This window comes from Bidens hawaiensis, unplaced genomic scaffold, assembly GCF_021521415.1.
Source record: "Bidens hawaiensis isolate Kalapana, Puna unplaced genomic scaffold, B.hawaiensis_p1.1 tig00006555_1, whole genome shotgun sequence".
Taxonomy (NCBI): domain Eukaryota; kingdom Viridiplantae; phylum Streptophyta; class Magnoliopsida; order Asterales; family Asteraceae; genus Bidens; species Bidens hawaiensis.
This window is the reverse complement of record NW_027491442.1, coordinates 193,090-265,178: the sequence shown is the minus strand read 5'-3', so window position 1 is coordinate 265,178 and position 72,089 is coordinate 193,090. Positions and strand designations below refer to the sequence as shown.

Sequence of the window (72,089 nt, the reverse complement as noted above, 5' to 3'; positions counted from 1 at the left end):
TGAAACTATAAATAAAAACGAACTTAATGCCGCTGGAATCAATCCAAACGGATGAGTAGAACTCTAGTTATGTTAAATTAAATGTTTAAGCGAGCTGGTACTGACCAGAATCCGAACAGCGAGTCGAAAGTCGGGTTTTGGGAAGTAGCCTTAAAATTATGTTACGAGAATAAAAGTCTTCTAGACCGAACATTGAATCCGACCAGAAGCATGAGAAAACGTAAAGTCAAACTTGTTGACTGTTTTGCCCTTTAGCGGGTTTTAAGCGAATTGACCAGTCAACACCCTTCAATCACCGAAATTGATTGAATATTATTGACTAGGGAATATGTATGAACGATTTTACAGTTTACAACTTACCCGGAAAGTGAAAGGAATGATGAGAAATGGAAGTCAAAGGTCCTTGAGTTTGCAAAGTTAACGAACAAGTCTTGAATGTTTAACGAATATGCAAAAACTGAAGGGTTGGAGAACGAGCAGAGGTAGGTGATGGCTGGAGGAGGTGTGTTAGGGTTAAATTAAAGTTTACAGCAGATATCTAAGTGTTGTTTATATAGAAAAACATAAACTGAACTAATTATGGGCTTTTGGCCCGTTTAGGCAAGTATATACGTTTTAAGGAAAGAATCAATGAAATATTAGTAAGGATCTGATCTTGGGCAGAGGGAAACGATTTCATGCCTTAAACGAGTTTAGAAACGAACTAAAGTTAACAAATCTGCACAGGGATGCCACCACACTGCGCGACCACCATATGGGTGGCCGCCGCGCGGCGCTCCGGAGGGTAATGGTGGTTGGTTTTACAAAATGTCAATAATAATCCCCGATGTTTGTTATTTGGTCATTTTATGAACTATTTAGGTTATAATTAGGATTTAATCATATATTAGAGTATAAGGGCCTAAAGTGAACATATGAAAAGTAAATATTTATTTTGATTAATAATAAAGGTCCAAATTGTTCCCGAGTCGGGTTAAATGTTAACGAATACGTGTTTGAAAAATCCGAAATGTTACATGATCGATTAGGGTTTATATTGATTTGGGATTGTTGACAAATGCATAAAAATGATGTGCCTGCTCATCATCAGATGCCAAGTAAAGCTGTCATCTTTGTTTAAAAAAGCGCGCTTAAGGCGAGGTGAGGCGAGAAGCGACCCAAGGCGAACGCCTTGACGCTTTTGCCTACCCAAGGCGAAGCCTGTTAAAAAAGCGAACACTTTTTGCGCTTTTTTGCGAGACGAAAAAGCGAGGAGACGAAGGCTTTATACACAAAAGGCGACCAGTTAACCCATCTTCAACTTAACCTTTATAATTAGTTATTTCTAGACTTTTCACATATGACAATAAACTTTTGAAAGTTGAAACACTTTTGAGTAGTGTTCTTTTGGAAACACTTATGAGTAATTTGATACTCGATAACTTGTTTTTATGTTACTTTGATATTTTGGACGAGTAATGTGGTACTCGAAAAATTGTACTACACTACGTTTGGAATTTTGGGATATATATATGTTGATGTTTCAGACGTTTAATATATATTATAATGTGATTTGTCTATAATATGTGGCTTATAAATAATTACATATTTTTTACAATACGGTTGTCTCGTGTTCAAAAAGCGTTCGCTTTTGCGCTTTTCGCCTCGGCTTAGGACCTCTTCGCTTTTGTTCGCCTCATGCTTTTTTAATCAAAGGCTGTCATGTAATCAATTTTCGACAACTATGTATGCCACGCAAGCATCTGACTAACGAAGTTAACCTCTGTTAGTCGTGATCCATTTGAAATAAAATACCCCTTTAGGTGGTACCCGCCATCGGCCAATTTTGAAGTTGAAACCGTGATTTTTCAATAAAACATAATTGGTATTATTTAAAACCAAAATTTCTTTCTATAAATGTTTAAAAATTAATTTTAAAAATGTTTAAAATACATTAAGTATATACGACCACAATTTCCAAGAGCAAAAAAGTAATTACATTGCAAGTGACCAAAAGAAATGTTGCACTTAAAATGGAAAAACAATATTATTTGAGAACGAAAGGCACATGGCATTTGTACTTCGTTCCTTTCTATTTCTTAATTATTATAGTTTACTGATTTCACATTCATTTTCCATGGCTAGAACAAATGTTCTAAAAACCAGTATTTTACTCATACTGGATTGGACTGAAAAATGATATAATCGGTTGAACCGGATTATACCGGAAGGTTCAACTGGTTGAATAGTTTACCTTATAATTTCCTATAAATACAACTTTAACTTTAAAAATAACCCAAAAATAAATGATTTCATAACAAAAAATAATCTAAAAGTTGATCCATATTAAAAAAAATAATACAAAAACACTCGATTTAAAAAAAACAATCTTAAAGTTTACACATTTGAATATTAATTGTTGGGTTAAAAGTAATTTTAATAAAATATGGCCGTAAATATCAAAAATTTCTTGGACATAAAACCGGTATTTTAGAAAAAACCGCCGGTACGATGGTCTATCAAGCTGGCCAAAAATACCGGGCTCAAAATACCGGCCCGCTGTGCGAAATCCGTTTAAACCGGTTCAACCGACCGGCTTGAACCGGTTTTTAAAACACTAGCTAGAACTATACAAGTTGCATGCAATTAAATAATAGCTCCTAATGTTGTTGATAAAATACAAAATCTTCATGAAATTTGAAAAAAAATTAATTTGTTACAACAATGCGTTTTGCATTTTCACATATTCATAGCTAGGGTGTCTACAAGTGGAGCTCAAGTAAGCTTGAAGTGGACTTGTTAAATTTAAAAGGTTTGAGATCGATCGAGCTCATCATTTTTTGTTTTAGAACTCGAGTTACACATAACATAACTTGTATATTTTAATTTTCATCATAGTTATATTATATATCTATGTAATTGTATATTATAAAAACATTATTTCATTTATATAATAATATGCCTGTAAGTTGATCAAACTCGACGTATGAGGTTTGGGATTCACCTTATTTATGCTCGAGTTCACCATTATTCAAGTTTTTAACAAGTCGATTTTGTAAGGTTAACTCAGCTCGTTTACAATCGATTAATAACTATGATATAAATAGAAAGATTTAATTCATTACAATTAAGAATTGAGTAATAATGATTGATGGTCTACCAAATTAGGATAGGAATAGGCCATTTAAAGTAGCTTCAAAGGTACTCGATCGCATTGAAAGTAACAAAGATCACATTATAAACTAATGGTGCCATGTCACCTTGATTAATGAAATGGATGGAGTGAGAGTAAACGACATAGAGTTGGTATGATGTTCAAATCCCACACCCATAAAACAATGAAACACATGTATAACATATTGATATAATATTAATCGAAAAATCAATATGGATTGCATGTAGTATTTATTTTTTATATTATTTACTCCAAAATACTCTCGTTTACTACCCTCCAACAAACGAAAACCAAAGAGCATATCTCAAAGCTTAGAACTTGATTTTTTAAAAATAATATGTGTTATTTTTATCGACAAACAATCAAATAAAAGATTTTTCATAATAGGATGAAACAAAAGTTGCTCGTGTCAATGTTTTCATAATTTGACCAATCGTTGAACCGATTGTTTTATGGTTAAATTGTCCGAGCAGCTTTAAAATTCTATGACGACATAAGTAATTAAGAAATTTAAATGAGAAATATGCAACAAATTTAAACTAAACAAAATATGAGCGTCGTTATCTTTTTGTATGGATTTGTAGTATTAATAAAAGTATAAAACATTAAATAAAAAAAATATCAGGTCTAAAGTTGTAAGCAAATCACTAAACGAGACACATAAAATAGACAGAGTGAAAGAGGTAGAAAAAAAAAACTAAATTCAAATTGTTTTCCGGTCTAATCTAGCCTGTTTAAATGAAGACAGTTCAATACATAAACTCGGTCCTACTGCTTGTCAGGTTCGACTCAGATAACAATACTCGAGTCGTGTCTTGAGTTAACATTTGCTGGACACCGTATTTTATCGTAGAGACATAAGTGGATCAAATAAAAAGAAAGAATTGATAGGTAGCTCGTTTAAAAAATAAGGACGTTTTTGGACCACATTGATCACCATGTGACCTTCTCTATCATCCCGAACATCATAATATCTTTTGTTTCTTTGAACAAATATACACACATATTTAGCATACTATACTTGATATTTCATATAATATATTGTTGCAAGACAATCACAGACTTTGAAGGTCAACAAAGGGTATGATTCCTACTTTATACTTTCAATGGTAGCTTTTATATATGATTTATAGGAGCCGGTGGGTCTAATTGTGTCTTAGGCCTATAAAGAAACTTAATTTTAAAAATGAAGACCTTTTTTTCTTAAAAAAAAAGGTTTTGTTTATTCGGCCATAATTATAGAAAATGGAGCCCAACGGGTTCACATGAACTCGTCGGTTTTACAAATATACATAGAAGCAATGTATAAAAATTTTAAGTGAACCGATAATAAAAGGTTCCTAAAAAAAACTGATAACAAAAACAAATAGTTTTTTTCAATTAAAAAAAATTAATAAAAACCAATGTAATGTTTAATCCAGACCCCCGCCACAAAAGGGTTGGTGAAGTAGGGTGAGTTATGGTTTGATTTAATTTTTACCAGTTTGGTGTGTGTATGGGGTGGGGGTGGGGGGGGGGGGGGGGGGGGGGTTAAAGGGATGGGTGGGTAAATTAAGAGGAGAAAAATTGCAATATTAATAGCATGTTTACAAATCGAACACATTAAAAAATTTCCATACACTCCATTTCATTTCTAAATCCAAATCAAACTAACACTTTTATCTTAGACATTAATAGAGTTGTTTATATTTTAATAAGGCAAATTGGCAAATTGGATTTTAATGATCCCAACTTAATGCAGTTGGCCGATAATAATCTTAACTTAGAAAATGGATGTCACCAGTCCCAACTTTCACACTGTTTGTTTTCGTGGGACTCCCGTTAAAAAAACTTAACAGCGTTAAGTTTTTTCCAAATTTCAAACTGTTGTTTTAGGGCTTTCATTCGGAATGAGGATACGAGTCGATTGATGTAAAGCTTACCTCAAAACGGTGGTCAAACGACTAAATGATGCTTCAATTCCGGTGTGTAAACTTTTAATTAACAAAAATCAAGTTATTTGGAGTACCGTTTCGAGGTTAGTTTTACATCAATTGACTCGTATTCTCATTCCGAACGAAAGCCCTAAAACATCAATTTGAAATTCGGAAAAAACTTAACGTCGTTAATTTTTTTTAACAGATGTCCAATGAAAACAACTTGTGTGAAAGTTGAGAATGGCGACAACCATTTTTTAAGTTGGGATTATTATCGGCCAACTTTATTAAGTTGAGATTATTAAAATCCAACTTACCTTTTAATAATTATATAATACATGTAACTCTCTAAAATTTATGGTCGTCTAAAATTAATGGCCTACGTGATAAGAAATGATGAAATAATGGATTGGTAGACCCAAGTCACCATAACTTTGTACTATAGCTGCTAGAGGTTTTGGTTGCAAACATAACATCCGAATATGAAGTATTAATTAAGTACGTTAACGCTCATATTTATTTGGGTCAACTCAATGTGGAATCTTTTCAATAATTATGACAATATGAGTTGATGTATTTCTTGTGCGTTTCAAATGTTCTAACTATTATATATACCATTTGCTTATTATCATCACCATAAAATGTTAACATTATTCATATATAAATTTATATATTATGTATTTAGTAAGATCTAACGGGTAGCAAACCAAAACGTCTTGGTTGGGGTCACTTATTTTCTATTGACTACTGCTATAAAAACTTATGTTTTTATTAGAAGACGCTTGTATTTTCGTTTGAAAATTTCTGGCAACCGAGGGATCAAAAGATCCCTTTGACTTCCTTCGTTCCGCCCATGAATCTAAAGTATGCTATTGATAACACATAGTTTCTTTAAATGTGATAATTGTAACCTAATAATCAATAGATGATTTGATTTTGGCATAAAAAAGATATAAGATACCTTAGTGTTTGTTTGGTTCTACTTAGATTATACAAAGTGTTGTATGGTTGTATCAAAATAAACAACAAATCAGAACATTAGTTTCTAAAATTAGTTGCTGAAGAAACACTAAGTGAACCCTTGACAGATTATAGATAATCTGGGGGTTAAGTAATGTTTCCCACGAGGATGAGGTCTAGCAGAGAAAGTTGTTCTTCAGGGGACCTGCAAAACAGACACCGTAAGCTCGTCACTGAGAAGGGGGGGTTCCTCCTTGTGACCACCCTCCGGCGTGAGAATCAGACTAGATTGCTCTGAATATAAGCGTATATTAAGAGATTGCTAGATAAGACTGAGATATCAGATGATGTCCTTACCATTCCAAGGTGTTGGAGTATTTATAGCCGAAGGTAGGTTTCCTAGAAGGTACAGCCGGCTGAATAGTATTCCTGTTCCACCAACAGTGGACTACGCACAGGCCATGCTGGTTGGTGGATAGGCTACGGCCAACAGTAAAGGTCGGCTGTATACTGTTCCTTTACTGCCGGCTACGCACTGTTCCACCAACTGTAGGCTGTGCACGTCCCATCGTAAGGGTTGGTGAGTAGGCAGCGGCTAATAGTGACAAACAGTACTAGAGGGTGCTCCTCCTCGTATTGTTGTCGGTGAGCTGTCACCCTGTGATTGGTTCATGGGCTGCTCTGGTCAAATTGTCTGTTCCGCCCATACCTTAGTAGGTATAGTACGAAAGACCTTCCAGAAGCATACGGACTGGCTCATTTAGGCGGGAGTATTCTCGCCTTGCTCATTCCTTCATGTGACTACTGAAGTAGCTAATGCCTTGTGCGTGTAGCCTTGCTGTTAGTGCGGGTAGCCTTCCCTGATGGCTTGTATCCGCAGCTGCGGGAACAGGCGGGGTACTTCACCATTGGGAGGCTTTCCCTGCGGGTACAGCTGGCGTACTGCGCGTAAGGTTCTTTGAGCATGGTGGGTCCTGCTGGAGCAGTCGGTCATTGCGCAGACGTCCCTGTTCAAGGTGAGTCTTGCGGGTCCAACTGGGCTCTGCTGGGACCTACCTCTTCAAGTCCCCCCAGTCCAATGTTCTTCTCATGAATTATTAATAAGTGAGGTGAACTTTTGGACTTAGCTAGGGGTTTTGAAAAGGGTTTAGTTTTTAGGTTTTCCGTGGTGATTCTTCCCGCGGTTTTCCTGATGTCACGCAGAAATTCCCGACTTTTCTGCTTGATCTTTGGGTGTGAAGCGGGTAGGTTTGTAACCTCCTCGCACGTCAGGAGCGTTGAGTCCCACTTGTGTGGATTCTCCATGGGGTCTTGGTAGTTTTCAACATAGTGATCAATTATGCTAAAACCACCAATTCCATCTTGGAGTTTCAAACAATATAGTTCTCGACGTTCCCGTCATGCGGGGGTGTTATTCCCGTTTCCGCAAGCATGGCCCAGAAGATCCTTCTTGGTTTGAATTCCCTGCAGAGTGCTAAGTATGTGAAGGGTTTTGCCTTGACACTGTACCCGCACTTGTCTTACGGTTACTTTACTTCCAAGGTATTCCTGGCGTCAATTCCCTGCGGGTGCTAAGTATGTGAAGGGTTTTGCCTTGACACTGTACCCGCACCCGTCTTATGGTTACTTGGTTGCCAAGGTAAGGGGTATTTTCCCGCCTACTTTTGAATCTTTTTGAATTTTGAATTTTGAAATTCGAAGAGTTGGTGGAAGGATAAGAACAGTCCAAACCTCTGAAACGTCGTGCGACGGTTTCTTCTGACTGTGTCAGGACGTGCAGGAAGTTATGGTGACGTGACAGTACATGGTCATTCCAGACGCTTTTTCAGGCGCGTGGGCCTGATTTTTTGGGCGCGTGGCCGCGAAATTAATGGTATGCGTCCTATCAACAGCTGTTGCCAGCTTGCTTTTTGCCACGTGTCAAAGTTTCATTGCACCTTCGATTTCTCTCTCTTCCGCATTAAATGCATCGCATTAATTGCGATTAGTATATAAAGGGGGAGAGGGTTCTTTCTAATCCACACTTTCACTCTTCTCTTCATCTTCTAAGCGATTTCCGGCGAATACTCACCTTTTCAGGCAAGCATTCTCCCGAAATCGTTTTCTTCTTTTTTTGCAAGATGTCGTCTCGTGATCTTGAATCTACAGCCGATGACAAGAGTACTGCTGGCGAGTGCCAGTGTGCTCTGCCTGGCGATCTGTACCAGTACGTCGTCAGGAAGTTCATGCTCGAGTCTCTCGAGCCTGAGTTTCCTGAACCCCATCAGACTGTGTACGATGCCCCCAGAGGCAAGATCGGGGTATATGCTGGATTCTTTGTTTATGGGAATCTTAGGTTCCCATTGACAAAGTTTGTTTACCGTGTCCTTGAGAGGCACGGTGTTCATTTGACCGAATTGCACCCCATGGCGATCACCAAGATTCGCCACTTCGAGTTGGTGTGCCGGATTCTGGGCATTGAGCCCTATGTTGACCGCCTGATGACCTTCTACACCTGGAGGTGCATCCAGGGGTGGTATACGTTGATAACCCGGATAAAGGGTTTGAAGATTTGCGCAACCGAGCGCAGTCTTCGCGCGTGGAAGCGGGAGTTCTTCTTCATATCCGCTCGCGCCATCCCCCTTGCCATGAAGTTTAAGAACGGGCAAACTCTTCCCAGCCTTCACGCCTCCAACTACGAGGAGGCGGAATGGTTTTCGAGGATTTCCCGGGTCCAATCTCCGGTTTACCGGTTTGCGGAGTCCGGGATGGTGATGTTGGGGATGAGCCGGGTGTGGAAGGCGGCGGATGCGCAAAAAATCCCAATCGTCCTTGAATACGGTTCGAACTCTGTTCCTTACGGTATGCTTTGTTTCCTTTTTTTGATTTTGAATTTCTTCTAACTTCTTTCCTGTTTGTTTCAGAGGGGAACGACTTGCAGTCGCTCCTGAACCCGCGGGAGGCTGACGGTCCCGCTCGGATGGGTACTCGCGCTCTAGACGAGAACGAGTTGCCCATCCTAGAACAAACTGCGAATCGGTTCGTGGAGGTCTACCCGCTAGGCCACGAGATCCTGAGCGCCAGGCGGCCAGGTAAGGCGCTATTCAACCCTCGACCCCTCAATGTTGAAACCTCTGCTGAAATTCCTCTAATCGTATGTTCTGATGAGGAATCCGCAGATGGTCCTCCGTTGGTGCGGAAGAAGAAGGCTGCCGGCTGGAAGGGAAAGGAGAAGGTGGCCTCCACTGCCGATCCGGCCCCTCGGTCTGATTCGGAGACCGAGAGCGAAGAGGTGGCGGGGAATCCCGGTGGTGATAAGACCACCGCTCCGGAGGTTGCGACTGTCACCTCCGGAGAGCCCAAGAAGACGACGGTAACCGGCGCAAAGAGGCCGGCTCCATCGGGTTCGTCCCCGCCTCTCCGTACCTTTAGGCTCAAGAAAACCCGTAAGTACAAATTTCTTGTTTTTTAACTTCATAGCTTAATATCATTTAACACTTATCTTCTTTACGCAGGCGTGGATGTTGACGCATTCCAGGGTGGAGCGCAAAGGAGTACCTCTCCGCCAATGACGGTAGGCTTGGTCAGCCTACCTGAGGCGTCGACCCAGGCGCCTGCGCCTGCTTCCGCTGGTTCAGTTGCTCACTCCTTTGAGCCGACTGTTCCAGCTGAGATGACGTCACCGCCGGCTGTGAGTGCGATTTTTACAGCATCTTTCATCGAGCCGGCGGTTACTAATGCTGCGGATTCCGCGGCGGCGACCGCGGCGGCTGCTACCATGCCCTCGTCATTGGCAACGACGGCCGATCCATCAGGTACGCATGGGGCTTCTCGCCAATCTCTGTCACCTTCCCATCTGCCTGACCTCTTGGATGGATTTCCCTTGGGTTCAGGTGATGGGTTCGGCGGCTATCGGCCTGTTATTGACCCTACAGGTGCGTAGGGTTCTTTTGGCCCTTTTCATATTTTTTTATCATCTTTTCCTAACTGCTTTATGTTTTTTGCAGTGTCGGATTCCAATGAAGTGTATGTTCCACGATGGAACATTCGCCGAGGAACAACCCTTCGCACCCCTGTGGAGTGCGTGGAATGGGCTCGTCACGCTGCTCCTAGTGGTGCGTTGGGGGAAGCCATGGCTAGCTACCAGGAGGGTAGGCTACCAATGAGCTTCGGGTTCTCCTGGCCCGGATGCAGCCGCGAGTCGAGCTGCTTTGTCGTGAAAACGACAAGTTAAAAGCAGCTCGCCTTAAAGAAGTGGCTCAGCGCGTGCTGTCCGGGAGGAGAACCAAAGGCTTTCCGCAGTGGCTGCGGAAAAGGAGAAGGCCTTCAAGGCCCTCGAGGTTGAAGTTCAGGCTCGACTCGAGGCCCGTTCCAAGGCTGCCCAAGCTGTTAATGAACAGCTTCGGCTGGCTAAGGAAACTGCGAGGAACGCAACCGAGAGGGCCACCAAGGCTGAAGCCGTTGCTGAGCCTCTACGCGTGGAGAATGAAGAGCTTAAAGCCAAATTAGAGGCTCTCCAGCAGGCTCATGATGCCTTGGCGATGGAAGACGCCAAAAAGCTCCAGGAGATCTTGGACCAGAGGGGGGTGCTTGACCATACTGAGCGGAAGTTAAAGGGCGTCGAAGAGGCTGCTGCAAAGGAAGTGTTGCTTGCCAACCTCAACAAGAGTGAAGCCGAACGCGCCCGTAACGAAACTCAAGCTGCCCTCCAAGAAGCTCTGGTTGCCAAGGAATGGCTTCTTCGAGAAGCGTTGTCTCAGGTAAGCTTTCATGTCTTTACGCTTTTCTTTGTAAATAGAAAGGGTTCTGATACTTGTATATTTTCTTGTAGGTTGTGCATCGGGTCTTCTCAGAGACGTCTTATGACGATGCTATGAGCGCAGCCCTCAACGCTTCTCATGAGGATGGGGAAAAGGCCGGCTTCCTGCTTGGTCTAGGGTTCGTTGAGAAAGGCATCCCGCCTTCCAACTTCCCTTTGTACAATGTTGATACTGAAGCTGTTTACGACCAAGCAGTGAATCAGTATGCCGCCTTCCCGCATCCGGTGGTGGAGAAGGTGAACGAAGTCGCTGCTGCTGATGATGGGCTTGCTATCCTTAGAGCTTTCCTTGAACCACCACGCTCTACTGATGGAGCGGGTCCAAGTGGAAGTGGTCCTGAAGCTTGATTCTGAAGATCCCTTTCCACCACTAGCGTAGATTTTTGCTTTTGTATAGCTCTTTGTAATATTTGAACTTTGATGAAATAAAGATTGTGTTTGTTCTTTGCCTTGTTTATTTTACGCATGTTTTGATCTAACTTAGCAATTTCTTTAGTACTTAGATAAGTTAACTTTTTAACGTGGTAAATTATAAGTTTGTTTCGCTTCCTCTTTCATGATTGTGCGGGTATGACCGTCACTTACACTTAGTAGGATGGCTTAACTTTACTTATATCTGACCTGCGTGGAAGTTTTCCTCATCTTTTCCTTTGAAATTTTTTAAGTGTTCAGAATAAGTTAACCTTTGAACGTGGTAGATGATAGGTTGAAGTTTTGCTTCCTTGTTCGTGATTGTGCGGGTAAGACCGTCACTTGCACTTACAAGGATGGCTAAACTTTACTTACATCTGACCTGCGTGTAGGTTTTCCTTAAAACTTTAAGATTTTTAGCGTTGTGTTTATGCGGGTTTTGCCGCCTTCCACACGTAACGACTTACTTCTTCCCCCATTTATGCGGTGAATACCGGCACATCAGTGTGGGAAGTTCATAAGTATAAAGGTAAGGCTATCAACACATTGTGAAAGGAGAATCATTTCCATTAGAAGTGGCTCTAGGCCTTTTCTTTACAAGTTTGGAATTGATCTACATATAACATTTGCGTAATTGAGCTCCATTCCATGTTCTTGGGATGGGAGTGCCATCGAGCCTTTCGAGCCGGTATGCGCCCTTTCCCAGGACTTCTTTGATAATGTATGGCCCTTCCCAGACCGGGGCCAGCTTTCCCGGGCGTTCTAGGTTCGAAGCCTCGTTGTTACGCAGTATGTAGTCTCCTATATTGAAGTTGCAGAATTTTACCCGCGTGTTGTAGTACTTTTGCATTTGTCGCTTGTAGTTCTCTTCACGCACTGCGGCTAAGTCTCTGCGTTCCTCGGTTAGCATAAGGTCCAACCGTCTTTCCGCATCATTGTCTTCTGGCTGAATCAAGACCCTTGGTGAGGGTAAACCAATTTCGACCGGGACCATGGCTTCAGTGCCATAAGTGAGACTGAACGAGGTTTCTCCCGTACTGGCCTTCTTCAGCGTTCTGTTTGCCCAAAGGACGTGCGGAAGCTCGTCCACCCAGCCAGATCTGTGTTCCAAGAGTCTTTTCTTGATGCCTTCGACGATGCTCTTATTTGCTCTTTCCACCTCACCGTTACCTTGTGGGTGTGCCACTGAGGTAAAGGTGTGGGTGATTTGAAGTTCTTTGAGCCACTGTTGTAGCTTCTTGTCAGCAAAGTTGGTGCCGTTATCGCTCACCAAATTCTGTGGAAGTCCAAAACGACAAATAATAAATTCCCAAATAAATTTTTTGATATGTTTCGCGGTTGTTTGGGCTAAGGGTTTTGCTTCTATCCACTTGGTGAAGTAGTCGATGGCTACCACTAGGAACTGAACATTTCCTGCTGTTGTAGGAAATGGGCCTGTCACATCGATGGCCCACTTCTGAAATGGCCATGAAGAAGTGACTGGAACAAGTTCATTCTTCGGGCGGTGCGTGTTGGGTGCGTAAAGCTGGCAAGACCTGCATTTTCTGATGTATGCCAGTGCATCCGTATGCATCCCCGGCCAAAAGTATCCCGCGTTGTTTAGCTTAGGTACAACAGCGCGGGGACTGCGTGTACTCCACAGATGCCTTCGTGTACCTCCCTTAGGAGGTAGTCAGCATCTTGGTTGTCCACGCATCTTAAGAGTGGGCCAAGAAAGTTACGTCTGTAAAGGATGTCATCGATGAGCTGATAATTTAGTGCTTTACAGCGTAGTTTTCTTGCCTGTGTTTTTTATTCTGGTAGTGTACCTGCCGCAAGGTATTTTATTATTGGTGTCATCCACGTTTCCGTGCCGGTTTGGATGATACAAATTTCCTTGTGCGGGACCGAAGGTGCCTCGAGGAGTTCAATGCGGATATCCTTTCCTAAGTGGGTGAAGGCTAATGATGCAAACTTGTTTAATGCATCCGCAGATTTGTTTTCACTTCGCTCGACGTGTATGACTTTGCAGTCGTTGAAATCGCGCATAAGGGATTTTGCTTGTGCGAGGTACAGGGCCATTGTGTCGTTCACGGCCGTGTACGTCCCGTTGATTTGATTGGCTACCAACATGGAATACACGTGGGCTTCCAAGTTTTTCACCCCCATCTTACGCGCAATTCTCAGCCCAGCCAAGAATGCCTCATACTCGGCTTCGTTATTCGTACTTGGAAAATCCAGTCGAATAGCGTAAGTGTATTCTTGGCCTGCTGGGTTGGTTAGTTTCAGCCCTGCGCCTGAACCCTCGCTACTGGCTGCTCCATCCATGTAGAGTCGCCAGACGTCATTGATGTCTTGTGCTGGAGAGGGTTGAGCCTCTTCCTGGCACTCTTTTTCCCGCGATGCGGGCACTTCTGCAATAAAGTCGGCCAGAACCTGGCCTTTTATGGCTGGTCTTGGCTTATACTTTATCGCGTATTCCCCCAACTCAATTGCCCATTTGGCTAGGCGTCCCGATAACTCGGGTTTGCCTAGAACGTTTGCAAGTTTGAAGTTGGAGAGAATGGTGATTGGGTGACCCTGGAAATATCGTCTTAACCTGCGTGAAGCATGTATAAGTGCTAAGACTAATTTTTCGAGGGTAGAGTACCGGGTTTCTACGTCTGTTAGGATACGGCTGACATAATAGATTGGCATCTGGATGCCTTTTCGCTCTACTAGCAGGACTGCCCCGGTTGCTCTATCTGTTGCGGAAAGGTATAGGATTAACTCCTCTCCCGCCTTTGGTGCTGTGAGCGTTGGGAGTTCGATCAAGCGTGACCGAATCTCCTGAAAAGCTGCTTCCGCTTCTGGTGTCCAGCGGAAGTGCGTTTTCTTTAGACAGTTTCTCAACGTTGACACGAAGGGAAACGACTTATCTGCGTGGTTTGCCAAAAAGCGATTAAGTGCCACTAGTCGTCCATTCAGTGTCTGAGCCTGTTTGATGGTAGTAGGTGATTCCATTTTGATAATGGCTTCGACCATTTCAGGGTTCTCTCTGAAGCCATCTTTAGTGACGATGACCCCCAAGAACTTCCCTTCTTCCATTCCAAAGGCACATTTGCTCGGGTTGAGCTTCATGTTTATCTTCCTGAGCGTGTTGAAAGTCTCTTCGATGTCTTTCAACATCGCTTCTGGGTCAAGGCTTTTGATGACCAAGTCATCCATGTAGACTTCCAAGTTCCTCCCAATTTGGGCATGAAACTGGTTGTCCATCAGGCGTTGGTATGTGGACCCGGCATTCTTAAGTCCGAATGGCATCATTTGGTAACAAAATGTGCCATCGGGCGTCCGAAAAGCGGTTTTGTCCTGATCATCAACGGCCATGTGTATTTGATGGTACCCCTTATACGCGTCCAGGAAGCATTTAAGGCGGAATGGTGCCAACGAATCCACCTTAAGATCAATTTCGGGTAACGGATAACAATCTTTGGGGCATGCTTTGTTCAAGTCTTTGAAATCTATGCACATGCGCCATTGTTTGTTATTCTTCGGTACCATAACGGGATTTGCAACCCAAGTTTGATATCTACTAACGCGCACGATGCCTGCGTCAAGGAGTTCCTTGACTTGGGTTCTACACGCGTTAGTTTGTTCTGGCCCCATTACTCTGCGCTTTTGTACGATCGGCGTAACAGCCGGATCGCATTTGAGCTTATGCTTTGCCTTACTTCGAGGTACACCAGTCATGTCAGCTGGTGTCCACGCGAAGATGTCAGCGTTTTTTTGTAATAAGCGCTTGAGTAAGGCGCGTGTGGGATCAACAATTGTCGGGCCAATGGTGACGGCCTGGTCAGGGTACTTGCCGTTGAAGGCCCATCTTTCTGGTTCGGTGATGGTTGGTTTAGCCATCTTTGGTTTGGGTTTAGATGAAACAGATGCGATGCATACCTGGGGAATGCCGGTGATCATCGCTACACCCTCAGCTGTTGGCCATCCCATCATGCCGTGGACTGAGGATACCACGGCGTTGAATCTTGCCATCCCGTCTCTCCCGAAGAGAATGTCGTATGTGTGGTGTGGCTTCCTCATCACGACAAAGTCCACATCTTCTGTGCGGGAGTGTTTCCCATCCGTAAGAGTGACGGGGAAAGATAGGATACCCAGGGGGGTGTTTGTGCTGCCATCAAACCCTTCCATCGAGGCGCAAATCGTTTCTAGGCGTTCTTTGTCTTCGTCATCTAGCTTGTCGAAGAATTGCCTGTACATCACCGTTGACGAGGCGCCGTTGTCAGCAAGAGTGCGAGAAGTGATGTAGTGCCCCAGCTGGCTTTTGATAACGATAGGGCCTTCTTTGCTGGGTCCTCCTGGCACTCGCGGGAAGCGCACCTCAGCTTCCTTCCACGCACATGGTTCTGTCGTTCGCCTTTTTCTTCCTCTGATCTTACCATGAACCATGTTGATGTTGATGTCAACGGGCTTTCGTCCGTTGCCTCGGTACCGGTTGTCGTTCCTTCCTCCCTTCTTGATTGATGCCACCAGGTGTGCCAGTCTTCCATCCTTGACGAATGCTTCAACAATATCCTTCAAGGATGTACACTCTTCCGTACTATGACCTTTTGTCCCGTGGAAGTCACAGGATTTACTCTGATCCGCATTAGGTCGCTGCCGGATCATTGGAGCTTTCGGCCATGGTAGCTTTTCAGTGGCAAATATCTCCGTGACGCTTTTGGTGAGTAGCGTCCACCGGTGCTTTTGGCTTGAAGGGTGTGTGTGATTTCTTCCGCCAACAAGAGGATGAGAACTGGATGAGGTGTCAAAGTTTACCCTTGACTGCCAGATACCTAGCTTCCTCTTTTTGTTCTGCCGGGCGATCCGAACATTGTTCTCTCTTGTCCTCTGCGTGCAGAGGTGTGTACTCTGGGGAAGATCCCTTCCCAGTTGCTTTTCCGTCTCGGCAAAGCGCTTTGCCGCCGTCATGATGGCATCCCATGTTGATGGCATGCCATCCTTACCCGTCAATGTGCGGATAAGCTCTGGGTATTCGGCGCCTTGGATGAAAGCGGCGCGAACAAGATCTTCACTTATGTTGCCGAGACTTAGCTTTTTGGAGTTGAAGCGGGTGATGAAGTCTAGTAAAGATTCATCCTCCTCTCTAACGCAGTTGAGGATCGTCCACTGTTCTTCGGTATATTTCCTCTGTTGGCTGAAGTGCTGGCTGAACTTATTTTGAAAGTCCGCCTAATCATAAATGTGGTGGACCGGCAAACGATCGAACCATGCCCTGGCCGCTCCAACCAGAGTCATCTGGAACATATAACACCACGTGGGTTCCGTCCCGTTACTGACGGTTGCCCCCGCAATGAATCTGTTCAAGTGGTCGTCTGGGTCGGATAGACCATCATAAGTGCCAATGTTGGACATTTGTTTGGCACTTCTCGGGGCGATTGCTTCCGCAATGTCCCTTGCGAACTTTGACTTTCCTGCATTTGTAGCAGTTGGTCTAAAGGTTTTGGAGAAGTCACGCGGGTTTCTCTCCGCATTTGTTGGTTTAAAAGCTTCCCCAAAATTCCTTTTCGGTTGGAAGTCCGTTTCCTTACGCTTCCCTTTCGCCTTATGGCGAGGGTTTGCGTCGGTATCGGATTCTTCCCTCTCGTCGTCTGAGTACTCGCACTCGCTGTTCATATTGAGATGTTGGCGAGTACTGCCGAATTCGTCAGCCTGTTGAACTGAACGCAAGCGTTCATCCAATTCAGCTTTGAACTCTCTCTGACGTGCTTCTGCCCACGCCTTCACTTGATCTAGTGTTTGGCGAGGGACCCTCGTTCGTTTTTCCAACTGGGCATCAGTGAACCCCAGTGGAATATTTACTGCACTTGCCCCGGCTTGGGTAGCCGGGGTAGTGTTCGTAAGATTTGTATAACCGCCGGTGTTCCCCGTTACTGGGGTTGTGGTCACCGGGGTTTCTTGGTCACTTACTGGTCTTGGGACCGGAGTAACGTTAACCATTTCTTCAGAAACTTTGAAAAAACTAAGAATTAGTTCTAGCTTTTATGCACGGATGGCGCCAATGAAGAAACATTAAGTGAACCCTTGACAGATTATAGATAATCTGGGGGTTAAGTAATGTTTCCCACGAGGATGAGGTCTAGCAGAGAAAGTTGTTCTTCAGGGGACCTGCAAAACAGACACCGTAAGCTCGTCACTGAGAAGGGGGGGGTTCCTCCTTGTGACCACCCTCCGGCGTAAGAATCAGACTAGATTGCTCTGAATATAAGTGTATATTAAGAGATTGCTAGATAAGATTGAGATATCAGATGATGTCCTTAACATTCCAAGGTGTTGGAGTATTTATAGCCGAAGGTAGGTTTCCTAGAAGGTACAGCCGGCTGAATAGTATTCCTGTTCCACCAACAGTGGACTACGCACAGGCCATGCTGGTTGGTGGATAGGCTACGGCCAACAGTAAAGGTCGGCTGTATACTGTTCCTTTACTGCCGGCTACGCACTGTTCCACCAACTGTAGGCTGTGCACGTCCCATCGTAAGGGTTGGTGAGTAGGCAGCGGCTAATAGTGACAAACAGTACTAGAGGGTGCTCCTCCTCGTATTGTTGTCGGTGAGCTGTCACCCTGTGATTGGTTCATGGACTGCTCTGGTCAAATTGTCTGTTCCGCCCATACCTTAGTAGGTATAGTACGAAAGACCTTCCAGAAGCATACGGACTGACTCATTTAGGCGGGAGTATTCCCGCCTTGCTCATTCCTTCATGTGACTACTGAAGTAGCTAATGCCTTGTGCGTGTAGCCTTGCTGTTAGTGCGGGTAGCCTTCCCTGATGGCTTGTATCCGCAGCTGCGGGAACAGGCGGGGTACTTCACCATTGGGAGGCTTTCCCTGCGGGTACAGCTGGCGTACTGCGCGTAAGGTTCTTTGAGCATGGTGGGTCCTGCTGGAGCAGTTGGTCATTGTGCAGACGTCCCTGTTCAAGGTGAGTCTTGCGGGTCCAACTGGGCTCTGCTGGGACCTACCTCTTCAGTTGCTAACTTAAAAAAGGTTCAAATACGTGAGCAACATCCAGTCGTCCATGGTCATTGTTTATCGCCACCACCTATCGACTGATCTTCGCCTCCACCACTTGACAATGGCTAGCAACACCACCGATGCAACTAAAACTGCTATCGATGCAACCACGTTTAAGCAACCAACACAACCTTCACCACTGCAATCGTCATTGTCGTCTTAACCGTGATCACCACTGCCTCCACTGTCATCATTGTGACTCTTATACTAGTTTATTCACCGCCTCCATTACTTGTTGCTAGTTGCAACAATATAAATATATATATATACACACACACACAACGTAAACTAACTTTGATACTTTAAGTCTAAAAATAAACTCAGTTTAACACACGTTTAGTTCAAATTAATTATATTCGAACCAAAGTGATGCTTTGTTAATTAACATGACTTGTTCTGATATGAGCTCATTTTTAGATCAAATTGGCACCCGACCATCCTTCCCATGTGTTTCAAGACTTGATTCGTTTTTAAAGTGTCTGAATTTTCATTTGATTTCCATTATGGCAGAAGAATAAAGATAACATTAGATCATCCCACGAGGAGGATTACGACAAACTAAATGTAGCAAATAAATAATAGAAATAGATACTCCCATCTTATTAAAAACCATAAAGAAATAGTTAGGTAATTAACGCTTTACACCAGCTTTTTATTTTTATTATATTATATTAGCAATTGGTTATATCGACATAATTCAAATTTTATAGAATTTTGTTTTTTTAGTTACATATATTTTTTAATGACAACTTAGATTATTGGACCACTTACTCACTCAATCATCATCATTCCTCAAGTACGAAACCTTGGGGTATTATAGGTTGTATGTCCTGAAAGGAAACTCGCACATCAGTCCCTACTCGGAAACCCATCATATATACACATATATGATTTTGAAAATTTAAAAGCAATTAAATTATGTATTCAAGTCATGTAAGATAACCCAAATGCTACAGTTGTGTAGTGTTTGTTTCTAAAATGATAAAACTAGAATGGAGCCCCTGTGATACATGGATGGTTAAAAAAATACAATAAAATAGTTAAATTTAATAATATACATAATAGCATACCTTATGGATTAATAAGATATGAATAATGATAAACAAAATTTTATAATTCATAATCTCTAAAAACCTCTTTAAATACAACATTTAATAATGACTCGTGTGATCATGAGAAATGTTAAGATCATTATACTTAAACATATTCAAAGGTTAATTTATAACATACTAATAAGATATTTAATTAAATCTATCTACCTATTCTAAGACTATATGTAGTGGTTTTAACTAATTGTTTAGTTAAAATGATACTTAGGCGCCACATAGGTAAAAATGAATTCATTAAAGTCAATTTTAAATCATTTGTAGTGGTTTTCACAATATGCAATTATTACCCAATCACTTTTTATTAGCTTAATATTTTGTTTTTCAATAAACATAATAACCTAGATAATAAAACCACGCAATATGTATAACATTTTAATAATATAAAATTACAATCACAACGAAAAAAAAATACTTGAAATAAGAAACAAGACAAAATATCTTAAATAAAAAGAAGATACAAGAACATTATTTATAAAAAAACGAATACTCGTTGGCATGATATATGATAGCGATTTCAGTCTTCCTTCGCTCGACTATAGCGCAATATTCGGGTGGTAAATGAGAAGTCTTTTTCAATAAAGGCAAAATCGATTTCGATTTGTTGTTCTTCTTTAAAGCTGAGGAAACAGTCGATTTTAAAATCCAAGCTTCCTACTTGAGCTATTATCTTGTGATTCATTGTAGCTAATGTAGATTATGAGGATCGGAGCCTAGCTTTTGTTTTATCTATACCAATCAAGCAAGCCAGTTCTTCAAGGAAATCAATATCAAACTCGTCGGTGTTGTCATTTAAATTTATTTGGGTACGAGTAGCGTTTGCTTCGTTGTTGCTCAATGATATTTTCGATCATTTAGATGATTGATCAACCTTTAGTTCAATAACAAATAATAATAATATCAAAACATATTAACAATAATAATAGTAATATTAATAACAACAAAACAGTGTCAATTTCATTTGATAAACAATAATAAATATTACAATAAGTCAATACATGTGCTTTTATTTGGTAGGTAACAAATATTTTAGCCCAAGTAGAGCCCGTTAAGGGATTGGCGGGCAAATTCCATAACTCCATATTTGAAGGTCTCGTAATGGTTTTAGCTGACAAATTGGCAGCCATGTCACATGCTTGGCGCCTCAAATTGTGTCACTACGTCTAGTTTAATAAAGTAAAATAATTATGAACACTTGTCATCTTTTGGTTAATTTTCACAATTTTTTCCCTTCAAAATTAATATCCTAATATATTTAATAGATCAATAATTATTCACTTTCTTTTTATACTCTATTTATATTATATATATGTATTTTTTATAAAAAAAAATATTAACATATTATTTTACTATATATTCCAAAATACTTGGTGAAATCCAAAAATCAATAATAAACCGTATTTGTCAAAGATTGAAAAGAATATAATTTTAAATGTTATCATTAGCATATTGTACTATGTATATCGTAAAAGATTGTAAAGAAAAATAAACTCAAATATGCTTTCATTTTACAAAGAAATTTTTTTAATCATTAAATTATAAATATATTCTTAAAAGTCGATCTATTTTTTAAAAATCAATCAATTTATCTATTATTATTATTATTATAAATTGTTGTATAAATTAATAGGTTACAAATATATGCTTTAAATATATATACTAGTTTTAAAGCCCGTGTTACACACGGGATAATTCAAATTATAAAATTATAAGTAAAATAAATAATTACATAGTGTATATGAAAAAAAATGTATTACATCTATGCTTGTATCTATAAACTGTGTACATAAATTGATTTTATTTATATCACAAAATGATTTTTTTAAATGAAATTAATAAAAAAAATGTTCGTGCAAAATCGTACCCGGGAATGCTTCTTTCTATTGAAAAATTCATTCTCGGTGTCATATATGTATAATTGAAATAATTTTGGTTGTTAACCAATTTCAAATATAAGACTTCTCATACGATAGTAATTCTAACCACTCAGCCTAAATACAAAAGATGTTTTACCTTTATTGATATATTTATCAATTTACCACCCATCAAAGGAAAGTAAGATATTAAATTGTAGCAACAGATGTTCTTCAAGAACTATTTTTTTCTGTTCTTCAAGAACTATGTTTTTCTGAGCTACACTATAAAAAAGATTTTGATAAGTTTCAGAGGGCTTCTCGGCTTTGTCATAATGACAACATAAAAAATAACATGTTAACCCATTTAATTTTGTGAATATTTTGTTTCATTTGAGCATAGTTTTGCATGACATGCTTCCCATACAACGTTCTGATCACCATTGAAGGAAAAATTAATGTTGACATAAATATTTCAAATTTGATAAAAGTTAGAAGCATTGATAGGCATAGGGGTGGCATGTCGAAAGTGTTTGCTATCTTTTCTTAAATTTTAATAGTTGAGGAAAAATAGTCAATTTGCCAAATCCCGAACCTTTTGATTATTTCAAAAAATGCTCTTAAAAATAAACTTGAAACCCGAATCATGTTTAAAAGTCTAACTTTCATACTTTTGACATTTTAAAGTCAACACTTTGAACCTATAACAAATTTGACGATAAATCTATTTAGCATTCTCAAACTTTTTAAATTACTCAAAATTTTCCCTTTTGATCTGTAACAAATTTTGACTTAAATGTAGTTAACTTGTACCAAAAAATCTATTTACCAACTTTTGACATATAAAATCAAATTTAACTTCCACAAAAAACCCGAAACAATTTTCATTTGAGAAACATGATTTGTTATTGATTTTTGGAATTCACCAAGTATTTTGAAATATATAGTAAAATTGTATGTTAATATTTATATTTATAAAAATATATAGATATTTATAAATATAGTGTAAAAGGAAAGTGCATAATTATTGATTTATTACATATATTAGGGTATATTAGTTTTGGAGGGAAAAAATTGTGAGAATTAACCAAAACATGACAAGTGTCTTCATTTATTTTACTTTATTATAATAGGTACATATATATATATATATGCTTTAAATCTATCCATTTATTTTTCGGTTAATTTAGTAAACTATATATATATATAGGATTAGGTTCATTTCAGAAGTGTTTCTTATTACGAGAAGTGCGAGAAGATATTCTGACCAATCACATGATTTCATTTTTATATTCTGATTATTTATATGCAAGGTTATATTAGTAAAATATAATTTTTTTTTTATAACTCATGCTCATTAATGGTTTAATGATTAATGATAAGTTACTAGCAAATGGTAAGTTAAAATTATTATTATTATTTATTTCATATAAAATTTGGACCAATAGAATCTATTTAATCTAAAATCATTTTATTCAAAAACATGGTTAATTATTATTATTATTATTATTATTGTTATTATTATTATTATCTGATCTCAAATGTAAAGTGTTTTTTTTCCTTTGATTTTAATCAACTAATGTAGTGTAAGCTTATCTTATGTAATACAGATATAGCTATGTAATGTGGTGTAAGCACACTTTAAAACGTTGTATAGTCATAATTAATGAAGTGTATACATATCTAATTTAGTGTAGGCAAAACTAATTTAGTGTAATGTATACATACTTTCAAATGTTGTGCAAGCATAACTAATGTAGTGTAGGTATACTTTCAAATGCTGTGTAGTCAAAACTAATGTAGTGTAGTATAAGTACACTTTCAAATGGTGTGTAGCCAAAGCTAATGTAGTATAGATACACTTTCAAATGTTATGTAATTATAACTAATGTAGTGTAGATATGTTTAATGTAGTATAGGCAAAACTAATGTAGTGTAGACATACTTTCAAATGATGTGTTGTCATAACAAATGTAGTGTAGACATATTTAATTTTGTGTGAGCATAACTAATGTTGTGTAATCACTCAAGACCTGGTGTATGTTTTTAAATACCATGTGTATGTATTAAACCAATATATGAACAAATCAATAGTTCTCAAATGATGAAGATCATGGAAGTCAAAAATTAGTTATTGAAAGTTTCTAGTTAAGGAAATATTAAGATAAAATTTGAAGTAAAATAGGATATGGTTATTAATGAATAAACGTTTCATATTAAATGATTAACATTGAAGACTATATTACCCTTTTTATTAAAATTCTTTGAATTTATCTTTCATATTAATTACAAGTTTGCCACTTTATTATAAACCATTGATTAATATATTGAATGGCCAAGATCTAATTCTCGCACTTCTCACTATGATATCACTTATCGCATGATCCATCCCATATATATATATATATATATATATATATATATGTTAAAATGTAAGGATAGTATACATCAATTACTTTCAAACACAAAGTTTATCATGTTTAATTTCTTAGTTTTTTATCAAGGATTGTTTCGGGTTTTTTGTGGAACTTAAATTTGATTTTTATTGGTCAAAAGTTAGTAAATAGATTATTTGGTAACAAGTTAACTACATTTAGACCAAAATTTGTTACGGGTCAAAAATGGGAACTATGAGTATTTTTTATAGTTTGAGAATGCAAATAGATTTATCATCAAATTTGTTACGGGTTCAAAGTGTTGGCTTGAAAATGTCAAACGGATAAAAGTTAGAATTTTAGACATGATTCGGGTTTCAAAATTGTTTTCAAGGGCATTTTTGGAAATAATCTAAAAGCTTGGAATTTGGCAAATTGACTATTTTTCCCCCGACTATTCAAATTTAATAAAAGATTGCAAACGTTTTCAACATGCCACCCCATACCTATTAATGCTCCTAACTTTTATCAAATTTGAAATATTTGTGAAAGCATTAAGTTTCCCTTTAAGGCTATCTGCTATGGTGTGGGGCTTCGAAGCCCCTCCACAGTGCCACGCCATCGCCTCGTAGAAAACGAGGCTTCAGAGCCCGCTTCGCTATGGTTTAATGCCCCTTGGGGGCCCATATATACACATACACACACACACACATATGTATGTGTGTGTGAGTGATGAAGAAAGAGAGGGCCCAACCCCTTCCTTCCGCGCCGGTCGTCCAGACGGCCCTTCTCCCCTCCGCGCCCCCACCGATGGCGCCCCGCAGCGGTGTTCCACGCCCTCTGAAGAGCGCCCATAGCATATGGTCTAATGATGATCAGAACGTTATATGGAAAACATGTAATGCAAAACTATGCTCAAATGAAGCAAAATATTCACAAAATTGAATAGGTTAACATATTATTTTTATGTTGTCATTATGACAAAGTCGAGAAGCCCCTTGAAACTTATCAAAATCTTTTTCATCGTTTAGCTCAGAAAAATATAGTTCTTGAAGAACATCCGTCGTTACAATTTAATGTTCTCATTTCCTTCTATGGGTGGTAAATTGATAAATACATCAATAAAGGTAACACTTATTATGTATTTAGGCTGAGTGGTTAGAACTATTATTATATGAAAAGTCTTATTCCTGTAATTGGTTAGTAACCAAAATTCTTTCAATTACACACATATGACACTAAGAATGAAATTTTCAATTGAAAGTACGTTCTCAGGTCGTTTCTTCATGTGCATTTTTTTTATTAAGTTCATTTAAAAAAATCATTTTGTGATATAAATAAAGTTAATTTATGTATACATAGTATATATGCACGCATAGATGTAATACATTTTTCATATATGTTATGTATTTATTTGTTTTATTTGTAATTTTATAATTTGAATCATTCCGTGTGTGATAAGGACTCTAAAGCTAGTTGTATATATATTCATTCATATAGAATATTTCAATAACTTATTTATTGAGATTTTCAAATATAACACAATGATTGGCTAGAAAACTGCTCATAAGACATATACATGACATCCTATATGGATGCCATATAATAATGTCATATGAAAAAATTATCTTACTTTAATAGTATAGTTAGATCATATATGTTCTTGCCGTTCAAAAAAAGATCATATATGTTCTCTTTTTTTCACTTGTAGGCATCTAAAAGCTCTTTTGTTAAATCTTGTATGTTTGAATCAAACCTCTAACGTCTTCTAAATCCCATAAACGTTAAGAAATCACCCCGACCAAGTCACCAACCTAAATAATCACGCACTTCATCAAAACAATCCATCGTTGTAGTTCTAAAAAAAAAGAAAACAAATAGTAAAATGCATATCGATCGCAAGCGAAAGACACAAAATGAGTATGAAAATTATTAGAGCAACTAATTAAGCAAGGATGATACACGTTGAAGCTTGAGCCAAGGTAGCCCAATAGATCGATGCTAGGGTAGGTGACGGTGTGAGAAGCGACACTAGAGTACCAAACGGGAGGCATGGGTGCATGTGGCGCAACCGAGAATGGACGATTGATGGTTTTACCATTTAAACAAAAAGAGCTAAAGTTTTTTTTTTTTCTACAAACTTAATTATTATAAAACAAACGTTTATTTACTCATTGACTTAAATCCTTAAAAAGGTTATATTTTAAGCAATTTTCCACTCTCAAATCACATTCATATATAGATTAAAAAACATATGACCTCAGTTTGTCCCACGGATATAAATAAATTTGGAAGTGACACAAAAGCTTCCAAAATTTACACTTCCGTATTGTCCCCCCTATTCTTATTCACGGGTCTACCACCTTTCTTCTATCCTTTGATTGATTTCCCCAAATCTATTATAATAATAAAACAAATCAAAACCAAACTAAAGTACAAACAAAAATAAATCCCATTTTTACATTTTATAAATTCGGTTTTCAATAAAATAAAAACAAGTTTGAACGTAAAAAGTCTACAATAGAGTAATTATTATTACTTTATTATTTATAAGGAATTACTCTAATTTAAAACTGTATTATAATAATAAATACTCTAATGATTTACAAGTTTATTTGATTAATTTTATTTATACAAGATATACGAGTAATATCATTAAGACTGTCTTCAACAGGCCTTGGATGCCCTTAAAGGCTCATAGATGTCTTTACCATTGCAGAGTATATAGAAGCCTTTAGATGAGGTGCCCTTACTTAAGAGCGTGGGTTTGGCTCAGTTTATCAGATGAGGTGAACCCAAAATAAAAAAAAATTAAAGTTGCATTAATTAGGTAGCGTTTGGTATGCATGAATGAGAGGGGGAATGGAATAGGTCATTATGATGGAATGAAAAAAAATGTGTTTAGTTGGTCAATGGAATGGAATCACCCATTACCATGTCCATTCAATTTCCTCTAAAACACCCCAAATTCATTCCATCCACCCCCCTTGTTTTTTTTTTCATTCCATCCCACTTGCACACTATGTCACCTTCACCACCCTCCCACCACCATTACCCATTGCACTCTCACCACCCGCCACCACTACCTCCACCGCCCGCCACCACCCATCACCGCCTCCGACTCCGCCACCGGCCACCACCACCACCACCCTCCTCCGCCGCCCGTCACCACCACCACCCACCTCCACCGCCACCACCCGCCACCACCTTCAGCGCCGCTCACCACCGCCACCACCAACCATCGCTCCCGCCATCACCACCACCGCCCACCATCATCACCGCCACCACCACCCACTATTAGCACCACCTGCCACCACCAACAATCGCTCCTGGCTCCCGCCCATCGCCACCGACTCCCATCACCACTACTACTCGCCGCCCATCGCTACCGCTCGCCCACCACCATCATCCCACCGCTACTCACTACCATTTTTATTTTATTCCAACTTTTCTAGCTTATCAGAAAATAAAGACTAATAATTCATTTCATTCCCACATGGTAACCAAACATGTCAATGGAATGGTAATTATCCATTCCATTACCTTGTTCATTCCATTCCATCTCCCATTCCATTACCTCGTTCATTCCATTCCATCTCCCATTCCATTACCTCGTTCATTCCATTCCATCGCCCATTCCATTACCCTATACCAAACAGACCCTTGTTGTCTCTCATCCCTGCCAAGCCCATAAGTAGGTGATAAGATGGAAATTAAAGATGGTAAGGATATTTGTATGCTGGAAGATGAAATCAGAATTTTCAAAAATTTTTAAAAATATTATGACAAATAACGTGACAGCTAAAAACACTTAAGAACAGACATAGCGTTGATGATAGTCTTACGTAGAGGTGTACAAACCGGTTTAAAACTCAAAACCGGTTTGAGTTAAAACCGGTTCGGTTTGGTTAACAAAAGTCAAAACCGATTTATAATCGGTTCGGTTCGGGTTGAAACTAGTTTCTTACAATGTTACGATCGGTTTCGGTTCAGGTTTTGACTGGTTTTTGCCCGGTTTTGGCGAAGAAAATTACAAACCGGTTCTAAACCTACGGTTTTAATCAGTTCCAAACCGATTTCTACATAATCGGTTTCAAACCAGTTTGGTTTTCAAATCGATTCGATTAACCGGTTTATTTGCCCATCTCTAACCTTCCACTCACACCTTGATTATAATAATATTATGACTCAGAAATAAAGGTAACATAGTTGTCACTTTCCACATATATCACCATATCTATAACACCACCACCTCCCATTCATTCATCTTTAAGTTTACTCACACTTCTTCATTTAATTTCATTTCATTTCATTTTCTCCAAAGTCTCAATCTTTTCTTGTTGAGTAAATTGATATGAATTATTATTATTATTACTATTAATAAACAAATGACGAAACTTTTTAGATCCAAATCTTACGCCGGAGCTCCGCCACCCACCGCCGCGTTTTTCCGGCAACCACCCGATTCCGGCGACGACGAATATCAAGATTATTCCTATTTTCACACCCCAATTATCACTCCGTTTATCAGCCCGGACCACCAGCCTCAGTCTAATAATTATACGGTTCTAGCTTTCGTATTCGCCGCCCTCCGGAAGTCTATCGTTACTTGCGCGGTTGATGACTCGGATGATAATTCGTCGGTTACTTCGTCGTTGGATATCGGACTTCCGACCGATGTACTACATATTTCCCATGTTACATTCGACCGGTTCGACGGGTTTCTTGGATTGCCGGTTGAGCTTCAGCCGGATGTCCCCCGAAAACCCCCTAGCGCAAGGTTAATTTTTAATTTGATTTTATTTTTATTTTTATCTTTTATGTCTGGTTGATATTATTTTAGATCAATTAAGTCAGGTTAGATGGATTTATGAGTAGAATATTATTATTATTAAAAAAAAATTCTGTTAAATTATTTACTTTTTCACTGAATTTTAGAGGAGGGGGGAGGTTACTGTTTAGGGGTCAGATGAACAGTAAATAATTTAAGAATGATTTGTGCATCAAGAAAGTATGATTAAAAGTGTTGTTGGATATATTCTATGTTGATTTGTGAATTTTAGTACTTGCAAAGGAAGAAAGGAACAGGCTTTACAGATAGGACATGGATTCTTGATTATTTACACTTTTTTTTAATTAATTAATTTTGAAATGTTTTTAAATCGACCTGTTTTAAACAGCATACGCGTGTTTGGAGTGTCCGTGGAGTCGATGCAATGCTCGTATGACGAGAGAGGGAATAGTGTCCCGACGATACTTCTAATGATGCAAAAGCGGTTATACGCTGAAGGCGGTCTTCAAGTAATTATACTTAGTTTATAAAGTTTTTATAATTATTTAGTGTTACATTTTGTTAATTTTATTTGTGTATTGGTCACAGGCAGAAGGAATATTTAGAATAAATGCAGAAAATAGTCAAGAAGAAGATGTTAGGAAGCAACTTACCAAAGGGTTTGTTCCTCAGGGGATAGATGTTCATTGTTTAGCGGGTTTGATTAAGGTAATAATATTTATTTGGTTATTGAATTACAGGGCCGGCTCATCCTTTTTAGTGGCCTAAAACAATGACTAAAAATGAGGCCTTGTAAAAAAAACGCAACTCAAATCACACAAATTAATTTATATCCTAAATCACAGATGTATAATTATTAATTTTGTTTTGTAAATTAGAGGCCAGGAAGTCGATGCCTAAAGCCCTAGCTTCATTTCGCTGTCCCCTAGAGACGGCCCTGTTGAATTATAAGGATATGAAAATGATTAATGTTTGTGAATACAGGCATGGTTTAGAGAACTACCTACGGGTGTTCTTGACTCATTAACTCCCGAGCAAGTAATGCGTTGCAACAGTGAAGAAGAATGCACAACACTTGTGAAAACCCTTCCTCAAACCGAGGCTGCACTTCTTGATTGGGCGGTTAACTTGATGGCGGATGTTGTAAAACATGAACCGCAAAATAAGATGAACGCGCGCAACGTTGCTATGGTTTTTGCCCCTAACATGACTCAGGTTCATTTCACTAATTTCCTTTCATTTACCAAAAAAAATATGTACTAATAATAATAATAATAATAATTTAAAACAAATGACTTCAAGATTGAAATTATGTAAATGCAGATGGCGGATCCTTTGACCGCATTGATACATGCGGTCCAAGTGATGAACTTTCTCAAAACACTTGTGATCAAAACCTTACGAGGAAGAGAAGAATCGGTTGAAATGAATTTTTCATGTGAAGATGATGCAAAAATAGAGCAGCCCGAATCTTTAAACCAGATAGGAAGCGAAAAGGATGAGAAATTTTGGAGTTTTCCAAGAAAAACTGGATCGGTTGTCGGAGGTGAATACATATCTGGGACGAATTCACCGGTCAACCACCAGTCAAAGCAGCAAGAGGAGGAGGTTGCGGCGGAGGGAATATTGGAAAAGTTAGGTTTGAGAAAGGGAGTAAGGAAGTTATGCAAGCAAACTGTTTTTCAGTTGAGTAAAAGTGGTAAGAAGAATCGAAGCGAGGTTGTAGATAATTAGAGGGTGGTTGTTTCGTGACTTTTTCGGTGTTTTATATTAATTTTGGTGGCGGGTGTTTGTTAGTTATAGCGTTTGCTGATCGACGCTTGGTTTGGTTTGATTTGGTTTGGTTTGGTTTGGTTTGGTTAATAATGTAGGTTGAGAGTCTTGTAATGGTTTGTTTGTACTAAAGTACTAACCATACATTGTAGCTAATGATTGTATATCATCATATCATACTTTCTTTATTCTTTATTCGTTCGTTGATTATTGTAGTTAGATTAGATCTTTTCTTTATATTTAGGTATGGATTTACACACTGAAAATATTGTTAAGTCTCGTCACATAACGGGTACGAGAGTAAGCATATAAATGTTGTTACGTGTAGGGGTGTCCTTTCCCCAAAGCCCGAATATCAAACCCGACCCAAATTAACCTGAGCCCGATTAACATGAAACCTAAACCTTATTAAGATGGAACCCAATTATACACATATATAATTTATAACTTTGGTGTCGCTAAGCCTTTGTTGGGGCAAGTGGCGGCACCGGTCCACATAATTTTGTTTTTTTTTTTCAAATTTGATAATTAAACGGTTATTCGTCTCCACTTATTGATGAAACGCTGGGATGGACAACCTTAGGTTTTTACTGACGCCCGGGTTTTACAGACCTTTTTGTTTACTACTGATATCGTAACAAACGTAACCGAAACCGACCTAATTTGCGTCGAATCACGTTGCAATGCCCGAGAACCCTTAGGCTTTACCAACACCTGAGTGTTACCGACTCATTGTTGCAACGCCCAATATCGACAACACTCAGGTTTTACCGACTGAACAAATGCCGTTTTTTATATTTTAATGTTTTATATGTTAATCAATTGGACCCACGGTAATGCACAACTTCAACGTGGCATAAAAATGACAGACCTACCCTACGCGTTATCTGACCTGTCCAACGCAACGCGCCGGATGAAGATAACTAGTTAGCACTAAGAAAGTAGTTTTCAAGCAACCTCTATAACTCCATTTTTCAGCAATATCTTATTAGGCTTCTTGCTTGAAAATAAAAGGCTGTGGGCTGTGGACCTTAGAGCTGTCATGGACCCATATTGCATTTGTCCGTTGCCCTCATCTTATTGGGCTCAATGGTTCAATCAGAATACCATTTATATGGTAATTGGTAAATGCAAGTTAATTGTAATAAAATAATGTCTAGCATTTTATTAAATTGGACGCGTGTTAAAGTACTTGAATCATTAAGACTGTCTCTTATTGTGTAATTCCTTGCAATTGTTTGATCTTTTTAGATATTGAAAATTGTATGTTAATTAATTCATCATCTAAAGTATAGATTCAGTTATTCTACAAATCGTAACAAAAATAAAAAAGGATGGAAAGCTATATTTGATTGTCATGTAATTGAGGACCAAAAGTGAAAGGACATAATAGGAAAAACACATATTTTCTCTAGTTGCATACTAAACACATGTCAATTCTCTCATCATTTTGAAATGTTTATAACTTTTTCGTACATCTTTTTTTAAAGTTCACCACAATAACAAACGTTTTTTTATCTTTAATATGAGTATGAATTTGTTTTATAAAATAAAGAAAAATACATCATTGTGTCATTCTGTTTGTCACTATGTCTTACGTTCATCACTGTGCCTCTATATTTTTCATTGTGTCTTTACGCTTATAATTATGTTTTTATTTTTATTTTTTGTTTTTTTTTCAAAAGTGATGAAATCTGAAAATTATAATAGTGAAATAACACCGTTGTATAATTTTAATATGTAGTATAATGATAAAATAGCAACCATATCTAATACTAAAATACAATGATTAATGCATATCACACAATTACATAAAACGTAAAACATAATGGTGAATACATATTACATAAAGATCTAAAACGTGAAACACAATGGTAAATACATTATACACAACTATCTTATCATAATACACAATGAACGTTATACATAGCGATGAGTATAAAGGCATAACAACGAACAAGGGATACAATAATAAGCATAAAGACACAATGACTTACTTTTTGATATAAATTTAATATTTAATATGTCCACATTGACCATAACCTATAACACAATGTAAAAAACCCAATTTAAAAAAACATATTGACAAACCAATCTATCTACCTACTAATAAACAAAAATAATGATAATGATGTGTCCTTACCACATTCAATCTTAACTTTAATTTTTCTCATATTTTCTAATCTCCACTCTCCTTAATCCATGATATCCATAGGTCATGAGCAATGTTGTAAAAGTAGGTTTACAAGGCCGAGTACTCTCCAAGTACTCGCTACAAGGTATGTCGCCGAGAGGAATTTCTATCACTCCGCCTAGTTACTAAGAATCGATCAAAGGTGGTCAAACTCAGTCAGAATTGCATATAGTTGATGAACTTGTGCCCATTTTGACTTAAAATAAAAAACATAATTCGTATTTCTATAATTCTAAAGAACAAATATAATTTTTTTTAATTAATGATTAGCAATTTTTAAACAATTTATTATTTAAAAGTGTATTTCTCTTATTTATATTAATATTCACATATTTTGTTATAAATATTAGTAAACTAATGATATTTGACATGGATATAGTATTAAAAAATTAATTTTGATTATATTTACAATGTCCGAGTACTCTCCGAGTTCTTCCCATGTACTCCGTGTACACCCAACTCCTCAGTCGGCCGCCTAGGGTCCGCCTAGCGACTTTTGCAACCATAGTCATGAGTTTAATTGGTATGACCCATTAGTTATAACCCATATGAAAAACAAGTATTTAATGTAATTTAAATAACAATAACTTTTACTAACCCATTGCATCTAATTTTTATTATTAGATATAGAAAATCTGACCATAATTTCTAATATATATATATATAAAAACCATTGAAAATCTATAATAAGTTGAAAATCAAACTGTGAATTATTAAATTAGCTAAATAATGATTTACGAACCGTTATCGTATAATAATTAGTGACATTTGTTTATAATAGATATTTAGTTATGTGTGTACTTCAAATTTTGTTGAATAAATACAATATTTATAATCTTACAATTTGTAAAACACTATTTAACTTACATTTGTATTGATCGTATAAAACATCTTTAATATGTTTACGTACCAATAATTGATTTTATGTCATCTTAAAACATTATTTCAGTATTAAGAAAATGTAAATTTTAAATATGTAACATTTGAAGTGTGTGTGATTATATTAAAATTAATAATAAATTCAAAAGAAAATCCCTAAATTGCGTATGATTAAATACCTAAATTTCGGTTATTGGATAAATTCCGTGTAATACACGGGTTAAAGCTAGTAACACAACGTGTAAACACCAGCAAATTTATTTTTAATTTTTTTACAACAACATAGTACTCATATTAAAGATAAAAAAACGATTATAATTATGATGAATTTTTTTTAATTGTCGTATGAAAAAGCTATGGACATATTAAAATGATGGGGGAATTGAAATGTGCTTTGCATGTAGAGAGAGAAAGTCAACAAATATGGACTATTCCATATATGCCTTTATATTATTTTTTTTATTCTCAAATTAATTACAACCATTCAAATATAAAATCAATTGAATAGATTACTTCTCACGTTTCTCATTTTTTGTTTACGTTGTATTTTAACCTAACCCTCTACAAGACCATGCCCATTAGTGCCTATATTGGGGTTGGTTTGCCACATGGATTTAAAAAAAAAGACAAAGAAAGAAAATCAATTTTTTGCAATCCCAAGTTACAAATGGTTTGCTACACCAACCCAATTCACCCATAGTTCACCTATTGGTTGCTGTGGTTAAACTTAATTTTGAATATAGTTCATATTGGAAAATAGATTAAATAAACACATGGCGACTGATTTTTATAATTTCTATTAATTTATTAGTCTGTGTTGAAAATTTTCAAATGATAAAAGACTAAGGAAGCCTACGTGTTACGGCGGGTAATTAAAAAAAAACCATAAGCAATAGAAAGTTATAATATTCAATTAATAAATAAATAAATAAGTAAACAAATATGCGTGCTGCTAAAACCAATATATATATATATATATATATATATATATATATATATATATAAATGAATATATACTCATATACAAAATGGAAAAGCAAAAGACAAATTATATAGAACCATAGTAGTGGCACCAAGCGCATGATAATTAGTCATTGGAGAGATTATATGGTCCAAGGATGTTGCGGCTGTAACTACGTTCACAAAAATGCTATAATAATTTGCTTATTTGTAATGGATTTTCATTTAGAATATTTCCACAAAAGAACATGAACATTTACCACTAACTCCTTGAATGGCGTCAGTCGCTACTCGCTAAGCTGATAGGTCTAATCCCTCAAAACTAAAAGAAGTTAAAATCCTAAATACCTGGTTACAAGTTAAAGAAATAAAATTAAATATATTTATCTGAGATGAAACCGATCTGGCCCTTTTACCTGCTGGAGGGCCGACCTAACCACCAAACCATGTAATGTGTATTTGTTGATAAGTTCTTCACGTATGTAATAGAAAACATGTATGCTATGATAAACCCTTAAGTAAAACATACCTGTTACAGTAGGGGAAGTAGTAACCGCCTGGAGAAGGATGTAGACGACATGATAGTCAGCTTGGTCGAGTTCCCCTTTAGGATGTATGTTAGTAATGGGGATTAGGGTTTTTGAGGAAACCGAATTATGGAGAGATATAGGGGTCACGAATTACTTAATGTGAGAGTTAGGTTTTTCTTATGATGTTAATTAATATCTTCCATGTATTTATATACACCCAAAGGGAAACCCTTGATTAGCAAGTAATGGTAATATGGTCCATCAACAATTACCTAGCTAATATAATAATAAGGTATAATTTATTTATTTTGATCTATTATTATATAAATGATAATGATAGTCATACATAAATATATATATCCATATATTTATTCTTACATTCTCCCACTTGGCCGAATAAACATTTATTATGAGCGTTAGATTAGTTTGCAGATTTTAACACTCATTTTAGCTTTAAACTCAAACTGGAGCAGAGAAATACAGTCATTGAATTGAACATCAGCTCAAGATCCCCATTAATTATACTGTAGTCCTTGTTTAAAACCTACGTAGTTATAATCAAATTTTATAAGTAAGCCCTTCAAATATTTGATTTGTATATTAATTTGTCTATATGTCATTACGCATGCAGAACATATTAAGAGACATACAAAATCAAAACTGATGAGGAAAATTAATAATTAGTCAATAATAATTGGTCATTCATATAACGATATACTGTTATACATGGTCATAAATAATCCCGTCTTTATTATAAGCGCTTTCATAAGACTTATGGGTAATAGACCTTTAGTTATAGGATCCTTAAGCATATCATGAATGTATTCGATATGAGAATTTAGTTTCCTCAAATTCGTTCATAAACGAATAATTTATTTCATATCGAAATTTAATGCAGCACCTCTCGAACTGTCACTGTTTAAGAAAACATGGTAGCTGATTTTATTACAATAAGTCTTCAATACATAGTTTATATGGAGTTAATAAACTTATGAGTCCAATGATAAATTTTCAACAACATTTATTGACAATTGCGTTGATATTTAATCAACATATTATGTTATTAAAATTTATATTGTTTTTATCAGTTTATTATGACTCCTCCATGAGATAGAAAATATATCCCAAAATTACATTTTCTTATTTTTTGAATATGACGAAGTTTAGAGTAATTAATCGGTTTGAATTTTCACTTATTCTTTTAAATTGTAGTCCCTCGTTTCCTTTTAAATATATTTTAATACTCTTTTAGATGCTTCACATTAATCTAGACATATCTAGTATGTTGCAATTTAAGTAATATCTGAACGAGTATAGACTTGTACCTATATAAGGCTTCTACTTAATGAAGCATAAGGAAATAATCTCTGCAATCTTATTATCCTCTAAAGGAGAGCGTTATTGTGTGTTACATGCACAAGGACCCTTTTAAGTTAATACTTATAGAACAAAAATAATGTCCCTTCGGGTCTATCTCAGTATATTGTGATATCTATCACGTAAGAGATATCTCTTGAGATTTATTGTATCAAAGTATGTACAAACAATACTTAGACTTATGTAACATTTGCTTGTCAAAAGAATGTCATCTATATAAGGACAAGTTTGTTTTTAGTTGCTCCTACTCATCTTGAGGTAGGTACATTGATCCACTTAGTTGTTGATGAAAATTATTGTATAAATGTTTCATCACATTTATAATGTTTGCATTAACCCATAAATGGAATATATTGACTTACAGACTAAGTGTTATTTGACCTTCAGTTTAGAACTTCAAATTGCTTTATGAACATGTAAATATGTAAGCCAATTGTTAGGAAAAGTTGTTTAAATGCTCATGTAATATAGCTCTTAAATATTATAAGCTACTTGAACAACAACGATGATCCTCAAAGAAATCTTTTGTAATATGGGAAAGATTCTTTGATGATTTATTCCCTCTTGAATATAACCTTTAATAATCAATCGTGCTTCTTAGTGTCTTAACGTTTGTATTAGGATTTAGTTTTGTTATGAACACTCTTAGGTGATTCAACCAAATCCCAAACGTTATTCTGACTTATAGAATTTAATTTATATATCTAATAAGAGTTTTATTCCATTCAGAAGATTGATTAATATTAATGGTTTAATTAGAAAATGTAGGATCAGTAAACTTTTCATCATCCATTTCAACTTTAGTTTAGGAGGTTATATAATCATCAAAGTTAGTAGGTTTTTAAAACCAAGATGACCTCCTGAGTTAATTATTGGGTTTATTAGAAGTTTCAGTTTTTATGGATTAGCTCTTGTTTAGGTTGCTATCATTTTCAGGATTCTAAGTGTATAAGAGTTGGTGCAGTATAGTGTACAAGAGGTGTAATCGGAGTTCAATTTGGAGTAAAATTTAATGACTCTTTTCCCCCCGCCTCTTGTACTTCTGATAAGTCGTTTTAAGGACTTTTACTGCTCCCACTGACCTTAGAAACCTTTAGGAAATTAGCATGCTTAGGGTCAATATTTAAAGACCAATAGATTCTAATGAAGAAACTAGTCGTTGTAGTTTCTCTTGTTTTGAGGATTACTTTAGTTATGATAAGAAATCTGATTATGCCCATATTTAAGTATCAATGAAACTTTTATAAGAGTATTGTTGAATTCTAAGGAGTTAAGTTATGATGAAACAATTTTGTGTTGGAGAAATGTCTTGTACAAGAGGTGTAATTTAGCTAATATCAAGTTTTCACCCCCCACCTCCTGCAAATCTTACAAGTTATGATTAAGACACTTAATGCTCCCACTGATCTTCGAATCTCTTTGAAAGCTACATGAGAAGTTTCAATGATGTACGTGACGTAGGAACATTTCATTCATATACTTGACTTGGTTTGATTTCCTTAACGTCCATATGTCATAAGAAACTTAGGGACATATTTAGAAGGAAGCATGTTAAGTATATATGAATGGATCTCTTTAAGACCGTGGACCATAGAAGTCAGATTAGATACAAGTAAATAGTCGTTAAATGACAACTTATGTCTGAATATTCCATTTGGAATAAGTTCTACGAATGTCAGTGAAATATAACTTTGGGTGGACCCATGCTTATTCCTTAAGCCTAGTATTATTGTTATGGCATTTAACACATGATTTTAAAATCACTTAGAATGAGATTATATGAAAAAATCATCCTCATCAACCATGTCATGATTTCTCATGAAATTTTGGTTTCAATGGATGACTTTTATTGATCTCATTTATCTTTTGTTAAGATTTTAATTTTCAGGATAACAAAAGTTGTGAAAGTATATAGTATCATCTAGTTCTATCTTATAAATGTTTCTATCCGGATATTGATAACAAGTAAGATGAGAATTTAATGTAAGAATGACTTTATGTTGGCTATGCAAACCTCACAACTGTCATAACGCAGCTTAAGTATTGATACTAAATTCTGATTAAACACCAGAATTTATAAGGTATCCTAAAGCATAACTAGAACAGTTTATTATGGTTTATGATAACTTGAACATTTAATTTTTATTTTTTTTTCACCAACACTCATGTTAGTTATTTGTTGATTTTTGGTAAGGAAACATATAAAGAACTAGAATCAACCTATTATGTGTTAATTGGAATATAGAATTAGTAGACTTAAATATCATGAATATGTGACTACTGATTTTAGCTAAAAGTTCTTTTAAATTATGGAAAATCGCGTTGCTTATGTCTAGTATAATGACATATATTTGCAGTGAGCCTTCTCTTTAAAGAACTTAAAACTAGAAGTTATACTTGTATTTGTCTATGAACCTTAGAATTGTCCTCTTTTAGGTTTTAGTGGTAGTGAGTGGAATAACATCTTATTTTCCAGTACTAGATATTTCCTTTCTTGTACATATGTTGCTGATCAACAGACTCATTTTCCTTTGGTACTTCTGAGTGTTATAGTTGATTCTTAAGGCATCAAATTATACTATTGAAAAATTTAGTGTATAATGTACTGGAAAAATTATACTTATTTTCATGTGTAAGCTCTTAATTTTATGGCTCATGTCATGATATTGTATATTATGATGTATTCAATAATGCCATTTAACCTTATTGTTAGAATTTAAAAGAAATGCATGCATCTTAGGAGTTATTGTGATTATTTTCTAGATATTAGATTAGTTTTAGGGAAAACTAAATCTAGAATAACTCTATTTGATAGCATGAGTTTATTAATTATCATGAGAGACATTATGTTTGACTCATCTCATTTATCATGCTTTAGGTTTCTTCTTTATAACTACTATAAGAAGGAGCAATTGGATGGTCATGTCTTGAGGAATAATAAAAAATGAGAAGAGTTAAAAGTTAATGAAACTCTTTATGAAGCAAACATATTGGGTTTGAAATTAGAGTGGATGATTTGAATGAGAGTAATTTCTAGGAAGAAAATTATAGTGAGTAATGTAATGGGATATTCAAAGTAAGATAGATTAATTAAAATGATCATTAGATTAATGAAGGAAATAGTGAGGATCATTATATTTTGTTGAAGATGTGATATGTCTATTATTAACATCAAACTAATAGACAACTTAAATTAAAAGTTCTACTTAAATAAAAAATAAATCACCTTTGGGCATAATTAAATTTTATGTAAGTATATGATGTGCCTAAAAGTGGTATAAAAATAATGCAATAAATCAACCTAGCACAACGAGTAATAAAAACCTAGAATACCCTAAACCAAACCACTAGCAACAGGCAAGTGAACCTATCGGGTGTAGAATAGATATGGAAAGTCCGGGAATATCGAACCCTAGAGACACTAATTAAATTAACGAAACTAGATTCTATAAGCTAATATTAATAAAATGATTATTTTTGGATTATTTTTATTTTATTTATTTATTTTATTTTTAAACTAATAATTAATTAAACTAATTAATTAAGCTAAAGTGAACTAATAAATTAAACTTAAAATTCTAAGACTTAGATGAAAACCACTAATGAGAAAGACATTACCTAGGCTTGAAATCCTATTTGTGAATCTTGGATGCTTATCGGCTATGGAAACTGTGATGGAACCGGGATCTAAAGATACGACGCCCTACACATCCTAGTGGATCCCTAATCATTCTCTGGGTGTCACCTACAAGGAATACCTAAGGGCCGTATGACGCAAACCGATTGGTTGGATTACCTCTCAGTCTCTCCAATAATATTAAAGTACTCTAATGACTAGATCACCTCTCAGTCTCACTAATCACAATACATCCGGGAGTGTAAGGGACGTAAGAAGTAACCTAAAGATGCTTAAAAAGACTTAGGATAGCAAAAATCAAAAGACAATAAGGGGGAAATCCACTCTCGTGTAATCTATACCCAAACCGCCTAATGAGTAAGACAACCCCAACTATCTATTACCTCTCAGTCTCAAGATAGGTAGAACACTTAAAATCTCTAAACCCTCAAATAATAGTTCCTATGGATTATATCGACTATAAACCATAAACTAGTTACGAACACACAGTAGGTAATCTAATATGCGTCTACACATGAAAGACTTTCACAAAGACACATATGAAACTATTAAATAAAAGTAATTTAATAATAAGTATGCATATTCATCTTAAAAACATCAAAAAGTCTATTACAATAATATTAGTCCAACACCAATAACCAATAAAACCGGCAAGCAAACCAAACTCAACAAATATTCATTTAAAGCCTAGGCAACTAAAAGAGTTTTAGCCAATAATCATGCTCAAGAAAATAAAATATATAAGTTCAATAACTAAGTTCATAATAACCGGTATTAAATCAAACCAGAAATATGATATTTCGCTGACTGTCTTTAAGTAACAAACTTCTGGTTCCTTCCAACTTTGCAATGGCCTTTCAGATGGCCGTTGCCTTTCCTCTTTTTATATTACCCACTGTAGGGTCTTCCAAGCCAACTTCAACAATCTTTTTTAGGCTATTCACGTGACTCCATGGGCCTCCATAGTTACAAGGTCATATTCTTCAAAAAGTGAATTAATATCAATTTTTCACAATAGCCCCCTCATGTTTACTTTCATATTTATTTAATTCTCAAAGTAATTTTCATTAATAGTTTCGTATGACAACTTTAATAGGCGCACAAAACGACGTTTACGAGAATGTGGGACGTCCAACATAAAGCTTCCATTATGTATCTTTAATGCACCATAACCTGAAATTCAAAAGCATGATTTAAGTACCCACTTTCTTACTAGTAAACTAAAAGAGCTAAATACAAAAATTATGCATGACTTATTCATTCGTTGGTTTCAAGTTTATTAAAAAAATGTTTCATTTTAGCTCATAGTCTCTAGAAACCATTAAACTTGCATGTGAACCAAATATTAATAATATTCAATAAAAACTTGGCTCAAAAGCATCCAAAACGTAGGGAATATTTATATATTTATATATATATTTTAGACCACATCAGTATATGTGCAAAACAATTGTAACACATCACCTTTGGGCAGAAGTGAAACAATAATTTTAATTGTGCACGAGTTAGTTTTGCTTGAATTAAATGTAACTCATCACTTTTGGGCAGAAGCGATACATTTAACTTATGTTATGCTAAACTAATACGGCTTGTATTAAGACTTGAATGATATGCTAGATGTAATGCATCACCTTTGGGAAGAAGTTTACATCAACAATTTATTCAAGTTTAAGCCTTTCTATGTTTTGTAAAATCAATATATATATATATATTATAAGTGTCTTACAAAACATTAATTAACTAATAGCAAATCGTGTTTTCAGTTTTATGAGATCTCAAAAATTATGAGTTCTCGGTTTTAGGAGATCTCAAAAATCATGAGTTCTCAGTTATCCCTTGAGTTTTCGGTTTTATGAGATCTCGAAAATTATGAGATCTTGGTTTTTAATGAGATCTCGGTTTTATTAATGAGATCTCGGTTTTAACCAAGATATTGGTTTTAATGAGATCTCGGTTTTAACCAAGATTTCGGTTATAATGAGATCTTCGGTTTTAACCAAGATTTCGTTGAACACTCAAATCCAAATTATTTAGGGTAATAATATTTTGGTTCAAATTCTTTAGGATTAATTTTATCTCCAAGATTTGTTTTAATATTGAAATTTATAGATTCCATAATTATTCAAAATTTAAAACCCCTGAAGATTTGTTTATTCAATTATTTTAGGAAAAACACAATCATAATCCGAATCTTAACCAAAATATGTAATATTTTTCGAAAAACTCATGATTAACACAAAGAACACCACCGAAAAACCATAAAGTTTTTAATATGAAATTGGTTATAACATTGTTTTTAAACAGTTTATATATAACCAGATTTCAATAAGTTCATAAGAATTTAATGATAATAAAAAACAGAATTCGGGTTTATCAGATTTTAGTTCATGTCTTTTGGTTTAGATCCAGGTTTAGGGAAAACATAAAGAACTGATTAATCAACATCGCTCTGATACCACATGTTGATCAGTTCTTCACGTATGTAATAGAAAACATGTATGTTATGATAAACCCTTAAGTAAAACATACCTGTTACAGTAGGGGAAGTAGTAACCGCCTGGAGAAGGATGTAGACGACATGATAGTCAGCTTGGTCGAGTTCCCCTTTAGGATGTATGTTAGTGATGGGGATTAGGGTTCTTGAGGAAACCAAATTATGGAGAGATATAGGGGTCACGAATTACTTAATGTGAGAGTTAGGTTTTTCTTATGATGTTAATTAATCTCTTCCATATATTTATATACACCCAAGGGGAAACCCTTGATTAGCAAGTAATGGTAATATGGTCCATCAACAATTACCTAGCTAATATAATAATAAGGTATAATTTAATTATTTTGATCTATTATTATATAAATGATAATGATGGCCATACATAAATATATATATATCCATATATTTATTCTTACAGTATTGGGTCAAACCAAATATGTCTCGTATCTCAAACTGGTTTGAACCAGTTCAAACTGTAAAGCAACCAAACCAGGTATGGACTCTCGAATGTTGGTGCTTAAAAGATTCCAGGCCTGAATCGTTTCTATATGTAAATGAGCTAGGCCTGATCAGATTTAAAAAAAAAACACCAAAGCATTCTATTTAGATTTATAAGTTATCCATAAATATTAGTTAATACTTAAATCTTAACCTAATCATACACAATAAGCTTTTAGAAGAAAAGGACGTAATAATTGATGTTTAGTACTTGAATTCACGATTAAAAATAATTATAATTTTAAAAAAACTATTGTGAAATTCAATAGTAAAATAAGTTGTTTTTCAAGTAATACTTAGTTTTTCTATCTTTGTTTTCAAGTTATCCTCTTTCATAAAACACCTCCAAAGCCCTAATCACAATAATGTTATCTGTCGGTATTTTGCATATATGTAAAGCATTTGACTTTGGTCAACATGGTTTAATAATTCATACCCAATATCAAAACCATGTTGACCTACGGATAGCAAAAATTCAGATTGATGTTATATTGTATATTTGAACAAACTTAATGCAAAATTACCTCGACACATTAGTCGGCCCGTGAAACACTCTTGGCATGGAAGGATAGTACACATCTGCAATATCTTTATTTAAATTAGATGTTGAAGTTGAAGAGCTGGATTCAGCAATAGTCTCTTTCATCTTTTTTTGTTATTCAACATCATTTGATGTTGGTTCACTAATAACACCATCTAAATTTTCTGTTGTTAACGAACTTAATTCAGCAATGGTTTCTTTCATCATTATTGATGAAAACCTAAATTAATAGCGAACACTAACAACACTTAAACCTAATTCCATATATCAAAAACCAACAAATCACTAACAACAATTAAATAGGGTTTGGTTTGGTACCTCCATCTCAGATTCGATAGATTGTCATAAAACGATCGTGACATAGTTCGATGCAACAATCAATCATAGGCAAATTCGTGCATATCAAGAACAATCATAAACGGGCTCACCATCACTAAATGACGAAGTGTTCTTGCAGATATAGTCGCATTCACGGTAACATCCTTCTTGTTGTGTCAGACTGATCACATCCTTTGTTATTTCAAGCGCATTACTTCGAGTAACACCCTTCCAGAACCGTTGTCTCCGTTGGTCTGACGTCCACAGCACCTCTTTGTGACATACAAACCAACATTTCGATGGCATCAGTAACCTGAAACCGGATTTATAAACAATTTAATCATTTGTTTAAAACCAATATCATTCCATTTAAAATACATATTTAAATCAGGATTACTTACCTAAGTAATTGAGAAACACAATTAATGAACTTCTTGGCAACCTTGTTCGATGTAGCAAACATGCATAAGAAAAAAAACTAAATTCAAAACCCTAAATCGTGAACAAAAGACCTAAGTAATTGAGAAACACAATTAATGAACTTCTTGGCAACCTCGTTCGATCTAGAAAACATGCATAAGAAAAAAAAAACTCAAAACCCTAAATCGTGAATAAAAGAGTGTGAAGCATATGTAGGTGAATCAGAGAGCGTAAAGTAAAAAACGATAAAAAAAGTAATAAAAATCCAATCCCTTTAACACGGATTATACTCCCCGTTTTTTTCTTCCATTTAGGGTGTTTTTGGTGATAAATGTACCGGATGCTGGCGAATTCGATGGCGAATCCATTCAAATTAGAACAACAAGAACATTGCAAAATCAATGTTTGTCATCAACTACTAAATAAACTGCAGGTGAAGTAAAGTACCCACATTGGTGGTTGATAAGACAAACTCTTAGAAGAATTAAAATGATTATTGACCTAAGATTACAAGCCCTGAACTCAGACAAGGATGTTAATTGGTTCCTCTGTCCAACCATAAATAAGATTATTATAAAATTAGGGCAAAAAGGAAAAACACATATTTCTTCGCATGCTAAACATAGTCAATTCCCCATCATTTTGAAAAGTTTAAACTTTTTCGTACGACATTTTTTTCTAAAGTTCACCATAATAACAAACGTTTTTTTATCTTTATATATGAGTATGAATTTGTTTTGTAAAATAAAAAAAAATTATGTCATTATGTCATTCTGTTTGTCATTGTGTCTTATGTTCATCATTGTGCCTTTATATTTTTCTGTCTTTATACTTATCATTGTGTTTTTTTTTTAAAGTGATGAAATCTGAAAATTGTAATAATGAATTAACATTGTTGTGTAATTTTAATATGTAAATAAAATGATAAAGTAACAACCATATCTAATACATAAAACACAATGATTACTGCATATTACACAATAACATAAAACGTAAAACACAATGGTGAATACATATTACACAATGATTTGAAACGGGAAACACGATGGTAAATACATAATACACAACGACCCTAACATAATACGCAATAAACGTAATACACAATGATTAGTATAAAGACATAACAACGAACAAGGGACAAAATGATAAGCATAAAGACACAATGATGTATATTTTGATTTAAATTTAATCTTTAATGTGTAACGATTGTAAAACACAATGACCATAACATATCAAACAATGTAGTAAAGTCAATTAAAAAAAATACAATGACAAACCAATAACACAATGTATAAAAACCCACAAGTTTATTTTTAAATTTTTTACAACAATATGGTAATCATATTAAAAATAAAAAAATCGTTTGTTATTATGATGATTTTTTTTTTTAATTTTCGTATAAAAAAGCTACGGGCGTATTGAAATGATAAGCGAATTGACATATGTCTTGTATGTGAAGAGAGAAACTCAACAAATATGGACTATTCCATATATACCATTTATATCATTTTTTAATTCTCAAATTAATCACAACAATTTAAATCTAAAATCAATATACTAGATTTCTTCTCACATTTCTCAATTTTATTTACTTTGTATTTTAACCTAACCCTCTATAAAGTACGAGGTTTTTGATTGTTTGTTGTTACTGTTGAGTTATTTATATTTTGTGATTTTTTTTTATGTGTGAGGTAAACACAATTCTGATGGGCCACCGCTTTCTGAACTTAATAAGAAGCTGGGCTGATATTGGGCTGAACTAAAGTGGGCTGCTGGAGCTTAAGGAGATACTGGATGGACTATTGGATTATGAGCTGAACTAGGCTGGGCCTCACTGAGTTTGTTATGCGGCGTGTTACCGAGTTGATGAAAGAAGCGATTCTCGTCTCTTGAAGGATCAACTCGTTCAGATAATTCGAGTCTCACTCATGTTTTCGTGTCTGTTGCCGTTTCAAAGTTCATCTCGATACCTCACCGAAATTTGTTCTGTTATTGATCTTGTTAAACACATAAGACACCTAAACACATCAACTTTCATGATTTGATTTTAGGTATGTTGGTTAAAAAACTTTATATAATTATATATATAGTACAAACCTATTTTCAAATTTCTGTAGCTTACACTTTGTCCATATTAGGTATCATATTTCTTATAGCGGAGGAGAAACTATATAGTCAAAAAACTTATGAGAAAGATATTATAAAATAACACACACATTAGTTCCACACACCAATGTCTTCATCACAAAACAAACTTTTGGATGATTCTTTTATTATAAAACTTTTAACATCCCATATTTGTATTACTTTTTATTTATTAAACAGTGTCTTAATATCATTGATGTAGTCATGTAGAAAGGAGAATAGTTATACTAATATTATTTAAACCAACAACTTAAAACTATATAGCCATATGTTACTTGTGTCATCTTCAATTCCAATTCCAATTCCAATTCCAATTCCAAAACGATGGACGATTTTTTAATGTTGTCACCTTCAACTTCTTCGTCCATCGTCTCAGTCACCGACCACCACCAGAAGCTTCAATTCCTTCTCCAAAATCAACCTCACCACCCGTGGGCTTACACCATTTTTTGGAAAACCATCAACCATGACAACGGTCACCTCGATTTAACATGGGCCGACGGTTACTTCCTCCAAACCCCTGATGACACTGACTGGTTCTATGCCGTTTCTTTAACAAAAACCTTCACTTTAGGCGACGGCTCAGCCCCCATTAAATCTTTTTCTACAAACTCTATCATATGGCTAACCGGTGCTAATAATATTATGTCGTACGAGTGTGACCGAGCTAAGGAAGCTCATATACATGGGCTGGAGACACTTGTTTATGTTCCTAGTTGTAATGGGGTTGTGGAGATTGGCTCGTTTGATTTGGTTAACGAAACGGAGTCTGATTTGGTGCATCAAGTTCAGTCAATGTTTGGTGCTGGATCTTCTTCTTCGTCGTCATCTTCTCGTCCGGTTACTTTGGTTACACAACATGAGAAAACTGAAGGTGGTTTGGGTGGGTTGCTAGAAGATCTTGGAGAACCCATGTCCGACCAACAAGTTAAGAAAGTTGGAAAGATTGGCCGGTAATAATATTGCATTATCTCGACTTATATCTTATAAGGTGTTTAAAAAAGCTAAAGATTATGAGTGTATAGGTCATAAGTTACAATTTTGTAACTTATAACTTATGATTTATATAATTTATTATCAGTTACATAAGGAATCCCAAACACCCTATATATTGAACACTTTTTTTTTATGTTTAATAAATAAAAAAGGGTTTTTAGCTTGTTGGTTTATGAGTTTGAGTTGGTTTCTACTTGTAGAGTAGACTATAAAAACCAAACTTCAACTTAAAACTCAACTGCAAACACTTTTGTGTTATCTTAAAACATCCTTATCAGGATTTTTTAAATAAGAGACTATTTTAGGAATTCTACAATGATTCTCTAAAGATTGAAATGCATATTCATTTTCTATATCTATACTCATGTTTTATTTAGTAGGTGTGATTAAAAAAGAGAGAAAAGGTAATAATATAAAAAGATAAAAGAATAGTTGAGAAACTATGATGATATGATACAAATGTTCTTAAAATATTAATAAATTATGAGGGTTTGCTTATGTTTTTTTTAGCTAAATTATATACAAGGATAAAGGTCAAAGTACCTGAGGTGGATGTTATAACCCACCTGATGCTATAGGTATACCACTCCTATATTATTTCATACTATAGAGCTGCCATGTACAGAACACTCAAAACGGTTATTTTAACAAAACAAAAAAAGAGTCATACTTCGAAGAATATAATCAGAATGACACATTAAACAATATCCGGACAGTTCTGAACATAAAGGGTTTAAACTTTGAAAATTATTTGGCCAATATCCGGATGGTCGTTTTGACTATAGATGATCAAACTTTGAATTTCTCAATTTGCTTATTGTAAGGATACGATTAAAATTCGTTTATAAAATTTGAAATTTAATACAAGCTCTGATAAAGTAATAATCACATATTTATTTACGATATTTGCAGGATCACAAAACCAAGTATTCCAACTTCAAACACAGCATCTGAACATTCTGATTCCGATTGTCAGTTAGCTATTACACCCACCAAAAACCCAGTGGTGATAAAGAAAGGAGGAAAAACACCGTTGAACCACGTAGTGGCGGAGCGCCGAAGGCGTGAGAAGCTCAACCAACGGTTCTACGCCCTGCGGTCCATTGTCCCAAACGTCTCCAAGATGGACAAGGCGTCCTTGTTAGGCGACTCCGTATGTTACATCAATGAGTTGAAAGCGAAGGTTGAAGAACTAGAATCAAAGCTAGAGATTAACAACCATCGGAAGTTAAAGAAACTAAAGGTATGTAATTAGGGTTTGTACAAAAGATGGTGTTATGTGGCGGATCCAATAATTTTAGCTAGTGGGTGTCAAAACATGTTGATCTAGAACGGGCCATGTTAAACTAAAATGGGTCGAGTCAACTAAGCATGACAATGTAACCAACAAATTTCATCTAACATAATAAACAAAACATTGAGTTCATCATTATTTGAAAACGATCAATTACAACTTTATTCGTAACACTTACAAGTGTTTCTTTTTCAACAATTGCAAATTACAAAGTGTTCAATTTTACGTATTTTTTCAAACCATCAATATACATACATGAGATGTGAAACAGAAGGAATCTGCTCGTATCACACTCCCGTCTAATTTGCATATTGCAAATTTTAATTAATGAAGTGGATAGAGAATTAAACAATATGGACTCAGTTGTTATTTTTTAAAACAAATTAAACTTTTGGACTTTGAAAGTTGAGCTCAAAAAGTTTGTTTTTGGGCACTAATAAAATTATGGATGTGGCACTGGGACCCAGTATATTATAAGTTTATAAAGAAAACTATAGATTTGAGGGGTGTCTATACCCTCTTTGGCCAAACACTGGATTCGCTCTGGCTGTCATATACTTAACTCATGTTCACATATACTACCTCTAACATCTGTTCTAATTACATTGTGTCTGATAGGTGGAGATGTCGATAATGAATGCTGACACCGCCCCCATACAGGCAACAAAGATTTATAATACAGCGAATAAAAGGAAAACGATAGAAGTGGATGTGAAAATGGTGGGCGAAGATGCGATGATAAGAGTGCAATCGGAGAGTGAGGATTGGGCTGACTCGAAATTGATGGATGCGTTGCGAGAAATGGAAGCTAAAGTTCACCATGCTAGCTTGTCGTGTGTTAATGATGTCATGCTTCAAGATGTTGTCACTAGGATCTCTGGCTTCACACAAGATGAAGTGAAATCTTATCTTCTTACCAGATTGAATAATTAACTAAATTTTTAGTTTTCCTTTAGAATTTTATCTATCTTGCGATCTTGTCATATAATATATAGCTTCTGATTACCTCCACCCCTCACGTAAATATGTTCGTAGTATATAGTTGGGGTGAGCCTTATCGAAGGCCAAGGGTGGCCCCGACCCCTCAATATTTTTACCCAATAGTGTAAATTATCCATTTTCGTCCCCCCCCCCTAAAAAAACACCCAACGTTTTCGTAATGGTATACGCTATACACAAAAATTTCAAAGACGTACATAGGTAGAGTTTCACTATCATTAATTAAATATATGTAATAATAAATCATAAGACATTCCGCATCAGGGTCGTCCATAGCTTATGTGAAGGAGATTTGTGAGAAGAATGGAAAAGACAAGTGTTGTGAAGGTTGAGGTGAAGGTCATCCATCCTTAAAGATCCTTTACTATGGATGGTGAAGGATGGTGGTTTGTGGGTTCTTCATTTTGGTGATACAAAAATTATGAGGTTGTTTGTTGGAAGAATGAATATGTTATTGTTGTAGGTAAAAGTGTTTGTGAGAAAAATAAATGAAAAGTTGATGTGACATGCTGACTAGACTGTTTGTAGAGAAAATTACTCTGAACTGATGCGGACGGTCTAATGAGTAGTCTGTATTAATATTTAATGTGTATTATTAATTATTGTTTAACAGTTAATATTAATTTATTTTGAGCAATTACTTGGTATCTGAAATACTTTATTTTAAACCACTTACGAGGAAAAAAAATACTTTATTTGAAACATTCTTGTTTTGATTAAAATTATATGATCAGAATGTTATGAACAAAAACATTTTCTAATAACGAGTGCAACTTATTTAAAATCATATAATTGGCTCTATTTTTCCCCCCAAAATCATTTTTCTAGATTTGTCCCTCTTTTAACGCATCGTTGACGACGTGTTAAATAGTCCCGCCGACGAGATAGCTAACACATGGTCAACGAAGCATTAGACTCAAACGGATGGTCAATGATGCGTTAGGCATCCAAACACATGGTCAACGACGCGTTAGGCATCCAAACACATGGTCAACGACGCGTTAGGCCTCTTGTTTGTTTTTTTAATATTATATTATCATAACTAATTTTACTTATATTTGGTTTTCTTTTATAACTTTTAATATATAAAGTTTTATATAATTTCGAATATACAATTGAGACGTGTTTTTTATCTATCTGTTGACATAAGATTTTTTTTTAAACCATGTCGGATCAAATTTTATTGATTATTTTGATATTAATTTAATACTGCTCGGTTTTGAGTGAAGTTTATGTCGGTCTATAGAAAAAAAAACACGTCTTAACGGTATATTCGAAATTATATAAAACTTTATATATTAAAAGTTATAAAAGAAAACCAGTTATAAGTAAAATTAGTTATGATAATATAATATTAAAAAAAAACAAACAAGAGGCCTAACCCATTGTTGACCATGTGTTTGGATGCCTAACACATCGTTGACCATGTGTTAGCTATCTCGTCAGCGGGACTACTTAACACGTCGTCGACCATGCGTTAAAAGAGAAACAAATCTGGAAAAATGATTTTAGGGAAGAACAAATTTGGAATATCTCACTGTTAAAGAGCTCTTTTGGGAATTTTCCTTTCTTTTATTACTATGTTTTCCTGTTTTTATGAATTTGACGAAAATTATACTCATAAAAAACTTATTTGGCACCATATATATCCGAGATGATTAATGAAGAAACACTAACCGGACCCCGGGCAGATTACTGGTAACCTGGGGGTTAGATGTTTCCCACGAGGGGTTAGACCCTGAGAAGATGGTTCTTCTGATAACCTGCAAAACAGACACCGTGAGCTTGTCACTGAGAAGGGGGGGTTCCTCCTTGTGACCACCCTCCGGCGTGAGAATCAGACTAGATTGCTCTTTAAATATAAATGTATATTAAGAGATTGCTAGAGCAGATATCAGGTATAATATGATGATATAAGATAAGATATGATGATCATACCATTTGTGGTATTTATAGCCGAAGGTAGGTTTCCAAGGAGGTGTGGCCGGCTGCAACAGTGTTCCTGTTCCACCAACAGTGGCCTACGCACGTGCCCTGCTGGTAGTTGGTGGGTAGGCAGCGGCTGGTAGTGACCAGGCCTGCTGTGTACTATTCCTTTTCCACCAACTGCCGGCTACGCACGTGGTATGGCAGTAGTTGGTGAGTAGGCAGCGGCTAATAGTGACACAGTACAGGAGCATGTTGCTCGCCATACTGTGTCAATAAGCTGTCGTATCTTTAGTCAGATCTTTTTCCCATACCTCGTCAGGTACAGTACAGAAGATCTTCCTGTATCGTACGGACTGGCTTATTTGGGCGGGAGTATTCCCCATCCCGCCCTTGTGCGGGATAGTTCCCGGCTTCGCTCATTCCCTCAGGTGACACTGAGTGATTGAGAGCTAAGTGCCTTGTGCGTGTAGCCTTGCTGCGCGGGTGGCCTTCCCTGATGGCTTGTATCCGAGGCTGCGGGGACAGGCGGAGTCCTTCACCATTGGGAGGCATTTCCTGCGGGAACAGCTTGCGTACTGCGCGTAAGGACGTCACGTCTCTGAGCATGGTTGGTCCTGCGGATCCAGTTGGTTTCTGCGCAGACGTTCCTCTTCAAGGTGAGTCTTGCGGGTCCAACTGGGCTCTGCTGGGACCTACCTCTTCAAGTCCCCCCAGTCCAATGTTCTTCTCATGAGTGTTTAATAAAGTGAGGTGAACTTTTGGACTTAAGCAAAGGGTTTTGAAAAGGGTTTTTTAAGGTTTTCCATGGGGATTCCTCCCGCGGAAGTCCTTGTCACTTTGCAGAAATTCCCGAGTTTCCTGCTTGGTCTTTGGGTATGATGCGGGTAGGTCTGTAACCTCCTCGCAAGTCAGGAGCGTTGAGTCCCACTTGTGTGGATTCTCCATGAGTTTTTGGTTGTTTTGAACATAGTGATCAATTATGTTAAAACCACCAATTCCATCCTGGAGCTTCAAACAACGTAGTTCTCGACGTTCCCGCTATGCGGGGATGTTATTTCCGTTTCCGCAAGCATTGCCCAGAAGATCCTTCTTGGTTTCAATTCCCAGCGGAGCGCTAGGTATGTGAAAGGTTTTGCCTTAACACTGGACCCGCGCTCGTCTTACGGTTACTTTACTTCCAAGGTATTTCTGGCGTCAATTCCCTGCGGTTGCTAGGTATGTGAAGGGTTTTGCCTTAACACTGAACCCGCATCCGTCTTACGGTTACTTGTTTGCCAAGGTTTTCTTGGCTTCAATTCCCTGTAGGTGCTAGGTATGTGAAGAGTTTTGCCTTAACACTGAACCCGCATCCGTCTTACGGTTACTTGTTTGCCAAGGTTTTCTTGGCTTCAATTCCCTGCGGGTGCTAGGTATGTGAAGGGTTTTGCCTTGACACTGTACCCGCATCCGTCTTACGGTTACTTGTTTGCCAAGGTAAGGGGTATTTTCCCGCTTACTTTTTAATATTTTTGAATTTTGAATTTTGAAATTCGAAGAGTTGGTGGAAAGATGAGAACAGTCCAAAACTCTGAAACGTCGTGCGACGGTTTCTTCTGACTGTGTCAGGACGTGCAGGAAGTTATGGTGACGTGACAGTACATGGTCATTCTAGACGCTTTTTCAGGCGCGTGGGCGCGATTTTTCGGGCGCGTGGCCGCGAAATTAATGGTACGCGTCCTGTCAACAGCTGTTGCCAGCTTGCTTATTGCCACGTGTCATAGTTTCATTGCACCTTCGTTTTCTCTCTCTTCCACATTAATTTCATCGCATTAATTGCGATTAGTATATAAAGGGGGAGAGGGTTCTTTGTAATCCACGCTTTCACTCTTCTCTTCATCTTTTAAGCGATTTCCGGCGAATACTCCCCTTTTCAGGCAAGCATTCTCCCGAAATCGTTTTCTTCTTTCCTTCACAAGATGTCGTCTCGTGATGTTGAATCCACAGCCGATGACAAGAGTACTGCTGGCGAGTGCCAGTGTGCTCTGCCTGGCGATCTGTACCGGTATGTCGTCAGGAAGTTCATGCTCGAGTCTCTCGAGCCTGAGTTTCCTGAACCCCATCATACTGTGTACGATACCCCAGAGGCAAGATCGGGGTTTATGCAGCATTCTTTGTTTATGGGAATCTTAGGTTCCCATTGACAAAGTTTGTTTACCGTGTCCTTGAGAGGCACGGTGTTCATTTGACCGAGTTGCACCCCATGGCGATCGCCAAAATTCGCCACTTTGAGTGGGTGTGCCGGATACTGGGCGTTGAGCCCTTTGTTGACCGCCTGATGACCTTCTACACTTGGAGGTGCATCCAGGGGTGGTACACGTTGACAACCCGGATTAAGGGTTTAAAGATCTGTGCGACCGAGCGCAGTCTTCGGTCGTGGAAGCGGGAGTTCTTCTTCATATCCGCTCGCGCCATCCCCATTGCCATGAAATTCAAGAACGGGCAAGCACTTCCCAGCCTTCACGCCTCCAACTACCAGGAGGCGGAATGGTTTGCGAAGATATCTCGGGTCCAATCTCCGGTTTACCGGTTTTCGGAATCCGGGATGGTGATGCTGGGGATGAGCCGGGTGTGGAAGGCTGCTGATGCGCATAAGATCCCAATCGTCCTCGAATACGGTTCGAACTCTGTTCCTTACGGTATGCTTTCTTTCTTTTTGTTGATTTAGAATTTCTTCTAACTTTTTTCCTGTTTATTTCAGAGGGGAACGACTTGCAGTCGCTCCTGAACCCGCGGGAGGCTGACGGTCCCGCACGGATGGGTACTCGGGCTCTAGATGAGAACGAGTTGCCCATCCTAGAGCAAACGGCGGATCGGTTCGTGGAGGTCTATCCGCTAGGCCATGAAATCCTTAGCGCCCGTCGGCCAGGTAAGGCGCTCTTCGACCCTCGACCCCTCAATGTTGAAACCTCTGCTGGAATTCCTCTAATCGTATGTTCTGATGAGGAATCCGCAGATGGTCCTCCGTTGGTGCGGAAGAAGAAGGCTGCCGGCGGGAAGGGGAAGGAGAATGTGGCCTCCACAGCCGATCCAGCGCCTCGGTCTGACTCGGAGACCGAGAGCGAAGAGGTGGCGGGGAATCCCGGTGGTGACAAGATCACCATTCCGGAGGCTGTGACAACTGTCACCGAAGAGCCCAGGATGACAACGGTGACCGGCGTGAAGGGGCCGGCTCCATCGGGTTCATCCCCGCCCGTCCGTACTTTCAGGCTCAAGAAAACCCGTAAGTACAAATTTCCTTTAGCTTTTATCTTCATAGCTTTATCATTAACACTTTTCCTTGTGCAGGCGTGGATGTTGACGCATTCCAGGGTGGAGCGCAGAGGAGTACTTCCCCGCCAATGACGGTAGGCCCGGTCAGCCTACCTGAGGCGACGACCCAGGCGGCTGCGCCTGCGCCTGCTTCCACTGGTTCAGTTGCTCACTCCGTTGAGCCGACTGTTCCAGTTGTGATGACGTCACCGCCGGCTGTGAGTGCTATTTTTACCGCATCTTTCACCGAGCCGGCGGTAACTTTTGCTGCGGATTCTGCGGCGGCGACCGCGGCGGCTGCTACCATGCCCCCGCCATCGGCAACGACGGCCGATCCATCAGGTACGCATGGGGCTTCTCGCCAATCTCTGCCACCTTCCCATCTGCCTGACCTCTTGGATGGATTTCCGTTGGGTTCAGGTGATGGGTTCGGCGGCTATCGGCCTGTAATTGACCCTACAGGTGCGTAGGGTTCTTTTGGCCCATTTTTTATATATATTTATTATTATATATATATATATATTTTTTTTTTATCATCTTTTCCTAACCGCTTTATGTTTTTTGCAGTGTCGGATTCCAATGAAGTGTATGTTCCACGATGGAACATTCGCCGAGGAACAACCCTTCGTACCCCTGTGGAGTGCGTGGAATGGGCTCGCCACGCTGCTCCCAGTGGTGCGTTGGGGGAAGCCATGGCTAGCTACCAGGAGGGTAGGCTAAGCAATGAGCTTCGGGTTCTCCTGGCCCGGATGCAGCCGCGCGTCGAGCTACTTTGTCGTGAAAACGACAAGTTAAAAGCAGCTCGAGCTAAAGAACAAGCTCAGGCGCGGGCTGTCCGGGAGGAGAACCAAAAACTTACCGCAGTGGCTGCGGAGAAGGAGAAGGCCTTTAAGGCCCTCGAGGTTGAAGTTCAGGCTCGACTAGAGGCCCGTTCCAAGGCTGCCCAAGCTGTTAATGAACAGCTTCGGCTGGCTAAGGAAACTGCAAGGAACGCAACCGAGAGGGCCACCAAGGCTGAAGCTGTTGCTGAGCCTCTGCGCGTGGAGAATGAAGAACTTAAAGCCAAATTAGAGGCTCTCCAGCAGGCTCATGATGCCTTGGCGATGGAAGACGCCAAAAAGCTCCAAGAAATCCTGGACCAGAGGGGGGTGCTTGACCATGCTGAGCGTAAGCTGAAGGGCGTCGAAGAGGCTGCGGCTAAAGAAGTGTTGCTTGCCAACCTCAACAAGAATGAAGCCGATCGCGCCCGTAACGAAGCTCAAGCTGCCCTCCAAGAAGCCCTGGTTGCCAAGGAATGGCTTATTCGAGAAGCGTTGTCTCAGGTAAGCTTTTCTTGTCTTTACGCTTTTCTTTGTAAATAGAAAAGGTTTTGACACTTGTATATTTTCTTGTAGGTTGTGCATCGGGTCTTTGCTGAGACCTCTTACGATGATGCTATGAGCGCAGCCCTCAACGCTTCTCACGAGGATGGGGAAAAGGTCGGCTTCCTGCTTGGTCTAGGGTTCGTTGAGAAAGGCATCCCGCCTTCCAACTTCCCTTTATACAATGTTGATACTGAAGCTGTTTACGATCAAGCAGTGAATCAGTATGCCGCCTTCCCGCATCCGGTGGTGGAGAAGGTGAATGAAGTTGCTGCTGCTGATGATGGGCTAGCTATCCTTAAGGCTTTCCTTGAACTGCCACGCTCTGACGGTGCTGGTCCAAGTGGAAGTGGCCCTGAAGCGTGATCCTGAAGATCCCTTCCCACTGCTAGGATAGATTTAGCTTGTATAGATTTATTTTCTTGTAGGCGGGTAGTTACCCGGCCATTCTTGTAATGAATCTTTGTGAAATATAAATCTTTGTGCGGGTAAGACCGCTTCTTTTATTGGATTCCTTGCTTTATAAACGTTATATGACTTGCATACTTTAGTTTAAATTAGCAATTTTCCAAGTGTTTAGAATAAGTTAACCTTTGAACGTGGTAGATAGGTGTGAAGTTTTGCTTCCTCTTCCGTGATTGTGCGGGTAGGACCATCACTTGCACGTAGTAGGATGGCTAAACTTTACCTATATCTGACCTGCGTGTAGGTTTTCCTCATCCTTTTGAGGATAAGTTAACCTTTGAACGTGGTAGATAATAGGTGTGAAGTTTTGCTTCCTCTTTCGTGATTGTGCGGGTAGGACCGTCACTTGCACGTAGTAGGATGGCTAAACTTTACCCATATCTGACATGCGTGAAGGTTTGTCGTTTTTTGGGTTTATGCGGGTTTTGCCGCCTTCCCCACGCAACGACTTCACGTAATTATGCGGTGAAAACCGGCATATCCGTGTTGAATAAATTAACCGTTCGACGCGCGGTTGTCAATAGGTTAGTGTTCAGTTCCCTTTTTCATGATTCATGCGGATAGACCGGCACTTTCATTTAGTGGGATTACTGAACTTTTCCCCGTCGACTGACCTGCGTGAAGGTTTGTCGTTTTTTGGGTTTATGCGGGTTTTGCCGCCTTCCCTACGCAACGACTTCACGTAATGATGCGGTGAAAACCGGCATATCCGTGTTTGATAGTTCATAAAAATGTAAAATCATCAGCGTCAATGTTTTAAGGAGAATCGTTTCCATTAGAAGTGGCTCTTGGCCTTTTCTTTACAAATTTGGAATTGATTTACATGCAAACTGTGTAAATGAGCTCCCTTCCATGTTGTTGGGATGGGAGTGCCATCGAGCCGATACGCACCTGGTTCGGGATCTCGTTCTTTACGCAGCATGTAGTCTCCACGTTGAAGCTGGAATTTTATTCGTGTTTTCCCCAGCTGGGGTTCTACACGCATCAGCCTGCTCAGCGTTCATTGCGCCACGAGGTGCGCGAGCGTCCCATCTCTGACGAATGCTTCGACCATGTCCTTTACGTCTATGCATTCTTCAGTGTTGTGGCCTTTTGTCCTGTGAAAGTCACAGTATTTACTCCGATCAGCGTTGTGACGATGTCGGATTATTTGAGGCTTTGGCCATGGGAGCTCCTCAGTGGCGAATATCTCGGTGACGCTTTTGGTGAGCGGCGTCCATCTCGAGTTCTTATTGGACTGTACGTTATCCCTTCCGCCTAACCGATTTTGCAAGCCGGATGAGGTGTCAAAGTTGACCCTTGACTGCCAAATGCCTAGCTTTCGCTTTTTGTTTAATCGGGCGGTAAGGACGTTGTCTTCCCTTGTTTTCTGGGTATAGAGGTTTGTGCTCTGTGGGAGATCTCTACCCAGTTGCTTCTCCGTTTTCGCAAAGCGTTTAGCTGCTGTCATGATGGCATCCCATGTGGATGGCATGCCATCTTTACCCGTTAAGGTGCGGATGAGCTCTGGGTCGTTCGCGCCTTGAATAAAGGCAGCGCGAACAAGATCTTCGCTAATGTTACCCAGACTTAGCTTCTTCGAGTTGAAGCGAGTGATGAAGTCCAGCAAAGATTCATCTTTTTCTCGAATGCACTTGAGGATTGTCCATTGCTCCTCGGTATACTTTCTTTGCTGGCTGAAGTGTTGGCTAAACTTCTGTTAGAAGTCAGCCCAGTCGTAGATGTGGTTGACCGGTAGACGATCGAACCACGCTCTAGCAGCCCCGACCAGTGTCATTTGGAACATGTAACACCATGTAGGTTCCGTCCAACTACTGACGGTTGCCCCCGCTATGAATCTGTTCAAATGATCATCTGGGTCGGATATACCATCATATGTGCCTATGCTGGACATTTGTTTGGCACTTTTTGGGGCAATTGCTTCCGCAATGTCCCTTGCAAATTTGGACGTTCCCGCATTTGCAACGTTTGGTCTGAATGTTTTGGAGAAGTCTCGTGGACTTCCACCTGTGCTTTTTGGTTTGAAGGCTTGTCCAAAATGCCTTCTCGGTTGGGAATCCGTTTCCTTACGCTTCCCTTTTGCCATATGGCGAGGGTTCGCGTCGGAGTCGGATTCCTCCGAGTTATCCAAGTAATCTTCGAATTCGTCAGCCTGTTGGACGGAACGCAAGCGTTCGTCCAACTCAGCTTGGAATTCCCTCTGACGTGCCTCCGCCCATGCCTTAACTTCATCGAGTGTTTGGCGGGGGAGTCTTGTTGGTTTCTCTAACTGGGTATCGGTGAATCCCAGTGAGCGATTATTTACTGCACTTGCCCCAGCTTGGGTAGCTGGGGTAGTGTTCGTAAAATTTACTTCACTTGCCCCGGCTTGGGTAGCCGGGGTAGTGTTTGTAAAAACTGTGTTGCCGGTATTCCCCCCAGTAGCTGGGGTTGTGGTTACCGGAGTTTCTTTAACCATCTTAAAAGTTTGAAAAAACTGGAGAAAAATGTTCTAGCTTTATGCACGGATGGCGCCAATGAAGAAACACTAACCGGACCCCGGGCAGATTACTGGTAACCTGGGGGTTAGATGTTTCCCACGAGGGGTTAGACCCTGAGAAGATGGTTCTTCTGATAACCTGCAAAACAGACACCGTGAGCTTGTCACTGAGAAGGAGGGGGTTCCTCCTTGTGACCACCCTCCGGCGTGAGAATCAGACTAGATTGCTCTTTAAATATAAATGTATATTAAGAGATTGCTAGAGCAGATATCAAGTATAATATGATGATATAAGATAAGATATGATGATCATACCATTTGTGGTATTTATAGCCGAAGGTAGGTTTCCAAGGAGGTGTGGCCGGCTGCAACAGTGTTCCTGTTCCACCAACAGTGGCCTACGCACGTGCCCTGCTGGTAGTTGGTGGGTAGGCAGCGGCTGGTAGTGACCAGGCCTGCTGTGTACTATTCCTTTTCCACCAACTGCCGGCTACGCACGTGATATGGCAGTAGTTGGTGAGTAGGCAGCGGCTAATAGTGACACTGTACAGGAGCATGCTGCTCGCCATACTGTGTCAATAAGCTGTCGTATCTTTAGTCAGATCTTTTTCCCATACCTCGTCAGGTACAGTACAGAAGATCTTCCTGTATCGTACGGACTGGCTTATTTGGGCGGGAGTATTCCCCCTCCCGCCCTTGTGCGGGATAGTTCCCGGCTTCGCTCATTCCCTCAGGTGACACTGAGTGATTGAGAGCTAAGTGCCTTGTGCGTGTAGCCTTGCTGCGCGGGTGGCCTTCCCTGATGGCTTGTATCCGAGGCTGCGGGGACAGGCGGAGTCCTTCACCATTGGGAGGCATTTCCTGCGGGAACAGCTTGCGTACTGCGCGTAAGGACGTCACGTCTCTGAGCATGGTTGGTCCTGCGGATCCAGTTGGTTTCTGCGCAGACGTTCCTTTTCAAGGTGAGTCTTGCGGGTCCAACTGGGCTCTGCTGGGACCTACCTCTTCAATTAAGAAAAGTGATATCGTGGTAGTACGATGTAGCAGGATCTTTGGAGAAGAGTCACGTGATGGCAGTAGTAAAATAAAACGGAACTAGAACCAAAGGGCCCGTTCAATTTCAATGCATTGAAGCTACCAAGTCCAATTATTCAGACCATTGCGTCAAAAGGTTTGGTTTGTTTTAGTTTTTTACTTTTTTTTTTATTTTTCTGTCAATAATAATTTATTGTTGTGGTTGGTGTGGTCCGAGCAGAATTCATTTATTCTAAAAGGGGCATGTCATAAAACAAATAGTGAAAATACGTATATGCTATTGGGTTTATTCTTTATTACGTCATTACGTGCCAATGTAACCTTATAAAACCAATCATATTATTCATAAACATAATGCTATACTATTAAAATAATAACTTTTTTATAAATAACATGTATTTTCATAATTATTGCTAATAAAATAATTTAAAATTAAATTAAATTACATTCAACATATTTTAATCTAATATACTATTAATACATGTATTTCTTAATGAGTTTAGATTTTCTTTTCAAAGTTCCATGATAGTTGTTTTTTTTTTTTTTTCGGTTTTTGTTCGGTTTTAGTTATTGTAAATTTGTTTCGTTTTGATTTGATTTTTTTTTATTGTTTCGGTTCGTTTTTTTAGTCTCGTTTTTTATGGGTTTAACTTTATTCAATCTTTTATTTCTGTTTTTACAGTTTTTGTTTTCTGTTCGGTTTCAGATCTATCGGTTTTAGTTTTTCGGTTTTATTTCGGTTTTTGTTTTAGTTTTATTGGTATTTGGTCATATTTAGGTTTTCGATTTTTGATTTGTTGTAGTTTTTTTTTTCCAATTTAGTTTCGTTTAAATTTGTATTTAGTTTTGTTTAGTGTTTAGTTTTGGTATCTATTGGAAAATGAAAGAATATGGAGGGAGGGTTTACAAATTAAGAGAAAGGTTCACATTAGTTTTAACTTTCACGTGTGTTGAAGTTATTGAAGCTTTATATTTTTTTTTAGATCTTAACAACCAATAATAATGAATTGGAAAAAAAATTTCTAACAATATGTATAAAACAGAGATGGACTGATGACATAATAGTTAAATTGAATGCAACCTGCAAGATACAACATGAACTATTATGAGATAATATTTGATGTTGTAATGCTTTATCAAGTTGTTCAAAAACTACACTTGTTCTTGAAGATTAACTCTTATTTCACTTTAGCAAAGTAGAATAAAGATTGAATGCAATTGCAACTTCAATTACAATTAACGGGATCTCTAAAACTGATAACAATTTGCACACAACTTTAATTAGGTTTAGAGACATCAAATCATGAATAACAACAAACAATCATCAAAAACCCATGAAACTAATTACAGAACCAATAACGAACAGCCCATTAAAGAACATAAAAACTCTATTAATTAGCTTTAATAAAATCAAGAAAACGCATAAACTAGTTTTGATTGATGCCTCAAGATTGCCAATTGTGGATTTAATAATTGAATGTGATTGGAATCTAAGCACACTACATATATAAAATCGGGAAACATAAATTTTTATGGGATACATGAATCGGTTCCTTTACAATTTCCAGACCTAATTTTGTGCGCAAATCCCAGCTACCAGCACCGATCCAAATCGCCGATCATGTATAACTAAAAAAAATTTGAAGACCTTAGAGCATTCTCATCCAACCCTCCATTATATGTGAGGGGTGTTTTTATAATTTAGAGAGTGATTTTGGGTGTTGTAAGTGAAGAGTTTTTTATATTTTAGAAAAAACAGTGATTTTTCTGTATATTTGAAAAGTTACTGTTTATCCTCTGTAATTTTTTAATATTTTTTTAAAGTGGTTGTGAGTGAGGGAAAGAAAAAAGTTAGTGAAAAAGGTATAAAAAATATTATTTAATTGAAATGGAAAGAGAAAATATAGTAAGTTTTAGTGTAATTTTTAGTTTAGAGATAGGGAGTAGGACGAGAATGCTCTTAGAGCATTCTCGTCCAACCCCTCATATTATGTGAGGGGTGTTTTTATAATTTAGAGAGTGATTCAGGGTGTTAGGGTGTTGTGAGTGAAGGGTTTTTATATTTTAGAAAAATATATTTAAGAAAAAGTAATGATTTTTCTGTATATTTGAAAAGTTACTGTTCATCCCTTATAATTTTTTAATATATTTTAGAAGTGGTTGTGAGTAATGATAAAAAGTATAAAACGTATTATTTAATTGAAATGAAGAGAGAAATTAAAGTGAGTTTTAATGTAATTTTTTGTTTGGAAATAAGGGATTAGATGAGAATGCGCTCTTAGAGAAATGAAGGCCTAAAGCTCATGCCTTATTTGGCTGACCCTAAGGCCGGCCTGAACATGGCGAGGTCAGGTTCCGTTGTCCCAAGAACCAGTTAAATGTATTTGTCCAAATGAACAAGGAGGACTAAATATCTAGCTTTCAAAAAGAGTTTGAACCAAAATCATAATTTAATCTTACCATATTGAAAATCTGGATAATTAACTCTAAAATAAATATCACACGAGGTACTTGGTCACATGTGGTAGACGACTAGTGGTCACTGGTACCTGTAGTCTTGTTGGACCATGTGATCCATTTTTTTTTTTTTTGAAAAATTTTAATTTTTCTTTTTTTGAAAAATCCATGTGATCCATTTAGGAAGCTTTTACCATTTTGTTTGTCACATGTAATTAAATAAAAATAAAAAATAAGTTGTTGGTAACCTTTTTCACTAGCGGATCGTGGAGCGACCTAAATCATAAAAGTTCATCAAACTTTTTTATTTTTGGACACTCACAGATATCCTTATTTCATTGGTTCACTTTAATATTTTTTTTCTTTTTTAACAATTCATTTCACCTATAAATTGATATTTTGTTAATAACTTGTAATATTTAACTTTCTAAAAAATCTAAGTATACATTTTTGTTTTTCTTTTCTGAACATTTCGATATAAATTCATTAAAATCAGAGTTAAAAACAGAGTTCTTTCATAAATATATCTTTTTAATATGGGTACGCTAGATTTTTTTTTAAACTTATAAATAATTTATTAAAGTACAAAATATAATAATAATTTTTTAGTTCTAATCACAAATCATACAAATATAATAAAAATTTTTGGTTGGATTGGGTTGGGTTTCAAATCAGTATGAAAAATTGAGTTAGATTAGATTGTGTAGGTGAAAAATTAAGAAATTAGTTTTTTAATAAAAGATTAGATTTGGTTGGTTTGCTAATTGGGATGGTCTTAGGCATTCCTAGTTAGGGCTGTAAACGAGCCGAGCCGAGCCGAGCCAAACTAGGTACAGCTCAAGCTCGACTCGAACTGAATTCAAGCCAGCTTGACACGGCTCGATTTTTTTTAACGAGCTGGGATGCTTAGCTCGAGCTCGGCTCGTACAAAACTCGAGCCAGCTCATGGCTCAATGAGCTAACACGAATATTTAAGAACTTTTTTTTTGGCAATGCTTTTTACGGTGGAGATTTTTCTCTAATCGTTTATTCATATATAAAAAAGATTTAGAAACTAAAATTGCGTATTTCGAAAACGAGATCATCGTATAAACGACTATACATCTTCACTGACCAAAAAGCAAGATATATTCAAATTCAATTGTGATCAAAGTTGTAGAATTATGCTAGTATTCCTAAATGCATGCACTGTGTTTTAGGAAATGTTTTAAAAGCTGGTTTTTTACTCGTATCAGATTAGGTTAAAAAATGGTACAACCGGTTATATCGAGAGATTCAACCGGTTGAATAGCTTACCTTATAATTTCTTATAAATACAACTTCAACTCCAAAAATAGTCTAAACGTAAATGATTCCATAACAAAAAATAATCTAAAAGTTAATCCATATTAAAAAAATAATAATAATTCAAAAGCACTCAATTTTTTTAAAAAAATAGTCCTAAAGTTTAAACGTCTGACGTTAATTGTTGGGTTAAAAGTAATTTTGATAAATATGGACTGCAAATATTAATAATTTCTCGGACTTAAAACTGGTTTGCCGGTAGAAACCGATATGTTAGAAAAAACCGTCGGTACGATGTTCTAGCAAACCGGCCAAAAATAACGGACTCAAAATGGCGGCTTGCTGTGCGAAATCCGGTTTAACCGGTTCTACCGATTGGTTTGAACCGGTTTTTAAAACACTGGTTTTAGAAACCATGTATATTTATATTTGCAATGTAATTCAATTGTAATCATTCAAAACCAATGAATATTTGTTTCCATAGGGATTTAGAATCAATAATTTGGGAAGTCATTATTTAGAAAATCGAATATGGAAACATAACGTTAGTCAAGACCACCAATCTCTGTATAATATTGTTATTGTTATTTATTAACTATAAATAATAAAAAATACATATATAAGGTAATAAAACAAGCTACTGAGTCGAGCATGCGAGCCGAACCACGAGCCAAGCCAACCCAGGCTCGAGTTCGACTCGATTACAAAACGAGCCGGTTCGATTCGGCTCAATTTAAATCAAGTTTTTTCAAGGGAGTTTCGAGTGAACCGCGTGCTTTTTAACACCCCTATTCCTAGCATATGCGGGCATGCGGCTTTTTATATTACAAAAATCTTTCACCTGGTTAGTTTAAATACCAATCTAATTTGTTATTCTGAATATTGTATTTTTAGTAAAAACGTGACATAAATAATGGTTCCTAAATTGCTTTTTTTTTTGCCACGTTTGCCCAGGATGTAAAATGTCATTCCGCGTATAGGTTTATACGCGGCGTATAGTGTACGATCTAACATCTAGCTTGAACGACAGTCATAGGCTTGTTGTATCGTACCCTATACGCCGCGTATAGGTCTATACACGGCGTATTGGGTTTGTATATTATTGGAGCCCGGCTCCCTCCCCTCCCCTCCCTGTCCATCCTTTTTTTTCTTTTTTTTTCTACCTCACCCTCGCCCTCTCCATTCAACCAACAACAACAACCATTTATTTCCGGAGTCGGACGAGGAGGAGCCGGGATACGCCGCTAACGGTCATTCGGACTTAAACCAGGTTTCGTTTTATCTTTATTTAGTACATGTTAGGACATAGTTGTACATGTTATGACAGATATTTGGTGACTGGTTTAGTTTTGTAATGTGACTTTTGAAAAAGTAAACTATATTTTTAGGCACCGACCGTTATATTACACAATGCCTACTTACTATATAGACACCACATATATGTTTTACGGTAACACTAGTTCGTTGGGCCGCTTAAACTAGGTTTCTCGTACTGTTACCATTATTGTTTAAATTTTTATTAAATTATTTCTATTAAAATATTAATATTATTATTAAAATGTTATTGGTATTAAAATTTTATTGTTAATAAAATAAAATATTATTATTGTATTTATTAAAATATTATTATTATGATTATTAAAATAGTATTATTTAGACATATAATTATTATTATTAAAATAATAATTTTTATATTATTATTAGGTACCTGATGTACGCCAGAGATTCAGATGTGGGTGTCAGGCGCCGGCGCAAGACGTTCGGAGGCACATTTGTGGCATTTGTCAATTTCGGGTTATTTTATACTTGTATTCTTAATGTAAACCCGACCCGTTTTGTATCTCGAACCTTTCGATATTATCAAAATGATGAGTTTTATGTTATATATTAGTTTTATAGTTGTCGGATCTAAAAAAAAACACCCTTTTCGGTTCTTAAAATGCCCCGAAAACGCTCAAAACGAACTCCAGGGACTAAAACTACCAAAATTGAGACTTGAAAGACCCATTTGTATTTTGTGCTTTCTTGGGTCTATAACCAACTCATTTTCATGAAACACCCTTTATGAAAGACCCATTCAACTTACCCTATGTATACACATCCATCTTCTTCATTTGTGCTTGCTCATTTCCTCGTTTCTCTCTCAAATTATTGAATTCTAAGGTTGTTCTTCATAGTTTGACTCTCATGGTCAAACTAAGCTAATCTTTCATTTTAACTAACTTCTCGATACTTAAAGCTTGATGTTACAACATATATATAATATACACTCCTTGTTTACCTTCGGTCTTTCATTTCTCCGGTCTCGGCCGGTTGAAATGTCGGGCCAGTAAGACAAGGTTACATGGAGGACTTTGTAGTCCTTGTTTATATATTTAACAAATCTAACCATATAACTTGTTATACTTACTTAACTTCTGCATATTTTAGTTTATTGTTCATATTTATCAAGTTCCATTGTATTGGGTATGTGGTGAGTAGCCTTGGTTTCATCCCGAGTTGAGAACCGAACAAAAAACCGAACTTTCGTTTAAAAGCTTTATTGTTAACTTTTTGAATGTAAAACTTGAGTATTATTTATAAGTTATTTTACAAGTTCCATGGTAATTGGGTATGTGGTAACCATCCTCGGTCTTATTCCGAGTCAAGGACCGAACCAAAAACCGAACTAAACCGAGTTCACTCGCTTAAGACGCACAAGTGTGTTTTTAGCCATCAAAACTCATATTTTTTTCAAGATTATATTTTAAATCAATTTTAGTTAATTTATAAACATACTTGGCATGTCGGTAACCAACTTGATCTTATAACAAGTTCGGACCGATAACGTCGTATACTCGCTTAACGAACGTTAAGGTTCTTCACAATAGAACTACATACTTGGTTAAGTCTATTTTGATTTTATTGAGTTATCTAATAACATTTATTATTTTGGGAAGTTAACTTTGAGCTTGGTCAATTATCAAGTCTCGAACCGACAAACCCGAACACTCGTTTAAACCTCGTTTTGGTATTCTTATAACCAAGGGTTTTGCAATATTGCATTTTAACCCACATTATTACTTAACATAGGTTGGGTAACAAAAAAGAAAAAAACTAATGAATAGAATACCGAGACCCGGTTTCGAGTAAACTTATTTTACAAAACTCGTTTCTTTAATTTCTCAAATATTTACATTTTAAATCCTAAACTTTATTTACTTTATTTGTCATGTATTTTATTTTAAACCCTTCCAAGACTACCTACTAACACAAGACCTGTTTATGTAACACCCCGGCTTAAGCAGAAACGCCCGAGTGTGATGTACAGATTGCTCAAACACACGTGGCACTATTAAGTGACCATAATAACATTAATTCATTTAATAAGCCAAGTAACACAAGTTCGAAAGCAACAATACAAGTTCAAACCAAAACATAACCATAACAATAGTTCTTTTATTGAGATACCCTAAGTAATCTAAGTGTCTTCAATACTTCAACCTCTAATCACGGTACCTGTAACATATGTATAAAATATGGTCAGCTATAAATATAGCTGGTGAGTTTCCACTGTTTAAATACGTACATAAAAACCATACAATTCATAGACATGTGGTAAACGAGCAAGTAAGTCCTTTCCAGTTGGTACAACCAACGTACTTGGATAATCGCGCAAGCAAGGTCATTTCCAATTGGTAACAACCAACGTACTTGGATAATGAGGCCCTTTTCCACTCGATACAAATGGACCTGAGTGCAAAGGGGGGCGTATGATCATACTTAATGAGGCTTCCCAATCGTGCAAGTAACATTCGTGCAAGTAATACAAGTAACACACAAGTCCATATACGAATTATAGTTTTGTAATAGAAGAAATAATACTCGAATCTTTGTAAGGATACATATGCTACCCCAAAACATTAAAACATTAAAACGGGGTGGTGAAAAACTCACATTATGAATAAGGTAATAAAAGAAGCTTGAAAGCGTTGAAGAATGCAAGCAACCGAACGCGTCACGAAAGCCGAAACGTGTGATCTAAAATAAGTAAAGACAAGACTTAATCGATAATCGTACAGGGTGTTTTTATTGTATAACTTGTAATGAAAACTCTATATTATTTTCTATTCTTTGATTATAATATTATTATTTATGTTTTAACGGAAATCGATTATTAATATGATTTAAATATTTTAACGGCGAGAAAACGAAGTTTATATGTTCAAAAAGCTTGAACTATTGATTATAAGTTATAGTTACAATTATTGCGTTGGCAAAACAATTTTTAGGAATTTAAAGTTTACTTTACGTTTATTAAACGATTTTTAACAACGACTTACGAAAACGAGGAACTTGATTTTTAGATGTAAAATGGTGAGATATATTTTATAGTTAATTTACATAATTTTTATTTAATTCCAAAAGGTTCTTATAAATTTTATTTTGATTTTTAATTGATTAAAAAGGATAAATTAGTTATTATAATAAACTGAAAATTTTAAATAAAAAAAAAAGAGTGATTGACCCGGGTTTCGAACCCGGGTCTTGGCTGTGAAAGCCAAGTGTTTTAACCAAGTGTTCTGGGAAAGTCATCCGTTAAGATATGGTTTTCAGTTATATTTACATACTAATTAGTTTAATTAATAATAATAATAATAATAATAATAATATATAACAGTTTATAAAAAGAAAGGGTGCGTGACCCGGGTTTCGAACCCGGGTCTGTCTTGTGTTAACCAAGTGACTAACCAGTTGGGCTGTATATCAAATTCATTTTATACTTGAAAAACATTAGATATATATAATAATAAGAATTCATCTTCTTCATCTTCAAGAACATAAACCCTAATTTATCAATTGGGGTTTCTGTTCCATGTTCGTTATAATTAACTTGGGGTTCCTGTTTATTGGTTCATCGACATTATAATACACATAACAATTACCTTAATATGTTTTGTTTTGGCCGAAACCCGGTTGCCAGAAAATAAAATAAAGAAGCTCCCAATTACAGAAAATCCGTGTATTAGAGGGGGATTAAGAGGAGTGAACGAGTTGTTTAGGAGCTTCGGCATCTATTTATACTGGGTAGAGGAGCGTATACGCGTTTATGTAATTAATTTTGATTATCCGGAAATTCCGGCGAGTATCACGGGTGATTCGCGGTGTTAATACGCAATTAATTAGTTTGTTAGGATGTTATACTGACGATTATCGAGTTTTATATAATTTATTCGGTTACAAAATGTGTTTTAAGGGGGTGGCGGCCACCTCCGGCGCCGAATTCCGGTGGCCGGAGGCCCGCCGGAAAAGCGTGGACGGGGGAAGGGGTGGGGGGCTGGGTAAGGTTAATTAATATATTTATTATATTTTAAAATTCATATTTACACTTTAAGCCCCTCAAATTTCATAATCTTTTAAGTTGAAAATTATTAATTAAATTTTCATTTCTAACCTTGAACTTTTATAAATGAATTATACAATTTTTGGTTTTGGATAATTTATGTATTTAACCCGTACGGCTCGATTACTTTAAGGTTTGGAAATTTATAAACATTTGAATAACAACGGACATTGAACGATAAATACCAGGAACACTTTTATTAATAACAATTGATACATCGAAATGACCCAACGGGTCGGGTTTACAAATACAAATCCGAATCGAAAATTGACGAATGTCACAGTTTAATATAGGTCTTGCTCGTTAAACCGATCTCTCCGATTATTCACGACACTATCTTTCAAGTTACTTGTTAATGTGAGTATTTTTTCATCCCCTGTTTTCCATCTTTCGTTTTGGGGGTGGCATTGCATACTTATTCAAATTTAAATGATTTATACTTGAGTCTTAAACCACAACACTTATTGTATATGTTTACTTAAATAAATGCTCGATTTGGTGTTATATGCTTTACATGATTATATGTGCAAAATCTTGAATGCTAAGGCGGGTAGCCTCTTGAATGCTAAGGCGGGTAGCCTCTTGAATGCTAAGGCGGGTAGTCTCATCAAAGTATGATCATACGTTAGTTCCGAGTATATATGGTATCCCCATATAGAAAGGTGTCGTCAATGTATTCTTATTGACGGTTTCATTATTATCGTCTATTGGTATTCTTATTGACGGTTTTATTATCTAAATTGTTGCTATTATTTATTGTTTTCATATACTAGTTGTGGATTTCATACTCTATACTTATTGTCCAAAACTATGAAAATTGCTCACCAACCTTTGTGTTGACAAACTCTATTTATTGCAATGTTACAGGTTTGATGTTAGCTTGATTTGATTACTTGAAGAAACTGATCATCTTAGCTTTAGGATATTATAAAATGAAAGAACAAGTTATTTGTTTTTCTATCTATTTGGCATTTTGTATGAACAATTGTTGTGTTAATTATGATGATATGGATTTAAATGAGTTGTTTAAATATTGTAACTTTATAGTGTCGTTGTGCAATGAGCAATGATGTCGCGCCTCGACTTTTCCGCCTTCATTGGTCGGGGTGTGACAACATTCTTATAATATAATATAATAACATAAAAATATGTTATTATTATATTATATTTTATTATGTTATATTATATTATTTAGGTTATATTATATTATATCAAACGGGTGCGGGTTATGTTGGGTGGGTGCTGGGTTTTCTAGAAAAGTCCACCAGTCTTGTTATGGTTTTTTTTCTTTCTTTTCTTTTCTATTATTATTATTAATGTTATTTATGTTTATTATTATTATTAATATTATTTACTTATCAATAATATATTATTAGTCGAAATTCGACAACGGATGTTCAGTTGCATGGCTTATTTGGGAAAATTGATAGTGCGAAACAAACTTTCAATTTATTGGTTGGTTTCGTTATTGATATCTTGAAATTAGTTGTAGGGGCTTACTTGGGAAAACTGGCATTTCCAAACGAACTTTCAATTTCTTGCCTGCTTTCGTTATCGACATCTCAAATCTGGTTCTTCGATTTCTTCAAACTCCAACTGTCTTGACCGTCGGTCACCACCGACAACCATAGTTGTGTTCACTCAAACACATATCAGCCGTCACTAAGCTTAAGCTTAGGCTTTTTATTGCTTTAATGTTTAGTTGTGGGTATTGTAAGTTGATCATGTCGCATATGATAAAAGAATTATCGGCTTATATATACACATACATGTATATAGTAGATATGCGGTATAAGAATTCATTGCTCGGACATAACCAACACCAGATCGAGATATTAGTTTGATGAGTTTGAATCTCTCGAATCCGCGGTATCCGCTGACGGCAGCGATAACCGGAGCCCATACTTTGGACAGAGAAGTGGAATTTGGTCATTGCTCCAACATAACGAGCAACGGATTGAGATATTAGTTAGGACCTACCTGAACAGGTTGGCACGTATGCTGGCGTGGGTTTAGGTTCGGTGTTGACGATGACATTAACACGTTTGCTTAAAGCATTCGTTACCTCCGGCATAATACACAATGAAGGCACAAACTCAAAATACAATCCATACAATAGCATTGTTGTTGTATGGATTGTTGTTTGAGTTTGTGCTTTCATTGTGTATTATGCCGGCGATAACGAAAACTGTAAGCAAACGTGTTAATGTCAGCGTCAACACTGAACCTAAATCAACGTCATCATACGTGTAAACCGGTTCAGGTAAGTTCGGGATAATATCTCAATCTGTTGCTCGTTATGTTGGAGCAATGACCGAATTTCCACTTCTCTTTCCAAAGTATGGGCTCTGGTTATCATTGCCGTTAGCGGATACCGCGGATCCGAGAGATTCAAACTCATCAAACCAATATCTCGATCAGGTGCTGGTCATGTCGGAGCAATGAATTCTTATATCGCACGTCTACTATATATATGTCTGTGTATATATAAGCCGATAAATCTTTTAGCATACGCAAGATGATCAACTTACAATACCCACAACTAAACATTAAAGTAATAAGAAGCCTAATCTTAAGCTTAGTGACGACTGATATGCGTTGAGTGAACACAACTACCGTTGTCGGTGGTGGCCGAAGGTCAAGACGGCTGGAGTTTGAAGACATCGAAGAGCCCGATTTGAGATGTCGATACCGAAAGCATCCAAGAAAGGGGTTCGTTTGACACTGTTAGTTTTTCCCAAGGTAGTCGCTGTAACTAGGGGTGTTCATCGGGTCAACCCGATTGGATTTCAGGTTAATCGGGTCGGGTTAGTCGGGTTTTCCTTAAAAAATATCTAACCCGCAACCCGACCCTATTAAGGTTCGAGTTAGTTGGGTTCGGGTTATTCGGGTTTGTCGGGTCGGGTTAGTCGGGTTAACCATGTTACTTTATAATTTTAAGTTGTTTTT

The 72,089-nt window shown here is 37.1% G+C and overlaps 2 protein-coding genes across 2 annotated transcripts; both read left to right on the top strand.

Moving 5' to 3' along the window:
- The first annotated feature begins 27,916 nt into the window (after positions 1–27,916).
- LOC143632942 (rho GTPase-activating protein 5-like) lies at positions 27,917–30,376 on the top strand. Its single transcript, XM_077101349.1, has 5 exons — positions 27,917–28,392; positions 28,793–28,913; positions 28,993–29,112; positions 29,389–29,619; positions 29,728–30,376. Exons 1-5 carry the CDS (start codon positions 28,001–28,003, stop codon positions 30,136–30,138), a joined length of 1,275 nt encoding a protein of 424 aa, XP_076957464.1. The 5' UTR covers positions 27,917–28,000; the 3' UTR covers positions 30,139–30,376.
- Positions 30,377–46,471: 16,095 nt separating this feature from the next.
- On the top strand, positions 46,472–49,446 carry LOC143632899 (transcription factor bHLH14-like). The gene is made up of 3 exons (XM_077101310.1): positions 46,472–47,123; positions 48,079–48,409; positions 49,079–49,446. The coding sequence occupies exons 1-3, from the start codon at positions 46,495–46,497 to the stop codon at positions 49,391–49,393; spliced, it is 1,275 nt and encodes a 424-aa protein (XP_076957425.1). The 5' UTR covers positions 46,472–46,494; the 3' UTR covers positions 49,394–49,446.
- The last annotated feature ends 22,643 nt before the right edge of the window (positions 49,447–72,089 follow it).

What these genes read in the sequence shown, in the direction of transcription:
- LOC143632942 (XM_077101349.1), top strand. Translation starts at nt 28,001, where the DNA reads ATGACGAAACTTTTTAGATCCAAATCTTACGCCGGAGCTCCGCCACCC. An exon ending in CGAAAACCCCCTAGCGCAAG is followed by an intron (nt 28,393 to 28,792) that starts GTTAATTTTTAA and finishes TGTTTTAAACAG; the next exon opens with CATACGCGTGTTTGGAGTGT. An exon ending in TTGCCCCTAACATGACTCAG is followed by an intron (nt 29,620 to 29,727) that starts GTTCATTTCACT and finishes ATGTAAATGCAG; the next exon opens with ATGGCGGATCCTTTGACCGC.
- LOC143632899 (XM_077101310.1), top strand. Translation starts at nt 46,495, where the DNA reads ATGGACGATTTTTTAATGTTGTCACCTTCAACTTCTTCGTCCATCGTC. An exon ending in AAAGTTGGAAAGATTGGCCG is followed by an intron (nt 47,124 to 48,078) that starts GTAATAATATTG and finishes CGATATTTGCAG; the next exon opens with GATCACAAAACCAAGTATTC. An exon ending in GGAAGTTAAAGAAACTAAAG is followed by an intron (nt 48,410 to 49,078) that starts GTATGTAATTAG and finishes TGTGTCTGATAG; the next exon opens with GTGGAGATGTCGATAATGAA.